Raw genomic sequence first — 72,089 nt, 5'->3', positions numbered from 1 at the left:
ACACATACACACAAGACCGACCGACCGACCGACCTTTCAAAATGGCCGCGGACAGCTGAAGCCCTTCTAAGCTCCTCCAGCTCAGGTGCTTTCAGCTCGTTGCCTCGCACTCCCTGCCCCCCTTTTCCTGTCCCCCCCGCAAAAAAACCCTTGCCTCTCCCCACCCTGTCCCTGGGGACCCCCTCCCTGCCCCTTCCCCCCACTTTCTGAGCCTTTTTCCCCTGGGCTCTGGCAGCCTCGTTTGGCTCTGCCCCTCCCCCACCTCTGCCTGAGTTCTCCCTTTGATTTCTGCTGCCTCCCTCCCCCAGGGCCCCTTCCCTTGGTCCCTGCCATCTGCCCGTGCCTTGCGGCTTGCCCTGAGCCCCTGCAGGGTTGCTCTGCCCCCTCTCAGGCCGATTTTGGGGCGTTTTCAGCCCCCTTCCAGTCCCAGTCCCAGTCCCCCATGTCAACCTGAGGCTTTTTTTTTTTTTTTTTTTGCTGCGCTTCGCAGTTTAACCCTGTCCTGGCGAGGAATGGTGGCTCCTACGCCTGGCAGCTGGCATGAGGATGTCTCTCGGGACCTCCCACTGTCTCATGGCCTGAGGGTTCATGCCGCTCTCCATGTGGGGCTCGAGGCTTGCGTGGAGGCTCTGGCCGCCCTCCTGGGATGGCGTACCATCCGCTACGTGGGGCGCATGAACACGGTCCCGATGATCTATTTGAGCAAGCCCGCCTTGGTTGACAGGGTGTGTGTGGAGGGCCTTGACATTGCGGGCATCCACTACCCTGTCACGTCCCTAGAGACTCAGGCAGTGAGGGTGGTGATTTCCAACGTCCCACCGCACGTTTCCGATCAGGAGCTGGCCAGGGGACTCGAGGCCTATGGGGTTCCTGCGAGTCCTTTTCACCGCCGGAAACAAGAACCCTCAGGGGAAGCATGTCCTGTCTTTTCGGAGGCAGGTCTTCATGCTCCTCAAGGAGGGCCCCCAGTCGCTGCCTCGCTCCCTGAGCCTCACGCTCGAGAGGCGGAGGTTCATTATCTATCTGTCTGTGGGAGAGACCACGTGCTTCAAGTGCGGGGGCTCCTCCCACCTGGCTGCGCAGTGCGCTCAGGGCAAGGCGGCTGAACCATCACCGCCTGCGGCAGCGCCGAGAGACGGCGCGTCGACCTCTGGGGCATGCGGCAGGCCCAGGGAGGCTGGGAGCTCTTCCTCCCGACCTCCTTCCACCCCCATTCCATCTCAGGGGACTGGGGTCTCCAGTGGGAAGCCATCGTCCAGCCAAGGGGCTGGTGCTACTACCATGGCCCCACCGCCCCCTCCCCCATCTGTGGCGCCCCCTGCCCTTGGTGCGGCAGCCCCACCGGGTGGAGGGGCGGACGCTTCCCCTTTCCCCCTGCCTGCCCCGGCCGAAGTGGCTGGGGTGGCCGGGGACTGCGGTGCTGGAGCCTCATCGGATGATGGGGCTCGGGCATCCTCCCAACCACCCGACAAAGAGAGGGAGATGAGGGGGGCCTCTCAGAACACCCCATCCTTGACAGACCCCTCCTCGGCCAGTGCCAAGGGCCCCCCCACTACAGAGCCGGACCCCACCCCGGCTGCCACACCACCCGCCCTGTCGGATGTAGCCACCGACGGGGCAGACTTAGCGGGTGGGGGGGAGGGACCTTCAGGGGTCCCCCTCCCCTCGCCTGTCCCCCAGCCTCCGGAGTCGGGCGGTAGCAGGGATAGTGGCGAATGTCTCTCTTCCGGTGGCCTGGCCCCGGGGGTGGTGGGAGAGCCTGCTGCCCCTTTGGTCACGCCCCAGCCTACCGGAGCAGATGGGGAAGTTAGCGAGATGGAGATCCAGCTCTCGGAGTCTCGCAAGAGACGTCGTGAGCGGGATGGCCCCTCCCCCCCCAAGAAGACAGGGAATGTCCTCACGGAGCCGGTCCTCGACTCGGACGACGAGAGGCGGCTGATGTGCCTGGACATCGAGGGGGTCGACGCTGCAGTTGCGGGCGAGCTCCCGCCGGGGGTGCGGCCTCGCCGCTCTTCCGTGGGCAACATCCACCCCAAGCTGGCGGAGCCCCCCTGGGTCTCTCCTGACTATGGGGGACTCCTGTCCTTGCTGAAGCTAACCAAGGGGCAGAAAAATGTAGCGGGGCACATCACCCAGTGGTGTGCGGACCCCAAAGTGTTTGTCAAGGCTGCCAGGGCGGCAGTCAAGCTCATGAAGCAAGATCGGGGCACACGTCAGATGGCCTACCGTCTGGACAAGCTTGCCCAGAGGGTGAGAGTGGAGTGGGGCCTGGGCGGGTCCCTCGACTAGAGTAGGGCACGGTAGGCCTTCCCTGACCTGTCTGTATTGCCTTGCTCTGCTCTTGGGTGCTTGCTCTTCCACCCGCACTCTGCTTTGCTCCTCCTCTCCCACACCCACACCCATGGCAGCCACAACCATTGGCACCTTCAACGTCAACGGCTGTCGAGACGCGGTGAAGCGCGAGGCCGTCCTGGAGCTCCTGCGACAGAATAGGCTGGCTGTCGCCTTCCTACAAGAGACCCACTCTGACAGGTTCAACCAGGCGGCCTGGCGGGCTGCCTGGCGAGGACAGGTGTTCCTGAGCCACGGCACCAACCTCCGCGCGGGGGTCGCGACACTCTTATCGCCGCAGCTGCAGCTTGACGCGGCGGTGCCACGGGAGGTCATCCCCGGCCGCCTGCTGACCGTCCGCGTCACCCTCGCACAACACCGTCTGCTGCTCATCAACATCTACGCGCCCTCCGATGGCCAGAAGAGGGTCGCTTTCTTTGAGACCTTGGCTGCCCTCCTGCACGACGCTAGCGAGGATGATGACCTGCTCCTCCTCGGGGGAGATTTCAATTGCACCACTGCCCCGCGCCTTGACCGCACAGGGCCTGAGTCCCACCTGCCCTCTGCTCACAAGCTGCAAGCTGCCCTGGAGGGGGCAGACCTCGTGGACGTCTGGCGAGCCCTGCATCCCGATGCGCGCCAGTACACCTGGGCCAAGGTGAGTGCCGGCGGTCTCACCATGGCTCGCCTCGACTGCCTTTATATCACCAGGCACCACCTGCCACTCCTGCGCAGCAGCCGCATCGCTCCCTTGGGTCTATCAGATCATGGCCTGGCCTTCAGCGAACTGAGCCTGCCGGGGAGAGCCTGTGCACAGGCACTGTATTGGTGTTTGAACGTTAGTCTGCTTCAGGACTCTTATTTCCGGGACTGCTTTGCCCACTTTTGGCGGAGGTGGGAGGCTGCGAGACCGAGCCACTCCTCCTGGAAGCTGTGGTGGGCCGTGGGCAAGGTGCAGACCCGAGCCTTCTGCCAGCAGTACACCCAGCTGGCCGCAAACGAGACGCCCCGCCGTATCCGGGAGTTGGAGGAGGACGTGGCGGAGCTCGAGGCTGCTCTGCTGGCCGTTGGCAGCAACGCGGTACTGAGTGAGAGCCTCCGGCTCCGCAGGAAATGTCTGCGCGACTTGGCGGAGAGCGCAGCCTGCGGCACGAGGATCCACGCCCGCTGCCAGGAGCTGGTGGAAACCGACGCCCCGACCCGCTTCTTTTTCGACCTGGAGCGGCGGCGGGCAGCGAGCAAAGTCTTGGACCATCTCAAGACTCCTGAGGGCCGGGTCATTACAGAGCCGGGCGAAGTCCGCGAACGTGCCGTCGCCTTCTATCGCGACCTGTTCGCGGCCGAGCCGTCGTGCCCCGAGGCCACGCGGGAACTCCACGAGGGCCTACCGCGTCTCGATGCCCTGGAGGCCGGCGAGCTGGAGCGGGACTTGTCCCTGGAAGAGCTGGCGGCCGCCACGGCCGGCCTCGCCTCCGGCAAAGCCCTGGGCCTCGACGGGCTGCCTGCCGAGTTCTACAAGACCTTCTGGCCTCTCCTCGGCCCCAGCCTCCTGCGTGTTTTCCAGGAGAGCCTCGCCGACAAGGTCTTGCCGATCAGCTGCCGCCGAGCGGTGCTGACCCTGCTGCCCAAGAAGGGAGACCTGGGCTACATGAAGAACTGGCGGCCGGTCTCCCTGCTGTGCGCGGACTACAAGATTCTGGCCAAAGCACTGGCCACCCGCCTCCGCGCGGTCATGGCCTCTCTCACCGGGCCCGAGCAGAGCTACTGCGTGCCGGGCAGGACCATACAAGACAACCTGTTCCTGCTGCGGGACCTGCTCACGGCTAGCGAGCTCTTTGGCCTCGACGTCGGCCTCCTCTCTCTCGACCAGGAGAAGGCCTTTGACCGCGTGGGCCACGCCTACCTCTTCCGCACGCTGGAGGCCTTTGGCTTTGGGCCCCTCTTCACCGGGGCCCTCCGGGTCTTGTACCGGGACATTTCCAGCCTGCTCAAGGTGAACGGGGTGCTTTGCGCTCCATTCCCCGCACGCAGGGGCATTCGCCAGGGCTGTCCGCTGTCGGGCATGCTCTACGCCCTGGCCATCGAGCCGCTGTTACACGCGCTGTGCCGCCGCCTGAGTGAGGTGGCCCTGCCATCGGCCACGGGCCCGTCCGCTGGCCCTCGTCTCCGGCTGTCGGCCTATGCGGACGACGTCACCGTCTTCCTCGCCACCCAGGAAGACGTGCGGGCTCTGGCAGATTGCCAGCGGGCCTACGAGCGCGCCTCCTCCGCCCGCATCAACTGGGGCAAGAGTGACACTCTGCTGCTTGGCGCATGGACTGGCAGGCCTCCGCCGGACTTGCCGGGGGGCCTCGCCTGGCGCCGCGAGGGCCTCAAGGTCTTGGGCGTGTTCCTGGGGCCGACGACCTTCATGGCGCGCAACTGGGACGGCCTCGAGGAGGGAGTGGAGGCCCACCTGCAGCGGTGGCGCTGGCGCCTGCCCAGCCTTTCCTACCGGGGGCGCGTCCTCGTCATCAATAACCTGGCGGCGGTGACCCTGTGGCACCGGTGCGCGGTGCTGGACCCTCCGCCGGAGCTACTGGAGAGACTGCAGCGGCTCCTGGTCGATTTCCTGTGGGACGGACGCCACTGGCTCCCACGAGCTGCCCTCTACCTGCCCACCGGGGAGGGGGGCCAGGGCCTGATCGATCTGGCCAGCAGGGTGGCCGCCTATCGGCTGCAGGCCCTCCAGCGGCTCCTGTACACCGAAGGCCACCTCCCGTGGCGACAGCTGGCGTGCCGATTCCTGCGGCGAGTGGGGGGCCTCGGCTTTGACCGGGAGCTGTTTCAACTGGACCTCACCTTCCTGAACGGGGCGGTCCTTCCCCCGTTCTACCGCAGCGTGGTGCGGGCCTGGCAGGCGGCTTTCCATCTCTGTCCCCAGGCCAGACACCTGCGGTTCCCGCAGCTCCTTCGAGAGCCCTTGGTCCACAACCCGGCCCTGCACCGTGTCGTGCCGAGCCTGGCCTCCGCCAGCCTCACGGCAGCTCTCGTCGAGGCGCGCTCCACCCGCCTGGAGCACCTCCTGGACCCCGCTCGGTCGGACTGGCTGTCACCCGAGGCCCTGGCTGCCCGGCTGGCGATGCGCTCCGTCCGCACCGCGGGGCGGCTTCTGCGGGCCGTTAGGGCCGCCCTCCCGACGGAGGCAGCGACCGCCCTGGAAGCCCATCTCCAGACTCGCCGGCCCCTCCCCACCGCAGACGCCGCAGAAGACGCCTTCCCACTGCTACCCGTCATCCCAGCGGTACCCGGCGAGCTGGCCGAGCGGCCCAACACGCTGCTCAGGCTCCCGGTGCCCCCCAGCAGCAATACGGGCTGCCCTTTTGGCACCCTGCCCCGCAAGGGCCTCTACATGTGGGTGGTGCGCACCCGGCACGCCCAGGTGCTCGCCGGCCGCCCTGACACCGCGTGGCGGTGGCGCCTGGCGCGGCCCGGGACCCCGGCGTGGCGCACGCTGTATAAGGCGCCCATCACCAAGAAGACCGGCGACCTGCAGTGGCGGCTTGTGCACGGCATCCTGGCCACCAGCACCTTTGTGCGTCACTTGGACCCAGCGGCCTCGGCGGCCTGCCCCTTCTGCCCGGGGGTGCTGGACGAGGACATTTTCCACGCCTTCCTCGACTGCCCCCGGCTGCAGCCTCTCTTTGCCGCCCTGGGCGCACTGCTTCGGGTACTGGGCCGAGACTTCTCCGAAGACGCCTACGTCCACTCCTTTCCATACCGGGCGGCCGAGCGGGCCACGGTCAGCCTGGCCAACTTCCTGCTGGGTCAGGCCAAGATGGCCACCCTGAAGAGCCGGCGAAACCAGCTCAGCGGCACCGGGATGGTCGACGCCCTGCAGCTCTTCCGCCTGCTGGTGCGGGCCCGCCTCTCGCTCGAGTTTGAGCATGCTGTCCTCCGGCGGACGGTGCCCGCCTTTGAGGAGCGCTGGGCCCTCGAGGGGGTGCTGTGCCGGGTCGAGGTGGGACGCCTGATCCTCGTTCTGTGATGCCACCGGCTGCTCAAGCCGCAGAGACGCGTCAAGCGGGCCGAGGCCCTGGACTTTTGCTCGTGCGGGTCGACCCCGGAGGCCTCCATGGGTGTCCCTGCTGGCAGAACTGTAAATACTGTAAATAGTCCTTATGTTCGTTGTGTTGGTTTTTTTTTTTGTCTAGCGTGTACAGGCAGGCCTTGCAGGCCATGAGCCCAGGCCTTGTCCATGAGGCCCAGAGCTTCGGGCATCCTTGTACATGCTTTTGACTGGCTCCGAGTCATCACCCTCCGGGGAATAAAGGTCTCTTAAAAGTCAAAGTCTTTCTTTCTTTCTCAAGATGGCAGCCGACAGGTGAAGCCCTTCTGAGCTCCTGCAGCTCAGGTGCCTTTTTGCGCGTTCCCTGCACTCCGTGCTCCCCTTTTCCTGTCCCCCCCCCAAAAAAAACCTTGCCTCCACCCACCCTCTCCCTGGGGCCCCCCTTCCCCCGCTTTCTGAGCGTTTTTCCCCTGGGCTCTGGCAGCCTCGTTTGCCTCTGCCCCTCCCCCTCCCCCGCCTGAGTTCTCCCTGTGATTCCTGCTGCCTCCCTCCCCCAGGGCCCCTTACCTTGGTCCTTGCCATCTCCCCTGCCTTGGGGCTTGCCCTGAGCCTCTGCAGGGTTGCTCTGCCCCCCCTCAGGCGGATTTTGGGGCGTTTTGAGCCCGTCCCAGTCACAGGTCCCTGGCGTCAGCCTGAGGCTTTTTTTTTTTTTCCCTCCCTCCCGGGAGAGAGTTAACCCTCTCCTGCCGGGATGCCTGCCAGCAGCCAAGGCACTTGGCATGGGGATGTTTCTGCAGACCTTCCCCTCAGCCATGGCATGCGGGTGCACGCCCCTCTCCACGTCACGGTGGAGGACTGCGCTGGAGCTCTGGTGGACCTTCTGGGACGCCGGAGCGTCCGGTATGCCTCCTGGGTCAATTCGGTGCCCATCATCTATCTGAGCTCTCCCAACCTGGTGAGGGAGGTGTGTGCGGCGGGGCTGGAAGTCTTGGGGGTCCACCACTTGGTCACACCCCTGGAGACCCTGGCAGTGCGGGTGGTGGCCTCCAACGTGCCCCCGCACCTGTCAGACCGGGACCTCACCAACGTGGTCGAGCGCTACGGTGTCCTCACCAGCCCCTGGCGCAGGCTGACCATAGGGAGTAGGAACCCCAAGCTGAGGCAGATCCTGTCCTTCCGGAGGCAGGCATTCATGCTCCTCACGGGGGACACTCAGAAGCTGCCTCCCTCCTTGACTTTTGCCTCACACGGGAGATCCAATGTGGTGTATTTCTCCCTGGGGGGGAACTCCTGCCGCCGCTGCGGCGGCAGCTCCCACCTAACTGCCCAGTGCCCATTTGGGCAGTCAGCCGAGGCACCGGCTGCTGCGCCTGCCTGGGAGGATGGTGCACCCACCTCAGGTGCAGGACCCTCATCAAAGGGTGGGGTTGGGAGACCTGCCAAGCCCCCCTCTGACCCTGCTCCATCCGGGCAGCTCGACCCCTCTGGCAGTGGCATGCCACCCAGGGGGGGGCCTGGGACATCCTCCCAGGGTTCTCCCGCCCCTGTCATGGCGGATGCCCCTTCCGGTGGAGGGGCTGGGGAGTCCTCCCAGTCCCTTCCTGTCCCAGTCCTCCCTGGGGTGGCCGGAGTCTCGGGCGCTGGGGCCCCGTTGGGTGGAGCACCCGAGACCACCCCTCCACCTCCCTCCACCCCTGCCCCAACTGGGGTGATGGACCTGGAGGTGGCGACACCCCAGCAGCCTGGCCCACCCCCTACAGGGGGGGTGCCAGCTACTCCCCAAAAAGCAAAGAATAAGAAAAAGAATAAAGGAGTGTCTAAAGGAACTCCTGCCCCTTTGGGGCCTGTCTCGGACAGCACCGGGGAAAAGGCAGCCAGGGAACCTGAGCCCGCTCTGCCTGCCCCCCTGGAAACCCTGCCACCTCTGGCCACAACTGAGGGTGTCCCGGAGACGCCTGGTAACCCCTCGCCCCCATCCCAGCCAGTGAGGCCTGTGAGCGGCAAGGCAGGGGGAGAGTGCCGGCCTCCCGAGCGGCGGCGGGCAAGAGAGATGGCGGAGGGTCTTGCCACCCCACCGTCCGCTCCCCTGCCTGCCGGGGCCGATGGGGAGGAGGAGATGGAGTGCCTGCCCTCTGAGCGCTGCAAGCAGCCCCGGGAGTGGGACGACATCTGCCCCCCAAAGTGGATGGGGATCAATCTCCCCGAAACCGTCCTCAACCCAGATAGAGAGGGGGGCCTGCTAGGGAGCCTGGCCATTGAGGGCACGTTCACCGGTCTCACTGGGAAGTCCCCTCCCAGGGTACAGCCCCGCCGGTTCCCGGTCGACAGTATCCATCTCCTGCTGGAGAAACCCCCTTGGGTGGCCCCCAGCTATGGGGGTCTCCTCAACCTCTTGGACCAGACCAAGGGTCAGAGGAACGTGGCCGAGTGTATCCGGCAATGGTGCCCGGACCCCGCGCAGTTTGTCTGCGCCGCTAGCGACGCGGCGAAGCTTATGCGCCAGGACCCGGGCACGCATCAGCATGCCTTCCGGCTTGAGAAGCTGGTGACCCGGGTGAGGGAGGTGTGGGGCCGAGGCGGGCCCACAGAATAGGGCAGGGCAACGCTAGGCCTTTCCCCTGTCTCCACGGTTTTTCTGCCCGGTGTCCGTCACCTTCTCTCCCACCGTTCCATCGGGCCTCTCGGACCACGCCTTGGTCTGCTGCGAGCTCAGCCTGCCTGGCAGAGCATGCACACGGGCCCCTTACTGGTGCCTCAACGTCAGCCTGCTGCAGGACACCCACTTCAGGGACTGCTTCGCCCACCTCTGCAGGAGCTGGGAGGCGGCGCGAGCAGACTACCCCTCCTGGCGCCTGTGGTGGGACATGGGGAAGGTCCAGATCCGGGCGTTCTGCCAGCAGTACAGCCAGCTGGCGGCAAGCGAGCTCTGCCGCCACACCCAGGAGCTGGAGGAGGACGTGGCAGAGCTCGAGGCAGCCCTGCTCCGCGCGGGCAACGACACAGAGCTCCTCGAGAGCCTCCGCTCCCGCAAGAAATGCCTGCAAGAGCTGGCGGAGGGCGCGGCCCGCGGGTCCGGGCCCACTGCCAGGAGCTGGCAGAGGCCGACACCCCGACTGGCTTCTTCTTCGGCCTGGAGAGGCGGTGGGCCGTGGCGAAGACGCTGGACCACCTCAAGACCCCGGAGGGCCGGCTGCTCACGGACCCGGGCGAAGTGCGGGAGCATGTCGTCGCCTTCTACCGGGACTTGTTTGCGGCTGAGCCCGTCTGCCCGTGGGCCGCCCAGGAGCTGCATCGGGACCTGCCGCGCCTGGGCGCTTCGCAGGCCAAGGCCCTGGAGTGCGAACTCTCCCTGCCGGAGCTGGAGGCCGTGGTGGGGGGGCTCGCCTCGGGCAGGGCCCCGGGCCTGGACGGCCTGCCCATGGAATTTTACAGAGCCTTCTGGCCCCTCCTCGGACCCAGCCTCCTCCGCGTCTTCCATGAGAGCCTCGCCGCCGGGACCCTGCCGACCAGCTGCCGCCGGGCCGTGCTCACCCTGCTGCCCAAGAAAGGGGACCTCGGCTGCCTGAAGAACTGGCGGCCCGTCTCCCTCCTGTGCGCCGACTACAAGATCCTGGCCAAGGCGCTGGCGAACCGTCTCCGCACCGTCATGGCCTCCGTCATCAGGCCCGAGCAGAGTTACTGCGTGCCAGGCAGGACCATCCAGGACAACTTGTTCCTGCTGCATGACCTGCTCATGGCCATGGAGCTTTTTGGCCTGGACGTCGGCGTGCTCTCCCTGGACCAAGAGAAGGCCTTTGACCGCGTCGACCACCGGTAACTGCTCGGCACCCTCGAGGCCTTTGGCTTCGGGCTGCTCTTCACTGCGGCGCTCTGGGTCCTGTACCACGATGCCTCCGGCCTGCTCAAGGTGAACGGCGCGCTGTGCTCCCCGTTCCCTGTGCATCGTGGCATACGCCAGGGCTGCCCCCTGTCAGGCATGCTGTACGCCCTGGCCGTTGAACCGCTGCTGCACGCTCTGCGACGTCGCCTGACCGGCCTCGCCCTGCCACCGGCGCCGGGCCCCGCCACCGGCCCCCTGCTCTGGCTGACGGCATACGCGGACGATGTGACCGTCATCCTGGGCAGCCAGGAGGACGTGCGGGCCCTGGTGGACTGCCAGCGTGCCTACGAGCTTGCTGCCTTGGCCCGCATCAACTGGGGCAAGAGAAACGCCTTCCTGCTGGGGATGTGGGCCGGCACGCTGCCTCCGGACCTGCCGGGAGGCCTCGCCTGGCGCCAGGAAGGCCTCAAAGCCCTGGGCATGTTCCTGGGGCTGCCGGCCTTTGCGGCCCGCACCTGGGAGGACCTAGCAGAGGGAGTGGAGGCCCTCCTGCAGCGCTGGCGCTGGCGCCTGCCCGTCCTCTCTTACCGCGGCCGGGTCCTCGTCGCCAACAACCTGGTGGCGGCCACCCTGTGGCACCGCTGCGCAGTGCTGGACCCTCCGCTGGAGCTCCTGGAGAGAGTGCAGCGGCTCCTGGTCGATTTCCTGTGGGATGGACGCCACTGGCTGCCCCGAGCTGCCCTCTACCTGCCCACCAGGGAAGGGGGCCAAGGCCTGATCGACCTGGCCAGCCGGGTGGCCGCCTACCGGCTGCAGGCCCTCCAGTGGCTCCTGTACGCCGACGGCCACCTCCTGTGGCGGCAGCTGGCATGCCGGTTCCTGCAGCGAGTGGGGGGCCTCGGCTTTGACCGGGAGCTGTTTCTGCTGGACCTCACTTACCTGAATGGGGCGGTTCTTCCCCCGTTCTACCGCAGCACGGTGTGGGCCTGGCGGGCGGCCTTCCATCTCTGCCCCCAGGCCAGGTGCCTGCGGTTCCCACACCTGCTTTGGGAGCCCCTGGTCTACAACCCGGCCCTGCAGCGTGTCACGCCGAGCCTGGCCTCCGCCAGCCTCGCGGCAGCCCTCATTGAGGCGCGCACCACCCACCTGGAGCACCTCCTGGACCCTGCTCGGTTGGTGTGGCTGTCCCCCGAAGCCCTAGCTGCCGGCTGGTGCTGCGCTCTGTCCGCACCGCGGGCCGGCTTCTGCGGACCTTCAGGGGCGCCCTCCCGGTGGAAGCAGCGACCGCCCTGGAAGTCCATCTCCAGGCTCGCCGGACCCTCCCTGCCGCGGCCGCCGTGCATGACGCCTTCCCAGCGCTGCCCGTCATCCCAGCGGTACCCGGCGAGTTGACCGAGCGGCCCGACATGCTGCTTAGGCTCCTGGTGCCCCCCAGCAGCAATACGGGCTGCCTTTTTGGCACCCTGCCCCACAAGGGCCTCTACATGTGGGTGGTGCGCACCCGGCACGCCCAGGTGCTGGCCGGCCGCCCTGACACCGTGTGGTGGCGGCGCCTGGCGCGGCCTGGGACCCCAGTGTGGTGCACGCTGTATAAGGCGCCCACCGCCAAGAAGACCGGCGACCTGCAGTGGCGGCTCGTGCACGGCATCCTGGCCACCGGCACCTTTGTTCGCCACCTGGACCTGGCGGCCTCGGCGGCCTGCCACTTCTGCCAGGGGGTGCCGGACGAGGACATTTTCCACGCGTTCCTTGACTGCCCCCGGCTGCAGCCACTCTTTGCCACCCTGGGCATGCTGCTTCAGGCGCTGGGCCAGAACTTCTCCGAGGACGTCTACGTCCACTCCTTCCCCTACCGGGCAGCGGAGAGGGCCGTGGTCAGCCTGGCCAACTTCCTGCTGGGTCAGGCCAAGATGGCCACCCTGAAGAGCCGGCGAAACCGGCTCACCGGGACCGGGATGGTCGATGCCCTGCAGCTCTTCCTCCTGCTGTTGCGGGCCCGCCTCTCGCTCGAGTTTGAGCACGCGGTCCTGCGGCGGACGGTGCCCACCTTTGAGGAATGCTAGGTCCTCGAGGGGGCGCTCTGCCGAGTCGAGGTGGGGCGCCTGCTCCTCACCCTGTAACACCCCTGGCTGCTCAAGCTGCGGACACGCGTCCAGAGGGCCGAGGCCTTGGACTTTGCCTCACGCGGGTCGAGCCCTGAGGCTCCCCATGGGTGTCCCCGCTTGCGGAAATGTAAATATGTAAATAGACCTTTGGCTCGCTATGGTTTTTAGTCTAGAGTGTACGGGCAGGCCTTGCAGGCCGTGAGCCCAGGACCATGTCCGTGAGGCCCAGGTGTTCGGGCCAGCCTGTACATACTCTTTACTGGCCCCGATTTGTCACCCTCCCTGGAATAAGCGCCCCTTAAAAGTCAAAGTCTTTCTTTCTTTCTAGAACTATCTATATATTTTTCTCAAATTTCTAATGAAACCAAACCAAACCAAACCAAAAAGCTGAGACAGGCCCAAATAAAATCTATTGAATACACAAAATATGATTCTGATTTAGGTAAATGAGATCTGACCACCCAGATCTGAGCAGTTTTGCTCCAGAAGTTAGCCTGAGCATTCCCAAAACCTTGTCTCTGTTTCTATTTTCATGTCCTTTTAATCAGCAGTTAGCCCAGACAGCAGCAGTCGTGTCAATGGTGGCAGCAGCAGATGGGCAGGTAGGTTCCTCTTCCATGCCTGCTCTGCTGGGAAGTAAACTGGGAGCTGGAGTGGGGGAGGGAAGATGAGAGAGTAAGCAGGGGTCTAGGTTGTTGGGGGGCTATGGGACAGTGGACCAATCTGGGCTGGGGAGGAGGGGGACAGCAGAGCCACTGAGGGACAAGGGTGGGCAGGCAGTGGGCCAGCAGATGGGAAGCGTGGGATGGCAGCCCAATCTAGAAGAGCGACGGGGAGGCAGTAGACCCAATCCAGGTTGGCAGGGGAGGGGGAGGGGTGGGATGTTACACTAATGTGTAGCCTAGAGTGGCCCCATATTAGTGTAACATGAACTGGGTAACAGATCACAGAAAAAAAACCTGCTCTGGAGTAGCGTAACTTTAAGCTGCCTAAAGGTGCTAAAAACCATTTTCACATGTTAATCTATAGGCAATCCATGGTTTAAGAGTTCCAATCTCCACCTAAAATTAACATGCAACAAAACCCTCAGATAGTTTCCTTCTTCCTTGGACCATACTGAAGGTTTTGAAGAAACTAAAGCAACATTCCATGTTAATAAACCTGATAGTGCTGGGGAATTCTAATATCCAGATTGCATGACATAATTCTGATAATACTGAACTGGATGTAGTCTCCCAGAACAGCAGAACATCTTGTATCAATATTGGCTCCCTCACAGCTCACATCCTTGAGAGAAAGTTTGTCCTAGAGATGTCTGAAAATTGTTTAACTGAACAGAAGAGTCCTTATAAGCATTGCTTATGCAGTGAGGTGGAGATAGGACAGAGCCTTGGGGGACACCGCTGCCCACATCTCTCCAGGTAGAAACTGACCCATCCACCACCACTCTCTGGGTTTGTCCCATAAGTCAGTTTACCACCCACCTGACTGTGAAAAAAATGCACACCACAGCTACTTAGTTTACTTGTAAGAATTGGCTGTGACACTGTCAAAAACCTTTTTAATATCCAAGTAAATAACATTTACCTCTACTCCTGCATCTAAGCACTTTGTGACTTAGTCATAAAAAGAGACCAGATTAGTTAGTCAGGATCTGCTTGCTATAAACCCATGCTGGTTGTCCTTTAACATTGTTTTACCTGCTGCCCCCCCCCATGTGATCCTTTATGATTTTTTCTAAGGTCCTGCCAAGAATAGAGGTGAGGCTAACCATCCTATAATTACCTGGGTCCCTCTTCTTCCTCTTCTTGAAAATAGGAACCACACTGGCCCTTTTCCAGTCCCCTGGGACCTGTCCTGAGCACCATGAACACTTCAACAGTTGCACCAGTAGTTTTGCTATGACACCAGCGAATTCCTTTAGTACCATTGGGTGAAGATCATTGGGCCTGCTGACTTAAATATGTCCAACCCTTCTAAGTGTCTCTTCTTTAGGTCAGCGCTGACTGTTGGTGGATTGGTATCTCTCTCATGCCAGACTAAAATTTCATTGGGAAGTGTGTTTGTATCCATGTCCAGGAACACAGATACAAAGAAATCATTTAAGAGCTCAGTTTTGTCCATCCTGTTACAAGTTGCCCTAGTCCATCCTGCAGTTACCCTGCACATTCTTCTTGCTCCCTATGTACTTAAAGGACTTTTTGTTACCCTTAATCTTTGTTGCCAGCCTGAGTTACATTTCTGCTTTGGCCTTTCTCACTGTTTCCCTGTAAGCATGAGCCAAGCAGGTGGCTCCTTCTCGGTGGCTGTGCCCTGCTTCCACAGCCTGTAAGCTTCTTTTCCCCTGCAGGCTCTCCTGGATATCCCTGCTTAGCCAAGAGGGTTTCTTGGTTCTTTTGCCTCCCTTTATGTATACTGGGATGGTACCCCTCTCTGCCTACAGGATCAAGCCCTTGAGGACTCCCAACTCACTGATGTTATTACCCCTCAGTCCCACTCTAACTACTCTCCTGAGCTCATTGAAGTTGGCCTTCTGGAAGTCTGGCACTTCTGCCCTGCTAGTTATCTTTCCTACCTTTCGTTGGATAGTGAATTCTATCAATAGGTGGTCACTATCTCCTAGTTTACCTTGTACCTGCATATCCCCCACCAAGTCCTCCCCTGTGGCTAGCACTAAGTCAAGTAAGGCATTTCCCCTAGTGGGACTGCATACTTCCTATATTAGGTGCAGGTCCTGTATTTAGGTTAGGAACCTACTTGAACAGGCAGACCTGGCTGACTGCTCCTCCCAGCAGATGTTCAGGTAATTTAGGTCACCCATGAAAACCAGGTCCTTTGAGTGTACTGCCTTTGAGAGTTGTATTAAGAATTCCAGGTCTAACTTCTCCTCCTGATGTGGGGGTCTGTAGTAGACCCCCACTACAAAGTCCCTTTCACTCCTATCCCCTTGTAAACTAACTCATAGAACTTCAATCTGCCCTTCTGTCCCCATCTTTATTACAGAAGATGTGTAATGATCTTTAATGTATAGAGCAATGCCCGATCTTTTTTGGGAGTGCCACAGCAGGGTGCCACCACCAGGACAAGGTGGGCTCTGTGGGAGTGCCACAGCAAGGTTGCCACCACCTGCTGCTGAAGCTACCTAGACATATCAGCTGTGCCAGTGGGGCACCAGAGACTGGATCCTCTTGCTCTGGTGGTTGGTGGTGGTAGTTGAGACTAGGTGGTGCAGGAGCAGATGTGGCAGCAGGCATGGAAGACACAGGAGCTGTCCTGGTGGGATGAAGACATCACCCAGACCACCTAGGATGAGGCATGGGACTGGGTGTAGTGGGTGCGGTGGGTCCAGCTGGAGGCCCTGAAGCAGTGTTGTGTGGAGCTGCTCCAGCAGCAACTGCGCAGCCACAGCCATCCACTGGAGCCCATGTGCAGCCCTCCCCACATGCTAGGCCCAGGGCCACAGCAGGGCCTTGTCTGGACCTTTGCAGAAGACCTCCACTACCTTCTGCCTGCAGGATCCCCTGTCATTTGCCTCTGCCCCCAGACCTGTTGGGGAACTGTCTGTGGCCAGGGTGCTAGCCGCCTGCCACCGAGCTCAGCACCTTGGGCGCTCCCACTGCACAGTACCCCACTCCAGGACTTGGAGAAAGACTGAGACTGATGTGTATAGTTTTCATTTTGGGAGGAGGGCTTTTTATTGTTGGTGGGTGGGGAGGATGGTGGAGGGGCTCTGTGTGTTGGGGAGGCGGGGAAGAGGGATCTGTTGGTTGAGGGGGGAGGTGGGAGGATGGGAGTGGGGGTTTTAAGGGGAATAAAGGTTTTAATTAAAAACATGCATGTCCTGGAGAAGTGTTGGGGGGTGGGCAGTGGGCAAGGGGTATGTGACTGGTGGACCAGGCAGGTGTTTGGGATGGCCAGCTGCTTCTCCATGTCCCGACATTCCAGATGGGGCTGGAGCTGGTGCAGCATGTCTTCCAAGGTGGCCTGGGTCTCTCGGAACATTTCAACCCACTGGTCATCGTCCCATTCCTGCAGCACAATGCACTGCCACCAGTGCTGGGTGGTGTGGCAGGCCCAGAGGTGATGGAGCTGGTGGGACAGGAGGGTGATTCATAGATTCATAGATGTTAAGGTCAGAAGGGGCCTCAATAGATCATCGAGTCCGAACCCCTGCATAGGCAGGAAAGAGTGCTGGGTCTAGATGACCCCAGCTAGATGGTTATCTAACCTCCTCTTGAAGACCCCCAGGGTAGGGGAGAGCACCACCTCCCTTGGGAGCCCATTCCAGACCTTGGCCACTCTAACTGTGAAGAAGTTCTTCCTAATGTCCAGTCTAAATCTACTCTCTGCTAGCTTGTGGCCATTATTTCTTGAAACCCCCAGGGGTGCCTTGGTGAATAAAACCTCACCAATTCCCTTCTGTGCCCCCGTGATAAACTTATAGGCAGCCACAAGGTCGCCTCTCAACCTTCTCTTGCGGAGGCTGAAAAGGTCCAGGTTCTCTAGTCTCTCCTCATAGGGCTTGGTCTGCAAGCCCTTAACCACATGAGTGTCCCTTCTCTGGACCCTCTCCAGGTTATCCACATCCCTCTTGAAGTGCGGTGCCCAGAATTGCACACAGTACTCCAACTGCGGTCTGACCAGCGTCCGATAGAGGGGAAGTATCACCTCTTTGGATCTATTCACCATGCATCTGCTGATGCATGATAAAGTGCCATTAGCTTTTCTGATGGCTTCGTCACACTGCCGACTCATGTTCATCTTGGAGTCCACTAGGACTCCAAGTTCCCTTTCCACTTCCATGCCACCCACCAGGTCATTTCCTAGGCAGTAGGTGTGCCGGACATTTTTTCTCCCTAAAGGAGGTGATGGTGGTCCTAGTGGTGGCATTCTGGAGTCCATGGTCACTGAGGATGGCAAGAGCAGCTGTATGGCAGCAGGAGCCCTGGGAAATCACGTACCAGTCATCCAGCAGGTGGCCGGAGTGGGCAGAGGAGTTACATGATGCTAGGTGGCCAAGCATCAGGCATGTGGAATGCTGGCAGGTGAGCAGGACAGCTGCAGCAGCCTGTCGCTGGGTGCCAGGGCCAAGAGCTGGGGCAGCCAGGGCTGGGAAGCAGAGCTGTGGCAGGAGCAGAGCAGGCATGTACTGCCTGCGTATCAGCTGTGCTGTTGCTCTGACACAGGGAGCATTAGCCCAGAGGACACAGTGTGGAGGGGGTGCTTTTAAGATGTCTGCCAAGTGCTGGCAGCTGGTTCTCACTTCAGCATGGCTGCCCAGTGCTGGCAGTCATGTGGCCAGAACCTGGAGCTCCCTGCAGTGGCCACAGGGGAATATGGCAGGATTGGAGGGACCTGGAACTAAGATTAGTCCCAAGTCCCACCACATGTAGTGGTGGGCACAGTAGTTGGGAGGCACCAAAAAACACTTTATTAGTGTTAATGCACATTACATTTAAGCTTGCTTAAATTCATGTGTAGGCAAGCTCACTGAGTAATGATAATTAGGGCTAGGCAAAACAGCAGTTTCATTTCAACTTCCATTTCACCACTTCAAAGGGACAGTGTTTCATTTTGACCTTTCATTTCTTTTCAAAACACTGTCCATGTCATTTCATCGAAACTGTTTCACTGTTTCGAACCATTTTGACATTTCACCCATAGGCTACAATGGGGAATCACAAAACTGCCTATAACATTATCATTTCTGGCCTGATTCAAATGAAAACATCACAGATGATAGCCCCTGCTGGGGCCACAAAGCCTGCCTAGTTTCAAAGAGATAGGTATGAAGGATTCTGGGAAACTGCACCTTAGAATCTTGAAAGCCAAACTCACGTCACTTGTATGTGTGAAGGCACAGGGGGGTGAAAACAGTAGGCATAGCCCCTCCTAAGGCCACAAAGCCTGCCAAGTTTCAAGGATATAGGTTCAGGAGTTTCTGGGAAACTGCACCTCAAGCTGCTGACAAGCAAAGCTCATGTCACATGTGTGTTAAGGCTCAGCAGGGTGAAAACAGAAATAGGGTCCAGAGCCCCTGTCCTTCTCCAAGGCATCCCTGAAAATGGGGTGCAATTTTTGTGCTACACAGTGGATGCCAACTTTTTTGGCATCATGGACTGCCTTGACCATATTGGTCCCATTTTTGGTGACCCTGAACCCACGGGTGAGCTCGGCCTGCCAAGTGAGCCACCTCTTCACCAAGTGGTTCATGGCCCCTGTGATCTCTGTTGCTGTGTGGGACTCATCCATCACTTTAGCTTGAAGGAGAGCTCACTGATGGCCTGGCTGGTTGCACCAGTGACCTGTGAGGGAGAGGTAGGCATGATTGCTACCCCAGCTGCTCCAGATGTCTGAGGTGAAGTGTAAGGCCACCTCGGACCTGCCTCGTGCAGCTCCTCCCTAAAGTATTCCTTGTATGCCTCATACAGGAAGGTTACCACCATCCTGCTGAAGGTGGTGTTTGTGGGCACTTGGTAGGATGGGGTCACGAGTGCTATGAGCCTCCTGAACCCTGACTGATTAACTAAGGAGAAGGGCTGGCCATCCAGAGCAAGCATCTCCCAAATGTTCTGGGTGATCTTGTTTGCCTTTGCAATGCGCCACCCTCTCTGTTTGCCTTTCCTCCACTGTTTCAGGGTAGCCTGCCTCTGCTTTGGAGTGAAAGGGGGACTTTATGCTGCACAGCCAGGCATGCATGCATGGCCACATACACCACACAGGTTAGGTGGAACAGTTTTCCTGAATAAAGTTTATATATAATATGCTGTGCTTCCCAGCACAGTGAATAGAATGCACACTGTGAGAAAAAGCACAGATTTCTTTTCTAGGGGAAAAGAATCAAAATAGACTAACAAAAAAAAAAAAAAGAGGATTTTGGGGGAGGAATAAATTTAAAGGAATGAAGGAATATAATAATAAAATAAAAGGGTATAAAAAGCAAAAGGTATTGATGACTCCCACTTGCTAGGAACACTCTAGCAAGTAGGAAATGATAGCCTTTGTCTGACGCTGCTGAGCTGCTGGAAGACACAGCTCAGTAACTGACCCCAAGGCAGAAGGCAGTTCAGTTCAAACAATGCTGCTTTTTATGCTGTTTTTCCATCCCTCCCCCAGAGCACTGGGATTGGAAGGGACCTCAGGGAAGGATCAGTCACTGGCCAGCTACAAGTCAGTATCAGAGCAGTCCTTCCCCACATTCCCCACTCCCTCTCCTTACTTTCTGGTTACCTGCAAGCAAGCCCGGCTTTGAAAACTTTCAAAACGTTTTGACTGCCCTTGTTTAATTTTGATTTCACTGTTTCAAGGTCAAAAGAAATCGAAACAGCATCAACATGAAACACCCAGAAAAATTTCTCACAGCCCTAATTAGAATGTCCTAGGTTCATGCTCTTACTGTGCTTATGTATAGCTTGAGAAACAGGGAGAAAACTCTGCCTGAAGAACTACGTGGTATTGCTTCCACTTGGAGGGAATTAGTCCTAGCTAAGTATAGAGAAGAATAAATATTTCTTAGGGTTCTTCTGCTGGGTTTCTGAACTTGGTAATGAAAATATAGGTAGGGAATAACAGTTTGAAGATTCAAATAATGCAGGGCTCCTTGATTCACCGTTGTTATGGACCATTTATAATCTTTCACAAAAATACAACTAGTGCAAAATGCTACCAAATCTGAATGGAAGCCCTTCACACACATTTGTGTAACTTCACACCATTACAAATGATGGCAGACAGTGCATGGGGACCATGTTATTTTTCATTTATATAAGCAAAGCCAGCTGCTCAGTTGGTACCAATTGGTACAGATTTAATGAAGTTAGTGGAGTTCAGCTAAGAATCTGGTCCAGAATTTAAAACAGTGAGATTTTTTTCAAAAAAACAAAATGAAAGCAAACCACCCTCAAATTTTTGTTTTGGCACTTACCTGAGTTTAACAGTAAGAAAGTGGCCTGGGGTGAGGATGGTATGGGCACTAAGGCATATGGTTAATAGTTCAAAGATCATTAGTTTAAGACCATAGCAGAAGTGCTCATGGCATGGCCTGTCAGATTCCAAAGAATGTATGAATTCTACCAAATACCTTGTCATAAAAACAGTAGAGAAGTGAATTGCAAAAACATGTGTGTTTCTATATAGAGATATAGTCATGCAGTTTGGCTCTGCACTTTTGCACATTATCAGGATGATCTAGAATCCATTTAAAAAAATTGTGTACCAGAGATATCCAGATTCAAGAAAAACAGAAAACCCAGAATAATCCACAGGAAACATGATATTCCATAAGGTTTCCTGGCCCAGAAGAAATAAAATGAAGTAGTTTCCCCAGTATAACTCCTTACCATGCATGGGGAGAGAAGCTCCTCTTCATAGGAACCTGCTAGAAATTGCATTGATGTCAACAGGAGTCTCCATGTGCAACTTGAATGGGAGCTGGATCAGATTTCTCTTCTGCAAAAAGTCAGGGTGGAATGTGATGCCTGCAGCCTCACTGGGTGTGTCCATACATGCAAGCACATACGCGCACAGCAGCTCAAATAGAAGCGGTGCAAATTTGAGCTGGGGGGTTTTCCCTCAGCGCATGTGCTTGGACGTGCACTTTATCGTGGAACAAATTGTGCCACTTGGGGCAAAATAAGCCTGCCTGGCTCTTCCTGGATCTGCAGCCAGGGGGAGCTAGAGCATGGGGACAGCACCTGTGCTGTCCCCAGCAGTATAAAAAGCTGCCCTGGCAAGTAGCTCAGGGCTACTCGCTCTCCAGAGCTTCTGGGGCTTGGCCACTTGGTACCTGGGGCCACTACCCCTTGTGCTAGCTGGACTGCTGCAGCAGCATCCCAAATCCATTAAAAAAAATATCCCCAAATCCATGTTTTTCCACAATTAACACAAAAGACCACTCTACACCCCCCCTCCCCCCAGAGAGAGAGAGAGAGAGCGAGCGAGCAATCAGTTGGGCAATGCTTTATTGGTATATTTACAATGTTAAAGCAATGTGGAAGCCTACCAGTGTCTCTATAATCATGATAAAATAAATTCTAAATACCTATATGTGTTGATGTGTACTTTTGATTTTCTTCACACATGATGAATGTGTGATTGGGGGTGTTTGCAGGGAGGGGGTGGGAGGGGGTGTGGGTGAAGGTGGGTTGGTGTGTGTGGAGGGATGTGGGTTGGTGTGTGGGTAGGTGTGAGGTGAATGCTGGGGGGGGGGCTGTGGGTGTGGGGGACCTTGTGGGGGGTCTCAGGAGTGGTGGGTCCCCTGGCTCTCACAGGGTGCAGCCCACCGCCACAGCACACGGAATGCCCCCCCCCGGGCCCCAGCTCCCCTGCCCAGGGTCCCAGGCACCCTGGAGGGCCACAGCCCCCCCTGCCCAGGGTCCCAGCTCCCCCAGGAGGGCCCAAGCCTCCCCACCAGGGTCTCAGGCACCCTGGAGGACCACAGTCCCCTGCTGCCTAGCGTCCCAGGCACCCTGGAAGGCCCCAGCCTCCCCACCCAGGGCTCATAACTTACCTTTAGCAGCGGCAATGGGAGTGGGGCGCTCTAAGCCATGGCGGCAAGACCCAGCATGTCACACAGGGACCATGTATTGGGCCCAACTGGGTCCTGCCGGCCCTGGGGACTGTCTGCCATCCAGCCGGGCTGGACCCTTCCTGGAAAGGACCCAGCGTGGCACATGGGGACCACATGCTGGGCCAAGCTGGGTCCTGGGGCCTCTCTGCTGCTGGGCTGGGCCAGGCCCTTGGTGGCCGGGCCAGGCCAGGCCCTTGCTGCCCTCGGGACCCCTGTGCCTCCTGGGTAAGGTAACTAGTAGGGTGAAAGTGCTAGACTTTAGGAAAGCTGATTTAAATGAACTCAGGCGATTAGTCAAGGACGCACTGCAGAGTAAGAGTTTTGAAGTGATGGGAGCCCAAGAACGGTGGCTGTGCCTTAAGGAAATGATCCTTCGGGCACAAAGGGAGATGATCCTGATGCAAGGAAAAAGAGGGAAAGGGGCCAGGAGGCTTCCTTGGCTGACCAAAGAAATCCAGGGCAGCCTACAGGCCAAAAGGGGGGCACATAAAAAGTGGAAACAGGGAGAGATCATCAAAGAGGAGTATACCTCCTTTGCTTGTGCTTGTAGGGAGGCAGTTAGACGGGCCAAAGCTACCATGGAGCTGAGAATGGCATCCCAAGTAAAGGATAGAAGAAACTGTTTTTTAGATATATAGGGAGCAAAAGGAAGGCCCAGGGCGTAATAGGACCCCTACTAAATGGGCAGAAGCAATTGGTGACGGACAGGGGGGACAAGGCTGAACTCCTCAACGAGTTCTTTGCCTCAGTGTTCCTAAGAGAGGGGCAAGACAAGTCTCTCACTGGGTTTGTAGAGAGGCAGCAGCAAGACTCCAGACTACCATGCGTAGACCCTGAGATGGTGCAGCGTCACTTGGAGGAACTGGATGCCTTTAAGTCGGCAGGCCCGGTTGAGCTCCATCCGAGGGTACTGAAGGCACTGGCTGATGTCATTGCACAGCCACTGGCTGGAATATTTGAACGCTCGTGGAGCACGGGCCAAGTCCTGGAGGACTGGAAAAGGGCCAATGTGGTTCCCATTTTCAAGAAGAGGAGGAAGGAGGACCCGGTCAACTATAGGCCAGTCAGTCTCACCTCCATCCTTGGCAAAGTCTTTGAAAGAATTATCAAGGCTCACATATGCGAGAGCCTGGCAGGACAAATTATGCTGAGGGGAAACCAGCACGGGTTCGTAGCAGGCAGATCGTGCCTGACTAATCTAGTCTCTTTTTATGACCAGGTTACGAAACGCCTGGACACAGGAGTAGGGGTGGATGTCGTATACTTAGACTTCAGGAAGGCCTTCGATACGGTATCCCACCCCATACTGGTGAACAAGTTAAGAGGCTGTGACTTGGATGACTACACGGTCCAGTGGGTGGCGAATTGGCTAGAGGGTCGCACCCAGAGAGTCGTGGTGGCTGGATCGATTTCAACCTGGAAGGGTGTGGGCAGTGGGGTCCCGCAGGGCTCGGTCCTTGGACCAATACTCTTTAATGTCTTCATCAGCGACTTGGATGAGGGAGTGAAGTGTACTCTGTCCAAGTTTGCAGATGACACAAAGCTATGGGGAGAAGTGGACACGCCGGAGGGCAGGGAACAGCTGCAAGCAGACCTGGACAGGTTTGACAAGTGGGCAGAAAACAACAGAATGCAATTCAACAAGGAGGAATGCAAAGTGCTGCACCTAGGGAGGAAAAATGTCCAGCACACCTACTGCCTAGGAAATGACCTGCTGAGTGGCACGAAAGTGGAAAGGGATCTTGGAGTCCTAGTGGACTCCAAGATGAACATGAGTTGTCAGTGTGACGAAGCCATCAGAAAAGCTAATGGCACTTTATCATGCATCAGCAGATGCATGACGAATAGATCCAAGGAGGTGATACTTCCCCTCTATCGGGCGCTGGTCAGACTGCAGTTGGAGTACTGCGTGCAATTCTGGGCACCGCACTTCAAGAGGGATGTGGATAACCTGGAGAGAGTCCAGAGAAGGGCCACTCATATGGTTAAGGGCTTGCAGGCCAAGCCCTATGAGGAGAGACTAGAGAACCTGGACCTTTTCAGCCTCCACAAGAGAAGGTTGAGAGGTGACCTCGTGGCTACCTATAAGTTTATCACGGGGGCACAGAAGGGAATTGGTGAGGTTTTATTCACCAAGGCGCCCCTGGGGGTTACAAGAAATAATGGCCACAAGCTAGCAGAGAGTAGATTTAGACTGGACATTAGGAAGAACTTCTTCACAGTTCGAGTGGCCAAAGTCTGGAATGGGCTGCCAAGGGAGGTGGTGCTCTCCCCTACACTGGGGGTCTTCAAGAGGAGGCTGGATAGGCATCTAGATAGGATCATCTAAACCCAGCACTCTTTACTGCCTATGCAGGGGGTCGGACTCGATGATCTATTGAGGTCCCTTCCATCCCTAACATCTATGAATCTATGAATCTACGAATCCTGAGTGGGCTGGGCCCTTGGTGGCAGGACCCAGCATAGCATGTGTTCCCCGCGTGCCAGGCCCAGCTGGGTCCTGCTGCCCTTGGGGCCCCTCTCCCACCTGGCTGGGGTGGGCCCAGGGTGGCAGGACCTGGCATGGCGCATGGTCCCCGCAACTCTCGGGGCCCCTGTGCTGCCCAGCTGGGCTGGGCCCAGGGCAGCAGGATCCAGTGCAGCACAAGTACCCTGCATGCCGGGCCCAGCCGGGCCCTCCTGCCCTCAGGGTGCCTGTGCTACCCAGCAGGGCTGGGCCCAGGATGGCAGGACCCCGCATGCTATGCCAGGTCCTGCTGCCCAGGGCCCAGCCTGACTGGGTGGCACAGGGGCCAGAGATCAGGGGATTTGGGGGGCTGCTGTGGGGAACCAGTCAGAGTAGGGATCAGGAGGCTGGGGGAGGGGGCAGAGCCAGTGGGGGTCCCCCCCATGGTCCCCTCCCCCCTCCTCCAGCCCCTCTGACCCCTTACTCACCATCACCGGAGCCCTGGTGCTGAACACAGGGCCTGTGTGGCTGCAGGTTTCAGCACCAGGGCGAGGGGCCAACCATGGAGATGCTCTGGCAGCCAGAACATCTCCCTGTAGGACTCAGCTTCCGGTTGCCTCAGGGCACAGTCCTGCCCCACTTTTTTTTGTTTCAGTTTTTTTAGACCCCTGGATATCCAGGGGTCTAATATTCTTCCTGCGCTGCAAACTTGCATGCATGCTCCTTAACATGCATGCTCATCGGGATGTACCGGCTTTTCAAAAGGGGGATATTTATGGGAATGCAATAAAAAAAAATGAATACAGTCTTTATTGAACATAAGATAATCATTCTTTAAAAAGGTTGCCAGAAGAATGTAAAAAATTTCTTATGGTTACCTGGAGAATCCTTCTTGTCCTATATGAACACTGATATAATATTAGCCCTCTTCTCATTCATTCATTCATTCATTCATTCATTCATTCATTCCTGTTATCCTCATAGTATATGAGCTTACCAGCCTGCTTCTTTCCAAATATAGGACAGAAATATTTATCAAACATTTCTACCTTCTCTTCATTAATAATTTTACCATCTTCATATAGTAATGAGTCTATATTACTGTTATCATACCTTTTTTCCCTCCTGATATGCTTAAGAACACTTTCTTATTGTCCTTAGCCTTGCCAGCCATGGATTTTACCCTTTAGTTTTATAACTTCAAATCTAAATGTGTTACTATCTACCCATTTACTTATTGGTTATATGTTGTGTTTATTTGTAATTGCTGTCTTAATTTCTTTATTGAATAGGATGGTCTTGAACCCAAAATTTCTATCCACATAATAAGCAACTCTCGCATTATCATCTGTACTTGTCTAACTGAATTTTTTTCTTCCAACCACACTTTCATATCTTTTTCCTCAGTTTTGAGTACTTAGCTCTTTTGTAGGTCTACATGCATATATTACTGGCTCAGACTATTCCCTTTTTTACCTGCAGTAATCGAGTCATTGTCACTGTTTTTTATCTAATTGCTGTCACAATTAGGTCCAAAATAAAGTTACCTCATGTTGGATGCAATATATTTTATGTTAGAAAATAATCTGTAGTCTAATGACATTTTACTTCTTCTACATGAGACCACCTTAGCATATATACTAAACTGCAATCTTCCACATTTTTCTTTCTATATGTTCTTTCCACACACTGTAGATAGGTGCTTAAAGAATAACTCTGTTTTGCTACGTCTCTAAGTTATCTACTTTTGAAGCCCTTGCTGTAATGCCCAGATATCATATTCCACTAATCTTGTTACTCTGATGATCCCTTAGAAGACAGTCTAAGTACAAAGAATTAAGGATCATATGTCTTGAGACAGAGAGATTTCAAAATTTTGTTTCAACTCAAATTGGGATGAAAATTCAGTATTTCAATTATTTATAAAACAAAGTATTCAAATTTCATTTTTGGTCAGTAAAAATGTTTCAAATTTTTCAAAGTGAAACAATTTTGATGTTTTTGCAAAACAAAAATTTTGAAATATTTCATTTTGAAAAGTGAGCTTTATATTTGCATGGGAAAGCATACATTTTTTGCTTCCATTTGTATGCCAAATTTTTCATCGAATTGGATATTTTCCCATAGAACGTTTTGATAAACTTCATGATCTGATAAAAATGTCCTGCTGGAAATTTGTTCCACCAGCTTCAAGACCAGTGTGACAATGAATTTGGGCAAATGTTTTTGCTTGTGTACTTTCCCTGGTCCATTGCACTTTTCTCTACTCCCATTTCTCTGTCTACTCTACTCCTGATAACTGTCTCGAACATAGATGCATGTGTGCATGGGTTTTAAAGATCCGAGCACAGTGGTATCTTTTTGAGATCACTGGGTGCTCCTAGAGAAGGAATATATTAGAACACAATATTTTAAAATGGCATGTGACCCTTCCTGGAATATAGCCATTTGAAAAAAATTAAAATCATTTAATGATTTAAGATCATTCTCTTCCTAAGGAATGATATTTTTAATTCTTCTTCTTCACAGATGAAATCATGATCAAAAATAAAACCCAGAAAACATGGTGATTATGAGAGATTTTCCAGAGATTTTCAGGGTAAAATGTGTACCTCTGCAACACTATTTTGTATTCACTTTATGAAGCCAACTTCAAGGAAAAGAAGCAGCCTCATGGGGTTGCTAGTGGTTTTTGTGTAAAGCTGAATCCTTATTGGAAATGTTTAAGAAAAGAACTATGAAAAATGAATGCTATGGTAATAAATGTTTTGTTTGTTCACACTTGTGGTTAATGGAGGAGATGCATGCTGTAGTATTAATGTTGGAAAGTTCTATCTAACATTTTAGCAACAAACCTAATAACTTTAGTTGACCAGGATCTTAAAAGGGCCTGAATTTCACTAGGTACTGAAAACCCAATTTCTGATCCTTTAAGGGATCTCAAATTGGGTACTGAAAAGCTGAAAATCACCTTTGGGAAACTGTCCAAGACAGAATACATATCTGATTCCAGGGGTCTTGAGCTTGCTCCCAGGAGCAAACAGAATAGTAAAAATAGTAATGATGATAAATTAAAGTATGTTTCTACACATAATATAGTTCAGATGTTAAAAAAAAAAAAACTCCTATAAAGATTAGGAACAAAAGCAGGCATCAAAAGGAAAAAAATATCTCATTACATAAAGCATCCAAAAGCTGTTTAAAACTTTTGTAAACTACAGAAACATAGAATATAAGTATGACTCTAGTATTTTAAAATAGCTCTGAATGCTGAATGTTCAAACTCCAAAATTGCTTTTAATGAAATCTCTGTTCCCACTCTACTACAAAAGATGCTATATGACGACAATTGCCTACCTTTTCCATTTAAGATGCAAAGTTGTTCTAGGTTATTCATTCTTTGTTCAGCTTCCTGTATACAAAAGTGAAGTGTATTTTGAATGAAAGAAAAAAAAATACATTTCATTTTTATATATGCTCCACGACAGTCAAAAACACATAGATCCTGTTTTTTCTGCTTTGACAAGAATCTGTTTACCATCGTACAGGATTAGAGGCCAGCAGGAAGCTGTACTGATTTCTAGGTGGATCTACACCCATCAGAAAGCTGGCCTGGCTGAGTAACCTGGGGGCTATTCTTATTTTTACTAGCATGCACAGGTCTTGAACAAACTGGGCATTGAGCATACTGCACCCCAGCCACACTGCCTTTCCATACAAACAAGCTCACCATGACAGATCCAACTGTGGTTGTGACATTGTACCAGCTGAAATTCGCTCTAGCTGTATCCACTGGGACATTGTACAGTTTAATTGAACAAACCTGTCTAAATGAATATACAACAAATCAAGGGGACGTGATGATTGGAAATATTAGCAAATTTGAATGCGCACCATGCTTACTGGCATAGTTCCAAATTGGTTGGAGAAGTTGATTTAAGGAAACAAATGTGAAATTTTCAAGCATCTGTTTCGACTGATGACAGATGATGCCAATGAAATGAGCAAAAAACTGAAAGAATTGTGTAAAAAGCTAAGGAAGATAGATTTAAATACCTGGCATATGGGTATAATGATAAGTTTAAATATCATATATATCATGTTCTTGTATAGAAATACAGTGCTTGATTATCTGACCTGGCTGTGTTCAGTACAAGTGGACTAGGATGGAAAGCAGACCTTACAGCAAAAGTGAAGTTTCCATGAAGTAAGCTAGTCTCTACCATAAGCTAGGGTAACTTTGGAGCTGTTCTAATTTACTCCCACCAACTTTCACTTCTTATGTTGGATGCTGCATAGGAAGAGTGGGTAGAAATGCTTCAATGTGTCTATATTGCACAAAGCATCTTTGTATGTAAGGGAATGCTCATAAGGTCATCTCAAACTCATGTTGGCAAAACCATTGAAAGGCCATGGAGGCATACCAAAGTGAAGCTTGTCTTTGTTTCTGTAATCACTCGTATTCAGCTGTCACCACTCCGGGGATAATTTTTCTCAGCCCTTTTTTTGGGACACAAGTGAAACCACCCCTTTAAGATAGTAAAAGCAAAAACATATGAAATATAAATACTAACAAGTGAACTAACCAATATATTAAGTACTGGCTGTAAAGGACAATTAACAATAAGAAATTAAATGATCTTAGTCTGAGGTCCAGATGAGTGAGATGAGAAGGAAGGCAGGCACTGATATAGGGATCACAACTTTTCTTATCACCAGTAACAGTGAAGACATCAATAGTGTGTGTAGGCCTGATACTGCTAGAAAAGCCAAACTGCCCCCCTATTGCCAGTTTAGCTAACACCCTTAGATTTCTAGTAATACTTTTCAAAAGATCAAGACAACATAAACACGTACTTGCCTACTATCCATAGATAGTAGACTATCCAAGAATTGCCTACTATCCATAAATTTATAGATAGTCCACAAAAAAACAGCCTAAAACACTTGCTTGTGATGTCTCTAACACAATTTGTCGTCTCTAAAACCAAAGAAGTCCTGAACTTAATTTCAAGATCTATCATCAGAATGAAGCTAGATACAATTGTTGATGGGCAGAGAGTTGAAGCCCTGCAGTGAATTACCTGGCCCATGAAGATTTCTGTAGCTCTTTTTCCCCTCCTGCTCTAGCCAAGTGCTGCTGCTGCATATCCTGGCCATCAAGTGCCTGTAAGACTGGTCAATAGTCACCCCAAAGGTACGCAAGGCTGTGCAGTCCTGGGCCAGTCAGTATATCCAGAACAGAGCTGAAGGGTCAGGAGTGTGATGAAGTACTGGGTTAGGGTCCATGCTGGGACAATGGTGTTGTGGCTGGTGGGGTAAGGTTGAAGGTGGGCTGCAGGCAGTATGGTATGGGATACATCCATGGGCATCATATTGTGGGATAAGTAGATACATTGAGGTACAGCTGGGCCAGCATTAGCAATTACATTACAGCAAAATCAAGTAAAAAAAACCCCAGGACATGACCATGCTCTCCAGGGTTCATGCTGGGTCCCTAAAAAGGGGGCGATGCAAAGGCTATGCAGTAATACATGCAAGAGTTTAGTAGGACAATATGCAGTATGGTAAAAAAGAAAGTAAAAGAAATGTCACCTAGTGGCTGTACGAACTATGCTGGAATGAATGGGTGCCTGTAGACATCCAGGGACACATCTCCAAAGCACTGTAATTACAGCATGTCAGAGCAGACTTGATTAATCAAGTGTGCTGGAGTCGAGTGTACTAAGTAGTGCTCTTCAGCAGCCTCCATGTCTTGTTTATTCAGTGTCCCTGAGCTCTAAAATGACAGTGGGGGTGCTTTAACTAATGCTTGTCGAACAACCTTTAGTTAAAGTGCCCTGCTGTTATTTTGAAGGGTGGGACACTGAATACATAAGATGCTGTGGGCGCTTTAATTAGAGCAGCCTTCAGAGTCACTCTAATTAAAAGTGCCTTCCCCTCCTGCTCACCCACAGAGCACATGTATAGACACCAAGTCATTACAAAGCTATGTTGAACTATGCTTTCGCAGCAGAATTTAAGCATATGTCCAATGCTGCACTAATATTTACCTTGGAGTAGAGGGCTGAAGCAGGCATGTAATATTTCATTGCAGGCACCCTTGTAATGGTCTTCTGACAGTATAGCCAAATCCCCTGAGATCTAAGATTGTGAGAAAAAGTTTTATTTTCACTTAATCTGTGCAACACAAAGACAGTAACTGTGGCAGCACTCTGTGGCAGTCCTTAGCAGAACTAGCTGTCTCCACGTGCCTGGTTGGATTTGGATGCCATGAGCACATTATTTGGACCATCAATAGAAAAGTTTTAAATACAAACCTGCCAGCATCTGAAAATTTTGTAAGTTTCTTGTGAATAATGTGCTTCAGAGAGATTGTTGTACAGGTTCACACTGGCAGCTTGAATGCAGAACAATTGGGGAAATGCTCCCTGCCGCTCTCAACCACTTGACTTAAAAGTTTGGGTGTGTTCAATATTACATTTAATTTCCTCAGAATGCCATGTTGCATCAGAGAAGTTATAATTTAGATAGTAATGCCTTTTACAAAAACCCCAGGATTATATGTCCTATGATGCATCCATAGCCACATGACTTCTAGTGCTACAGGCAGCTCAGCTGTTTCATGTTGCAAAACAAAATTATTTGGGTCAGTTCAACCAAAACATTCCAATTGGGGTCAAATTTGTTCATCTGTGTTTCAACACATGACACCCCTGAAACTTAAATTTTATTCTTAGTTTTTAAATGTATTTATTTTTTGTCTGACAAAAAACCCCCTGAAAACTTAATTTTTTTCCACAGAAACTTATGTCTTTGTGAAATGTACTTCCTATCAAATAGCCTTCTCATGGAAAATCCCTGATCAGCTTTACACTATAAAAAGCAGAAGGAATGTAATCATTTAGGATTCCTGTACACAGGTGGGGAGGCTGCTCTGATGCATTATAATTACAGTGCATTGGAGCAGACTCAGTTAATCAATTGAGTCTGCTGAAGCATGTTAATTAGCATGCTACAGCCAGCCTCCACATGTAGTATATCAGTGATCCTCTGCTTCAAAATGGTGGCAGGGTGCTTTAACTAAAGCTCATTTGACGAGCTTTAGTTGAAGCACCCCCACCACCATTCTGAAGTGCAGGGATGCTGATACACGAGACACTTCAGGCACTTTAATAAGAGCCATTTGGAGCTGCTCTAATTAAAGCACCCCCTCACTCCCTCCCACCACCCCTGGAGCATGTATACTAATGCCCTTACTCTTCATAAAAAAAGGGACAGAAAAAGGAAAGAACCAGATGCTGGTCACATCACTTTATAGATAAGAACCTTTCACAAGTGTCTTCAGCAATGCCTCACAGTGAAGGTTGACTGTCTTTCATGATTGCCTTTTCTGTGGGTCCCAAGATGGCTGATGAGGCCAATCCAGGAGCAACAGACTCTGCTGCAACTCAGACATGTGTTTCTGTGTAGGGTAGGTGGTTCTGGATTCTTCATTTAATCTGAGACATGCTGCTTCTGCTGCTCCTATTTTTCCATCTCTTGCTGTCATCATAACATTTCAAAGTGCTGAGACCTTTGCAGCAAACTCTTCCTCCATTTGCAGGGGTCCTGGGTGATAGTCTCCATTAGTTGATGTTGATATTACTTTTTTTTCAAGTTGGCCTTGAGGACATCCTTGAAACACTTTCTCTACCCTCCTCTTAAGCGTATGTTGCGACTGAGCTGGGAGAATAAAACTTGCTTTGGAAGTTTGGAGTCAGATATCTGGATGATGTGGTTAGCCCAGTGAAGTTGATGTCAGATGACATCATCTGACATCTATTTCAAAAGCATATTATCTTTCTGGACAACTACAAACAAATAGAAAGAATAAACATAACATTTTAAAGTACAGCTCCTAGACAGATCCTTAAAATGCTGCACCTCATTTTATATATACGTATATCCAAGGACATAGTTTCCAATTTTCATGTAATCTTTGGGGGCATTTTTTCTCAGTCATAACTACAGTCTACATAAAATCTGTTGCAAATGCATATAAAAAACAAGAGAGTTTTCACTATTCTTACATTTCTGTTTGGACTAAGGTCAGGATAATTGACTTATTAGATGTTTGTTCCCCCATATTCTATACTATTCATTATACTATACCCTTCTAGCTCCTTAAAGAAAACAGTATGAAGATAAAACTAGTACAGTAGACAACCTCATTTTCTGTTTTTTATTTATTACATTTTTATAGTAAATACATCCCCACATTTTCTGCAAAGATTAAATCAAATCCCAGTAGGCCCTGTTGGCAGTAGGATTTTAAAAGTGCAAACAAACCAGGGTATTAGTGCAAGGCAACAGCTCCTATTTTAAATATCATGTCTCACAAGAAGACCCTATGCATCTCTCATCACCCTTCATGTGTTGCCTTAACTTTTTGCCATAAATTGACTTATTTACTGTCCAGAAGAAATTAACATTATAGAGGAGAAAAATGAATAGAAGAGTGGTGGTTAATGTTTTTAATAGGCATTCTACAAGTTCAGCCTCAATCCTCTCAGGGTGCTGCTCTGATCCCCACCTCCCAGAGGTATACCTGACAGTTTGCATCATGAGGCACTGGAAAGGAGATACAGGGGCTCGAGCCGTCTGCCACACAGACGAGAGAAGACATGGCTGCAGGAGAGATGTAATTGACAAGAGCCAAGTTAACCCTTCCTTAGATTCACAGCCACAACACTTTTATTTGAAAAGCAAAGATCCAAAGCCCTGAATTTGGCAGCAGCTGCAGGGAGAGGGGAGGATTTTCCTGCCTCTTCGTGGTGACTCTGGACACCTCCTTTCACAGCAACATCTGCTCTCACTCCACTCCCTGTGACGAGGCTGAAGCATCCCTGCCTTCATCCTGGCATCTCTCTTCAATGCACGTCCAGGGCTTGCATGTCATGCACAGCAGCTGTCCATGTCACTTGTGACTAATGTGCACCAGGCTGACCACCTCAATATAGAAATAAAAGGGGGACATGTAAACAGGCTGACAAGTTTCCAAGAAAACCTTTTCAGCATTTCATTAAAATAAATTAATAAATATCATTTTCATTATGAAGAATAAAATTCTGTTACCACGACTTTGCTAATTTAGAATCTAGCCATCAAGCAGTTTGTTGTTAGATTTTTTGGATATGCTCATATCAGAAACACAAAGCAAAAACACACATGCACCTAATATGCAAAGTGATGTTTGAAAAGTGATTATCATGCTTGTAGAAACTATTGAAACCAAAATATAAATAATAAAAAAATAAGAATAAGCTAAGGCCAGGCTGTCCAACTTCTGAGTAGCCAGGGGCTGTAGGTTGCCTGGCCACTCATTTCATGGGCCACATATGCCTAGGGCTGCATGCTATGAGGGTCACATGCCATGGCATGGTGCCATGCAGGCATCCAACACCACTGTACCACATGACAGGCACCTCTCCATTAGAGTGTGCTCGTGGCCCCACACATTGTCATGTAGCAATTCCTCACTACACTATGCTATGCTCTCACACTGCATAAAGTCCCCCTGCTTCACACTCCCTCAGCTACTCTGTGCTTGGCTGTCCCATCCCCAGGAGTGAAGACAAGAAGTGGAAGCTAGAAGAAGGAGGGGAGCTTGGAAGATTTCAAGGTGGCAGCAGCTGGAGTGCTGTGGGAAGCAGTGTCTGAACTGGGAACCCATGGCCAACATCTGAACCCTCTATAGGTTGCTAGCTGGAAAGCTTTGAGCTAAGGCTATCAGTTGAACAGGCTAGACTTGGAGTGAGGAAGCCTGTAGTATCTATACACAACATAATACAATGCCATACAGGAGAAGTACAGCTTGTATTTGCAATGAGTTGAACATGGGCTAATAATTCATATTTCCTGGCTGAGTTAACCAGCCCAAGTGAAGCATGGCTATCTTGATTTGGTTACCTTCCTTCTGGTTCTGGAGCTAGCATGTGCATAGCAAGCATGGATTTCTCTGCACTGAGCTGTTTTGACCATATAGACATCAATCTAGGTCTGACTCATAGCTCTGCTATGGTTATTTTGAAAGGCTCAGTCACTTTTCTGAGCCTGTTTCCCCTTTTTTGTCATTTCTGTCAATGTAAATTGTAAGATCATAAATAGCAGTAAATGTCTCTTACTAAATGTTTGTACAATGACTATCCTGGTAAGCATCTTATAATTAAAGACTGAAGAATTATTTTAATTATGATTGTTTGTTTTATTATTGCCAGATTTTTTTTAATTATATATGTGTAGGTTCATAGAAAAATAGGACTGGAAGGGACCCCATGAGTTCATCTATTCCAGTCTCCTGCCCAAGGCAGGATCATCTGTGACTAAATCATCCCAGCCAAGTGTCTGTCTAACCTGCTCCTAAATATTTCCAGGGATGGAAATTTTACAAACTCTCCAGGTAGTTTGTTCCAAAGCTTGAGATAATTCCTCATAGTAAAAAAAAATCCTTCTAATCTCCAACTTAGATTTCCTCTGCTGCAGTTTGATGCTATTGTTCCTAGCCATGTCCCCTCCAGCCATAGAGAAAAGGCTATTTCCATCCTCTTTATAATTGCCCTCCAGATATTTGAAGACTGTCATTAAATCCCCTCTCAGGCTTCTTTTCTTGAGATGAAATAAGCTTAGTTCTTTCAGTCTTTCTTTTTAAGACATTTTTCTCAGGCCCATAATCATTTCTGTCATTCTTCACTGCACTGTTTCCAATCTGTCCACATCTTTCTTGATGTGTGGGGCCAGAACTGGACACACTGCTCCAGGTGAGGCCTCGTCAGTGCCAAACTGGAAGAATCACTTCCCTTGATTTGCAAGCAACACTTCTGCTAATACATTCCAGAATGCTGTTGGCTTTTTTTGCATCACAGGAGCACACTTTTGTCTCATGTTCAGCTTATGGTTCACTGTAACCCCAAAGTCCTTCTCTGCAGTACAGTAGCCTAGCCCAGTATTCCACAGTCTGTATTTGTATATGCAATTATTATTATTTCATCCCAAGTATAGAATTTGGCACTTGGCTTTGTTGAATTTTATCTAATACACGCATATACATACACCTATTTATACACCTCTTGTTTTTATACACACACACATATATATACATACACACATGCACACTATGATATTTAAAGATTTGTCCCATTGTATATTTTCCCCACCCTGTAAATTGCTTCTTTCCTAGGTTTTGCCAATGCCTGTGGCATATTGAGAATGTCTGGACTTCTTGTATTTGAGTGAGGAGAACCAGACTGACTAATCTGCATTTCCACTGGAAAATAACTTTTTGTTTCATTTTTTGTTTATTCTGTTTTGCTTCCCCCTCCCCCAACCCCCTTTTTTTTACAGCCTGGCTATGGATCCTAACAGGGTCCATATCACTTCAAAAATATCTATTCAAATATGCAACCCAAATATTAAGTTGGATAGAACTGCATACATACACAGCAGAACCATGTATGCCAAGTGCCACTTGGAGATGAGACCTAAGGCACACCAACTTGAGCACTCAAAAGCACAAGGAGATAAGCTGCTCACAAGGTGCTCTGTACCTTTGATTCTCATCACAGCCAATGGGAGCTGAAGGCATGGAACCCATCTCAGAAAGTGCGCAGAATCTTTCAGAATCAGGACCTAAATAGGAGGCATCCAAATAAGAATTTTAAAATAGAATATAAAAATATTCAATATCTTGGATGTATTTTAAAGCACCATATGGCTCTCAGCCTCCAAACATGTAAGCAGCTATGTTCAAAAGCATCAAGGAAATCTTGTTATTTAAGAACTAAATTTGACAGCAGCAATAGCAGTGAGAAAACAGAAGCAGCACAAGGTTTAAAGTGCCAGTTCTGCGATATTGAACCTGATGGATGAGCTGACAGAATCAAGAAACACCTAGCAAAGCAGAGGACATGAATCTCTGAACCATTTGGCTGAGATGAGCAGTAAAGTCTCACTGTGTGCTTCATTTACAAAGGCCCATCTTATCGATGGCAGCTAGAACAGTGTTATGTGTGTGTTCATATGGTGTTTGCACTGCATTTTCAAGGGCAACTGCATTTCCTTGCCACGAAGCCTGGAGGGCAGAGATATAAAAATATTCTTATCTTACGGCCAAAATAAATGCAGAATGTTTAACAAGAAATATTTCAATAGAAAAGAAGAGCCTTGCTAAACAGTGGTTTGGAGGCTCCTTTAAGATGACAGAATCTCTTCCTTAAGGTTTGCTATATCACTTGATACTCTAAATCAGTGTTTCCCAGCATTTTCATATCAGCATCCCCCTTCACTGAAAGTAACCCCCCCCCAAAAAACATATAAACAACTGCTCCCCCCCCCCCCCCGCCCCCCAGTCCCAAGAGAAAGAAAAACAAAAAACCCAAAGAAAACCTCTTGGTCTTCTTAAATGTAAAAATAAATAACTATTTGTTGATGACAGTAGGCTTCCTTTGTATATGAATGTGTGTTTCAAATTGCTGATCAAGAATAAGTAAGGGAGTGAAAGTAGTAAGGGAGCCAGAATGTCTCCCTTTGAATGGCAATGAAAGGCTCAGGAACTGAACTAAGGTCTTCAGGTTCCAGCCAGTATGTTATCCCTAAGTATACCTCATGAACTTCATTATCCTGATTTATAAAGACTGCTCTTCATATGTGATCTAGGAGTTTGAAAAAAGGGGGTGGTGCATTATCCCATAACACAACACATTTTTCTCCAATTAAAAAGAAACTTAGAAGTTGTATTAATATACTTGGGGCTATGCTGTTCAGTTTATGATCCAAGCAGAAACAAATTTAACTAAGTCTGTAGGGGACTGACTGCCAGTTCCAGTTGACTGCTGGGGGAAGGGAACAATTAGTGCCCCTTGGTGTGGGCACAGAAAGAACTTCTCCCTGCACCCTGAAATGAGTCTCCTCTGCAGACACTTCGCCATGGTCCCAATGTGCCCCTCACTGCCTTATAAGCATTGCCTCTGCCACCTCAAACACCTGTCAGATCTATTCTGTCCCTTGTTATCCCGTACAGGTTTCCTTCACTTTATGCTGTACATGTGCTCCTGGAAAATGACGCATAACTCAAATTCACATAAAGGGAACCCACTTTACAATGTAACAAATAGAGATACATTCCAAGACCTTGACTATACTGACCCCCAGACCCATTTCTACCACTTTTACAAGATAATTTTGGTGCTCACCATCAACAGACAGTACAGACAAGCACAAGGTAGTGGTGAATGCTTAGTTGGCGTGAAGAGAGGTTGGTGAAGGCTTCATTGATGAAACAGGGAGAGGGGTAGAAAATAAGCTTAGTGGGACACTTAGAAGCCAAAATGCGGAAGGCAACTACAGAAACACGTCGCAGACAATGAATGAGGAGCACTGATCCGCACAGGAGACTATATTTTGGTGCGTGTCACTCCCACAATGCACCACACAAAGCAGCTGTCTGCAGGCTTCTACCACACTGATCACATAAGAGTCAATTTACCTCACATATAATGAATTTTTGGTATAAAAAGGGTTATCACATAAGAGCAAATTCGCATATACAGAACATGCATAAAGCAAGGAAAACTTGTATATCCCCATGGACAGCTCCACCCTATTGTACCCAAACTCATCAGATCCCATCATCCCCTGCACTGCATTGCCACCATCCAGCTCACATTGCATGTATACTACCCTGCCCCTTCGCTGCCACCATGAATTCACTACACCCTTCATAGAGACTCATCCCCACCGTGCCCCAGTCCCTTTGACTTCTTCCCATCTCTCCTTTGCACCCTGTTAAGTCCTCCTCTGCCCTATGAGCATTCAAATCTCACTGCAGCCCCTAATCCCCCCCACTCCTGTCTCCCCAAAGGCTTCCATCCCCCCAGAAGCCCCTTTCTGCCCATGACCCTCTTTTTAGCCCCATATGGCACTTGGGAGCTCCTTCTCCTCAAAAGCCCTCCCAAACAGTCCCCACCCCCCACTCCCCAACCATAAGCTGGGTGGGGATAGGACTGTAACTGCCCCCAAACTATTCCTCCCTTTCTCACTGCATGCCCACAGGTGGCTTCCACTGCCCTTCACCCTCAACATACAAAGTGGAGGAAGAGGAAAGGACTTGCTTTTGCTGCTGACTGCACATATAAGCCAAAACAAGTCACATACAACATATCATTGTTTGGGAATGAAATTCGTAGATGACTTTGGAAGATCTGTTTATATCCTTATGCATATATCTACATGCATATCCCTTTTATACTCCCCAAACTTGTGTCATTACTTCTTACTGATATAGCTGATGCAATGATTTAATTTAATGTATTCAAGACCTTTTTCAGATCTACACTTTTAAATGAATTGATTATGTGCATAAACAGTTTTTAAAACTGGTTAAGACTCATAGCGTGTATATCAAAGATTGATTTGCAAATTAAACTGTCCAGCCTTGACAGAAGCAGTTACGTTTGCAATTGTAAAAAGCTGTAACAAAATGTTAGGAGGAGGTCCTCTTACTCCAAATATAAAATAAAAATGTATATTGTTGTAGTAACAAGCAATCAAATTATAGTTTATTCTACTACTAAATCTGGTTTGGCTTAGCTAGAACGTTACGATGAAAGGTGCTAATGACTGGTAGCAGGTAGGTCTTATATCCACAAATAATCATAGACATTGTTAAGGACTATAGGCATGAAACCATTGTCCACCAAGCTCAAAAAGGAGCATTCAAGTTTCTATGTAATATGAAAGAATCTAGAAAACTTGGGGATGCTAGTGGCATGGCAAGTCTGAGCTAAGCCATGCAGACTGAGTGCTTGCTTAACTCAAGAGCTAGGGTATGAGTAGCACATTAAAGGCAGAAAAGCAGGAAAAGAAATTGTGAGTACTACCTGGAAAGAAAACAGAGCGTGTTTCTTGGGAACAGTGCTTGCTAGAGTGGCATGCATAGGGATTTTTTGCAAAAGGAAACTGCCACCTCTTACTCATGCCTATAGGGTTCAGAGCACAGAACAGTGTGCATAATATTTTGGAGAAGATTACATCACAAATAACTAACATGTATTCACTGATTCCTCATTCAACTGGAAACAATCCTGCAAAGCCCTAAATATGGGCTCCCCACTTGGATTAAACTGGTGGTAATATTAAACAATAGCATGCCTTCCCGATAAATTATAAAGTTGGCAGTAGCATATAGTTTGCAAGGTTATTCTCCTGCTTAAAATAAAGACAGATTAGTAGTATGAAAATAGTAAAAGAATAAATATATTGATATGAGTTTCATATAAAATGGTTTTCCTAAAATATAATTGGCTATTTTTTCCCTCCTTCCTCAACCCTGAGCTCTGCTTGGAGACTGTAGAACCAGCATTAGTCAAACAGACACCATCCAATATTGAAGCACTTTGCCTGCAATCTCCCACATTCAACTGTAATATGCCTCACATGCAATACCTGACATTTACAAAATGTACATGAAAAAATTATGCTAGTAGCTGGATTTAAGAAAAGAGAGATTCTATGGTTTTATCTGCTGTAGCATGGTAAGTAACCAAAATGGAGCATTACCCTGAGGCAAAGTAAAGGCAAACATTTTAAAATGTTGCCACACATCAAAATCTTACATCAGTCAGAGTCCTATGTGTTGGTGTAGCATAGCTTCCCCAATCCCGACTGATTATCACCATATTAAAATAAATCTTCCATATATTTAGAAAAACAATGTTAGCACCTCTTCAGTAAATGCTACTGCACAAATAGGTCAAAGCAGGCTTTCACCCACAATGATCTCCAGCCTCCTTTCTCCCACTTCTCTGAGACCACATCCTATCTGGAATAGAGTTGGTCAAGAATTGTTTCAGCAAAACAATGATTTCTTGAAACTCAAACTTTCTAAAGGAATATCTGTAAGAGTTAAAACAAGGATAACATTTATGGTCAAACTGAAAGAGAATGAAAGTGTTCTAGTCATCTTCACTCATCACAAAGTAGGTAACAGCCTACCAATTTCATCCAGTGAAAATACCTTGGATGTGGGAGATTGAAGTTCAAATCCCTAGTTTAAATTAGGCAGAAGTCAGTGTTCCAATTACTAGAGTATTAAGTATTCTTGTGTGGATATGGTTCTCTCTCGTGGAAACACCTTGGGTTTCTCCTAACTTGGAAAACAAAATGAAATCTCAAAAACTTTCACAGGGTAGGAAAACAATTTTCCATTCAGGTCTAGTCTGGAACTCTGTATCCACAGAGAGAGACATTGGGAGTGTCCACACATGCATTTATGCTGGTTTAAATTTACTGTGCAGTAAGTTACTAAGCAGTAAGTGGAAATAGGCCGGTGTCTACACATGGAGGCATTAAAGCACATTGCCACTGTGTGTGGACTGACTTGGGACTAAAGTTAGCCCCAAGTTCTTGTACAGTGTTAATGTGCAGTAAGGTGTCTACATGTGTGTTACTGTGAAGTAACTAATGGGGTGCAAATTTGATACTTGCATTATGCAGGTATCAAATTTACGCTCAAGTCGGCATAAGTCGCCATATTTACTGAGCAATATGGGCATGCACATGTAAGCATGTGCCCATACTGCGTAGTAATTTTGGTACTGTGCATTAAATGTGCACATGTAGATGTGCCCATTTAGTAGCTAAATAACATCCTGCAAATAAATTTACTGCTGCAAATTTCTGCTCCAATTACCTGGCATAGGATAATATTTCTGTTTCTCTAAGTCCAGTGGAGACCCTTAGCTCACAGCCTAGGGTGTTAGATTGTACACACATGGAGTTTAGCCTTATTCAAAAAAGTAAGAAATGATAAAATCCCAAAGTGAATATATGGTAGGAAAACATGCCCAACTGGAACCTCGTTAAATATCCTGAACCTTTTCATAGGTACAGAGATTCACATAGCTAAATTCACTTGCAGATTTCTAGCCCTAAGGCCAGAAACTAAACAGTTAATTTCCCAGAAATTATGGGAAACAGAGATCTAAAATATTTTAAAATTTATTGAAAGTGACGTATAAGATTAAAATAACTTAAAACTAAAATTTCATTGAATTTCAAATTGCAGCAAGATGACAACTTTAATATATTGTCATGTTGAAATTTGATTTAAAATACTATATATGAATCAGACTGATTGATATCAGTCCTCAGTTTTAACTTCTGTCCTTGAATTTTATTGCAGCAAAAGTCACAATGTTCATGGGACTAAAAATGATAAGATAATTATTGATATTCTAGAGAACAAGGTAAATGATCACAGACACTCAATGATTGCACAGGCTTTCAAGGACTCTAAAAGGATACTGTGAAGTAAATATAGGAGAATAATCTTGCTACTGATTGGGTTCCTGAGGCTATTTCTGAAAGTTGCATGTCTGTCTAAATTTAGCTGCAAGGATGAAATCAGTATGGAGATGATAATTAAATACAGAAATGCGAAAGATGGAGAGGTCATACAGTCTATTCCTAATGGGTTTGATTTAGTCTTCTTTGCATTAACATGGGGGTTAGTATTCTCTTTTTTTTCAATAAATTGCATTAGGTTCTCTTTCTCTATTTCTTTGACCTTACTGTTATTTTTTGTTTGATTGTTTTATCCCTGAGCTTTCATGAAATGGCTTTTCAAACATCAGTTTTTCATAATTACATATCTAACCTAACATTCTAGGATCAATTGTTGCAGCCTTAGATCTGCATGGATGTCACGTAAAAGATGCACTGCTATAGTGAGAAACCAAGTATGTACATTGCCTCCTGGAGCTCCAGACAGCACAAGTTGAGAGTGGCCATAGGACCACATTTGGAAAGAGGACAGTTTTCAGTCTCTTCCTTGCCTTACCATCTCCACTTGTTCAGGCTTTTCATAAAAGGTATAGTGGAAACCACCACTAGCTTTGCTGAGTCCTAGAACTTGAGAACAAAGATACATTTTAGTAATAAGAACAGTTTGAAACAGGAAGTTGCAAAGGTGGGCAGTACTGATCCTGGGGCTTGCATATTATCTTGGGCTAGTTGGCATCATGTTGAGCTAGCATAGTGTTCTCTTGCATGTTGAAATATCATCCAGTAAGGAGAATAGGGGAAAGAGACTAAATGTACTTGACCCTCAGGGATGCCAGAAAGATGAAATTCAATGAACCCCAGTGTGCAGCAGGCAACAGAACAGAGCTCAAAGAAACAACGCTTGAGCTCCCATCTAGCCTGTTTTGTTCACTTCAGTTATTCTACAACTTACAAATAGAGTCTCTGTTCAGGGAATGAAAGAGCTTTGGATTGCTTTGCAATGGAATACATATTACTTTAATTGTCTTCTTGTACTGCTAAGTTTCTTTCCCCTGGACCTTATTTTGACTGCTCTCTTTGGGACAGATTCTGATATCCTTGTTCACAGTATAGAATACAATATCCCAAAGAAATGGCACCCTGAATCAATATAAGTAATGGTGTCAGATTCTTGGCCTTTGTCTGTTATACTTAGAGATAGATTATGATACCCATGGGCCACTGCCACACGTTGCATATATTATGCAATTAACTTCAACGTCGACAAATTCAGGGTGCTGCACCTGGGGAGAAGAAATCCACAGCATACATACAAGCTGGGGAGCGCCTCCCTTGAGAGCACAGAGGCGGAAAGGGATCTTGAAGTCATTATTGACTCCAAGATGAACATGAGCCGCCAATGCCAGACTGCAGCCAGCAAAGCCAACTGCACCTTGTCATGCATCCAAAGATGCATCACAAGCCGGTCCAGAGAGGTGATACTCCCCCTCTATGCAACATTGGTCAGGCCACAATTGGAATACTGCATCCAGTTCTGGGCACCGCACTTTAAGAAGGATGTGGCCTGCCTTGAGAGGGTCCAGAGGACGGCCACCTGCTTGGTTGGAGGGCAACAGGGCAGGCTCTATGAGGAGAGGCTGAGGGATCTGAACCTGTTCAGCCTCAGCAAACGGAGGCTGAGGGGGGACTTGGTGGCTGCCTACAAATTTGTTAGGGGAGATCAGCAGCAAATAGGAAGGGTCCTATTCCCCGCAGCAGCACCTGGGGTGATGAGGAACAATGGACAGAAGCTGCTGGAGAATAGGTTCAGGTTAGAGATTAGGAGGCACTATTTCACTGTTAGGGTGCCTAGGATCTGGAACCAACTTCCTAGGGAAGTGGTCCTTGCTCCTACCTTGGGTAAATTCAAAAAGAGGTTGGATGAACACCAGTCCGGGGTTGTGTGATCCCAGCATGTGCTCCGGCCAGTGGCGGAGGGTTAGACTAGATGATCTATTTAGGTCCCTTCTGACCCCAAACTACTATGAAACTGGTTATTCGTTAAATCAATTTAGACCAGCCACACATGTAAAGTAATTATCACACCAAAAAAATGCCCATCCAGCTATAAAAAGAGCCAGCCAGGTACAAAGAGCCAGCAGTCTTTGCTACCCACATGCAGGGAGGCTGGACCCGATGATCTATATGGTCACTTCCAGTCCCTAACAACTATGAAACTATCAAACTATCAACCTATGAATGTTAGTGCTTGAAAATTTGTAAAACCTGGTTTCTATCCAACCTTAATTTGAACGTGTGGCAGGGCCCTTATTTATACAAAGTTATGGCCTAATCCAGGAACAGGTTTCCCTGAAGCAAATGATAGAGGATGTTCAACCTGCCATGAGGAAGGGATGTTTATACTGCAGTGAGAAGGGAGTGCTGTAGAGAGCTCAGTACTGTTTAGCAGCCTGAGCAATCACTCAAGGTTTTGGGTGGGTTTTGCAGCCCCAAATGAACCACTCTGTCATTATGCCCACTGTATTTTTCCTCAAAATAGCTAGATTAAAGCAAAGCAATTTTGGGCATGTTGACAAGTTATGTCTTTATAGCACAGGCACGAAGTAAGGGTAATCTTAATTTGGATCACAGAATATAAAGTGTTCAGAGAAAGGAAGGCATATTGCTTATATCTGTAGAGTACTATGTTACATTATAGGACTACAAACAAACTTTTCATTCAATTAAGATTTAAAGGCCATGCCAATGTAACATGTATGCTTTAGGGGCTACATTTTCACACATGAGAAATCATTTTAGATAACCATCTCCCTCATCACCTACCCTGCACTTCATTTTATTAAACTGATTCAGTTTTACTACTGTAATCTTTTTGTGAATAAAAAGGCAATGACCCACTACTATTATGAAGCATAAGGAAAGGACAAGGTAGAAGAGGAAAGAAAGAAAGACAGCTTGATATTAAGAGAGTGATGCTGTCTCTGAGCACAAACAGAATCCGGCCATCTGTTTTCTTTTTCTTTTTTTTTTTTTAAGGATTTAGGATACCTGCATTGTGGATCAGTTTGATCTAGTTCCAAAGCAGTAGTTTAGATCTGACAGTTCAATGAAGCCTGTTCAATGCTTGGCAGAGCTACCACACTCCATACAGACATACCAACTTTCTCAGAATAATTATTCACAACATGAAAGCAGTAAGAGAGAAAAATGCAGATATTTTGCAAACAAAACTAAAACCACAATCCTCAAGAATTAAAAAGAAATTATAGAACTTCTCAAAGGTTATCCCTTTATCAGTAAGTAGAGCTGTAGAAGTAGGAAAATAAAGGAGCACAGAAGAGTCGGAGATGTTTCCTCTGACACCTCTAAGCCAATGATAGTAACTGCCAGGGGAGGTAATGAATAAGGGATAGTCTAGATAAACCTGATTCACTGGTCTCCCTCTAAAGCATCCCCTCTTGCCACTGTTGGAAACAGGATAGTGGGCTAGATAGACCATTATTCTAAGCAAGTATGGTACTTCTGGTCTTCTTAGATGCACATTTTAGTACAAAATGGTGTTGCTCAGAGTCTGAAGTAAATATGGGGGTTAGACTACATGATCTAGGAGCTGGATTAAATGATGTCCTACAGTCCCTTCCAGCTACTTTTCTATGATTTTATCTTTCCCACTGGGTTAAATATGGCTTACAAAGTAGACTATGCATGTTTACTATGGCATATGTGCAAACATGATTACAAAGAAAGAAGGCTGGTCTGAAACCTGAAGATTGCTAATACAACCAAGCCATCAAAAAAAAGAAAAAAAAAAAGAATCAGGTAAAATGTTTTGAGAGAAGCTCCAAAAGGATATATAGCATGGGGTAGATGTGCACCTTAAGAAGTAGGCAACTGCATGTTATGATGGCATAATAGATTTCATCTTGGTTTATGACGGCAGGAATTTTTTTGAACTAGGTATGCTCATCACAATATCTGGGTATGCACTACAGATTTTGCATCTGTTACTAGGGCTTGGACTTAATCTATCAGTTTGACACTACTCAACATCCAAGTAGCAGAAGGCCTTCTCTCATAGGGATCTGCTTTTATTTAGTGAGTGTCATGTCAGAGTTCTTTCTTTTGCTCTGGAGAGATGGTAAAGACATTGCAGGGGAAAACCACAGGCATATAAAAGTTGCTGGGTCCTCAGAATGACACTGCTGGCATATCTGAGAAGCTGTCTTATTTCAGGGAATATTATTATAGTCACTGCAAAATCATTGTATAAAGTGCAACTTTTTCAAGTCATTGGTTGGCAGCAACAAGGGCCGGGTTCAATTTTTGGGTATGAAGTATATTTTACCTTGGCTTGAGCCCTAACCCAGACCAACTGGGAAACACTACATGAATTACTAGGGTGTCCAGCATAAACAAAACCACCTCTTTGTAAGCAACATAAACACAAACACCCACATTTATTACAGAGACTAAAAAAAAAGATGATAAAAGACTATTAACTACAAAGCAAAGTCTATAGGTAGCACCCTCTTGGGAAGGCTTCACCCATATCCAGGCAGACTCAGACTTAGGGCTCCTCTATGGGTAGTTCTGGGAGCCTGCACCCCTATACCTGTCCTTCAGCAATAGGCTGGAGAGTTAAGCCCACACCAGAGTCCTGAGTTGCTCCTTGGGTTCACTGTGCTGTGGGGAGCTGCTCAAGTGTGTGGGTCTGTCTGTGTTCCAAGGGGCTTGGTTGCTCCTGGAGACTTGGTACAGAGCTGACCTCCACTTCCACATAGTGGTTTTGAGGGGTTAACTGCAACTTTTGTCAGCATACCGCATACCAAAATTCCTAGTCCTTAGAGGAAAGGTTAGGCCTATCATGGCTCAGTCCTGAACTACATCTAGCACTCAACCCCACTGCTTGGTTGGAACATAAAGACAACAAGGGACAAAAGGAGGCCCAGGCTCATTTTACTGGGCCTGAACTGAGCAGCAAAAAGCCAGCAAGGCCTATACTGCATTGAGGCCTGGATAGACAACAAGTAGTGCCAGGTCTTATCCTGGCCCAAATCTGTCAGCCAAATATGGCTGAGATTGAGCTGCAGAGCTAGGCTGAAATCCAATAGCTGTGAAACAGCAAAAAGGGCCCAGGCGTATGGCTGCAACCTTGACATCCAGTCTCAGCTATACCACTGTGGTGAGACAATACAATTACAAAACAGAGGGGTCAGTAACTGCCAGGGCTCAGTGCTGGACAGTTTGCTCCACAGAAGAGTAGGGGAGCAGGGGGAGTTTTTTGGATCCCAATGCACCTGTGCAGCTCTCAGCAGCACCGGGAGAAAAAGCTCAAAACCTTAGCCGAGTTGTTTTTATATACTTGATGTGACATCACCCATGGCTTGTCCAATTAGCGAGTGCCACAGTCCAGCCTCTCTCTTACTCATCTGCCTGGAGGATCTTCTGCTGTCTCTGACTAATGAGGCCTGATGGTTTTGCATACAGGTCCCAGCTTGCCATACGCTGAGTACATGGCCAGAACAACAGGGGCCATCTTGCCTACATAAAACACGCACAAAAAACACAATACACAATATATATAGGTGTGGGTGTTAGATTTATGTGTGTATGTATATGTAACACACACACCTCTATATAGTATAGTGTGTGTGTGTGTGTGTGTGTGTGTAGACATACATACATACCCTGCTCCCAGCGCTGATGTAGGTGCGGCAGTGCTTGGAATGGGGGCTCTGCCCTGCTGCCACTTGCCCATCTGGTGCAGCAGGGGGAACAGGGGGCTGATGTAGGTGTGGCTTGCTCCAGGTGGAAGGGAACAAGCAGCAGCAGTGCATAGTCCCCACTCCCAGCACTGCTGTGCCCACATCAGCACTGGGAGCAGGGACTCTGCCCTGCCACCACTTAGCAGCTGACACAGGAGGGGGGAAATGCAGGCACGGCAGCACTGGGAGCAGAAGCTCTGCCCTGATGCAACTTGTCTCCTCCTACGCAGAGCAAGCTGTGCCCGCATCCTGCCCCACCTGGGCAAGTGGTAGCAGGGCATAGCCCCCGTTGTGAGCACTGCCGTACCCGCATCCCACGCTGCCCAGCCCCCTGTCCTGAGTAATGAGCCCCTCTGCACTGGCTGGGCAGTTTATCCCAGCCCCAGTCCTAATCCGCGCTTCCCCCAAACCCAACAGACTTAACAGCTGGAAGCAGCCGTCAGCTGCCTGTTTAGTCTATGGCCAAATCTCTGAATCAGCCAAACCTTTTCTGAATTGATTTGGAGGCTTCAAATTGATTCAGAGCTTTTAGTTGGTCTCCCAATTTGAGTTGGATTTGGAGATTCAGTCCCTGAATCAGGCTGAATCTCCTCCAAATCGAATCAGCTACTGAAACTTCACACAGCGAGAGTGTGTGTGTGTATGTGTGTGTGTGTGTGAGAGAGAGAGAGAGAGAGAGAGAGAACCTTGCAACCTCCTTTTTTTTTCCTTGAAGAGCTAAGGTTTTGTGCCCTGAGCCATTTGTTTCAATTATTAATTAGGGATGCTGTGTCTTGGTTTAGAAATTTGAGAAGTTGTCAAGTCTGTTACTTTTGAACATTCAGCAATATATTAAACAAAAGAAAGAGAGAAAAATAGAGAAGGGGGGGAGAGGGAGGGAGAGGGAGAGGGAGAGAGAGTGTCAGTATCAGGAGTCAGGGAATTAAGCTTTAAAATGCTTGGATGATTGCACAAGCGTGGGGAAATCATACAGTTTGTTTTAAAGGTGCAGTGCCTTTCTCATGTAGCTGATTGTTAGACTATGGCTGAATGGGTATTTACTATTCGCTATATAGGTCTAATCCCTCTGTAAATTTATTTTCAATATGAAGAATTTTGAAAAGCAAACCTTTTTCTCTTTTCTTCCAAACCTGAATTTGTTTTGTTCTTTCCTTCTGCAAAGTCATCAAGTCAATTCTCAGTAATTCTCTTTAATACTAAACAGAATTGGTAGAGCAGCAAAGAATTGTCTTTTTGAGTAGAAGCATTAGTAAGGAACATTTGGAAACTTGACTTGAAAACTTTGACCATACTAGATGATCCTGTTATTATAGTTCTAACATACAAATGTAATGTCAATGAAATGTAACAACACAAACTCATTTCTAGAATGCTTTAGGGCATCATATAATTCATTTGGAGTTTTTTTTTCCATCAGGGCTGTTAAACAGGAAGTGTTCATCAAATTACTGTTTATACTCCCTTACAAAAATGACCCCTGAGAGGAAGATTATTGTCACCCATTTGTCCATTTGTCATACACATACATCATGTGTATGTATCTATGTTCGCATGCATATGCAATATTTGTCCAAACAACTGTTCATTTAGGGACTAACATGACTGGAAGTACATATCAGGTTTTTGGATACAAGTCAGCCATGTCTGAATATACCCAGGGATGCCCCATGCACTGTTGTCATCTGTTGCCAGGCAGATCAAGGTAGCTTGTCGAGCTTACTGAGATGTGTGCACAGGGCTCCACCTTGGCTTCACAGAATTCTCACAGGTTATTTGAGTTTGTGTATGCAGCCCTAATGGGAGATGGCAAGGAGTTGAAAAGCACAGTCAGTGAGATAAAAGATATATAGCTTAGAATCTACCAGAACCCTAGATGCACCAAAAACAAAAAACAAAAAAAAGAAAAAGAAAAAGAAAAAGCTGGGCTGAGAAAGTGCTAGTATAGATTCATTCCTTTTTCCTGATCCTGGGAATAGCACTGCTATGCATTGCACTTGATTCAGTTTCCAGTAGAAGATTACAGGCCATAAGTTTATACCATCTTGGGTGCAAGAATCTGTACAAGGCATTCTATTCCTACTAAATCCTACTTATGCCCTTACATTACAGAAATGCCCTTAAACATTGGGGTAAAACATGTAGAGAGCACTATGCTGATCAGTTGTAGTAATGTGAATATCAGGCTTTATTACGTGCATTTGTTTTATTATTTATCAATTAAAATATGGAACAACATTGCAAACTATGCAACCCTTAACAATGGAATGCATCCCCAGGGAATATTTTTTATAAAGAGAAGGTTGTTTCTTTATGGTATGGGGAGAACTGAAAAGTCAGCTACATTTTACTTTTTAATGGGCAGAACAAACCATTTACTTTTAGTTACTGTGCACTGTACTCTTAGTGTATTTTTTTTGGTATCCATGGAATACTTTGCTGGCTTGGGATATCAGTTTGCTCTGCTGCCCTATGGCAGTCAGGATTAGCAGATAACAGCCCTAAATCACATTCTGCCTTCAAAGTTTGTCTTTGGTCTGAAGGGAAAGTGCCCTGGTACCAGTTCTGTGCAATGCAGGGTACTTCTCCAACTATTCCATCAGGCACACTGAAGAGGCATAACCAACCCACTTGCTATCCCATGATATCCACCAGTGTAGGAGAATAAGAGAGCTATAGAATTTACTAAATTCACCAATATATTGGGATGACCATAAACTTATGTTTTCCAGATGTCTACCAAATTCTTAGTTTTGCCCAAAAAAGCCTTTCCAGTGCCAGATCCACAAAAAGTAGATATTAGTGATACCCCTGGGGAAGTGCTCAAGTGCTAGGGCACTATATGCAAGAAATATGCAAGAAATTCAGACTCAATACTTTGTATGCCTGTATTTAAAGGCTATAATATGATGAAACCAGGTGTTTGGGGCTTGGTTCTTAATCACTCATGTTGAAGCTGTTCCATTTTGTTTAATCAACCAAATATTCACTGGAGGAGACTGGAAGTAACCTGTTACCTAGCTCCCAAAAGAACAAGCTGACTGACAAAAAATGTGATGTACTACTGACCAAGTTACATTACTTAGACCTGACATAGAAAACAGATTTGAAATGAGGAAGATAGCAGTAGGGCTGTGTGAAACAGCACTGTTCTGCTTCGACTTCCATTTCAACATTTTGACAGAACAGAGTTTTGTTTCATTTCAAAAGCACTGTTCCGTTTTGTTTCGTCGAAACTGCTTTGCTGTTTCGATGCTCTTTCGATGTTTTGCCCATAGGCTATAATGGGGAAGCACAACACTGCTTATAACTTCATAATTTCTTGCCTGATTTGGATGAAACTTAAATGGATTGTATCCCCTTCTGAGGGTATAAGGCTTGCCAAGTTTCAAGGAGATAGGTGAAGAGGTTTCTGGTAAACTGCACCTCAACTGTTGACAAGCAGGAGCCAGGGAGCAGGAGCAGCCTCCTGTGATCCAGCAGGCAGATCAGGGGCCTGTGCCCCAGGAGGAGTCCAGCAGAACCCCACAGCCCTCCTGGGGCTGCAGGTGGGCTCCTGATCTGCCTGCCAGATGACAGGAGGCTGGTTTTGCTGCCTGGGGCCAGCAGAAGCACCAATCTGCCAGTCCCAGATGGCAGGAGCAGCCTCCTGTCATCCAACAGGCAGATCAGGGGCCCACACCCCTGGGAGGAGTCTGGAAGAAACCCAAAGCCCTCCCAGGGGTGCAGGCAGGCCCCCAAAGCTGTTTTGAAAGATTTTGTTTCATTCAGGTTTCACTGTTTTGAGCTTGAAATGCATTAAAACAGCTTCAAAATGAAAGACCGGGCAAATTTTTGCACAGTTCTAGAAAGCAGGTATGGTCTTTATTGAACATACAGTCACTTAAGATACTGTATGACAGCAAGGCCTCAAATATAAATTTCACTCTATGATACCTGCATGCAAACTATGTGCTTTCATCAGGAATATGATCTCCAGCAGATGATTTAAACTTACTACTAGCCAAGGAGAAAAAAGTAGAGTCCTAACTGAAGAATGGAGTCCCTCAAGAGTCACTGCTAGCACCAAGACTTTTCAGTGTATATGTCTCAGGCTTGCTGCATACAGCATCTGAGCAATACATGTATGCTGATGATGCTGCCATAGTAGCCTAAGGAACTGACATGACAGAACTGGAAAAAATACTGAGTATGGACATGGAACTCATAGTTTCATAGTTGTTAGGGATAGAAGGGACCTGCACTTTCCTGCACTTGGGCAGGAAAGACAGCTGGGGTCAGATGACCCCAGCAAGATTGGTGTCAAGATGCTTTTTGAAGATCACCAGTGTGAATGACTATATCACCTGTGTAGGGAGCCTGTTCCAAAACCTTGGTACTTGACTTGTATAGAAGTTTTTCATTATATCTTGCCTCAAGCAATCTTCAATCAGCTTGTTTCCATTATTTTTTGTCCTCCCCTGGGGGAACTTTGTGAACAAATGCTCCCCTGGGCTCTGATGTACGCCCTTGATATGTTTATAGGCTGCCACCAAGTCCCCTCTGAGTCTCCTCTTCTCCAGTCCCAAGTTTTTCAGCCTCTCCTTGTATGACCTGGTCTCTAGGCCTCTAATCATGTGTGTGGGCAAGCTTTGGATTCTCTCGAGCTTTTCTGAAGTGAGGTGCCTAGAACTGGATGCAATACTGCAACTACGCTCTCACCAAGGCAGAGTAGAGAGGGAGGATGACCTCCTTAGCCTTCTTTGAGATGACTTGGTAGATGCATGCCAGTGTTTGATTAGCTCTGTCAGATATAGCGTTACACTGGTGGCTCATGTTCATTTTGTTGTCTATCATGACATCCAGGTCTCGTTCAGATGTGGTGCTAGCAAGCGTAGCACTGCTAAGCCTGTTAGTGTACTGTGAATTATTTCTCCTCAGATGGAGTACTTTACATTTCTCTGTATTAAACAACATCAGGTTGAGGTCTGCCCACCTTGTGAGCCTGTCCAGGTTGGCCTGTATTGTCAGCCTGTCTTTCAGGATGACCACACTCCCGCATAGTTTGGTGTCATCTGCGACCTTTGCTAGTTAGCTTTTAATACCCAAATGCAAATTGATAAACATGTTGAAAAGCTCTGGTCTGAGTACTGAACCCCAAGGGATACCACTGGTTACCCTCCACCATGATGACTCAGTTCCATCAATCAATTCTCTCTGGGTCAGAGCCAGTTACCCAACCACCAGCCAATAAAGTAGTCGAGGACACATTTCTGCAATTTTTTTCATGAGGACTTTGTGGGAGACCTGGTCAAAGACCTTTTTGAAATCTAGGTATATGACATCAACCTCATTTTCCTTATCCAGGTGGTGAGTTACCTGATTGTAGAAGGAAATGAGGTTGATCTGGCATGACCTGCCCATAATGAAACCATGTTGGCTATCCTTCAGAATACCTTTCTGCTAGCCTGTCTGTAGTAGATTCTTTTATAATTTTCTCCAGGATTTTACCAGGGATTGAGGTCAAACTGATTGGCTTGTAATTTCCTGGGTCCTCTTTCTCCCTTTCTTAAAGATAGGCACCACGTTGTCTTCTTCCAGTCTTCTGGGACCTCTCCTTAGCACCATGAGACTTCAAATAACTTTGCCATAGGTCACGTGATGATGTTGGCCATTTTTTTTAGCACCCTTGAGTGCAGTTCATCTGGTCCTGCTGACTTGAAGATATTTAGCCTTCATAGGTGTTCCCCTACAAAGATCTATGCCAACTATGGAAGGGTGGTCACCCCTACCATGATCATCCTGTATTCTGTCAAGCAGGCTAACACCCTTGGACTGGTGGAATATTGACGTGAAGTATTCATTTAGGAGTTCAGTTTTGTCCTGAGCGTCGATTATCAGCTGTCCCATTTCATTCATCAGGGACCCTATGATTTCCTTATTTTTTCTCCATCTCCCTACATATCTAAAGAAGGACTTTTTGTTGTCCTTGATTCCAGTTGCCAATCTGTATTTGTTTTGTGCTTTTGCTGTCCTGAACTGCTCCCTACAGTTGTGGGCTGTTGCTGAGTACTCCTTTTTGGTAGTTATTCCTTTCTTCCAACCTTTGTAGGCTTATTGTTTTAATTTCAGGAGGTCTGTGACTTCCCTGTTGGGCCAAGGGTCTCCCATCCCTTTTGCTGCCTCTCTTATGAAAGGGAATGGATTTCCTTTGAGCTTTTAGGATTGCTTCCGTGAGGAATGACCACTCACATTGTACTCCCTTCTTCATTGGACCATGGTCCCACAGGACCTTGCCAACCAATCCCCTAAGCTTGTGGAAGTTAGCTTTCCTAAAATGAAGGATTTCTACCCTACTGGATGATTTCCCTGACTTATGGTGGGTGGAGAAAGTGATCATCTCATGGTCACTGTTCCCAGTTTCCCTTCAATCCTCACAGTGCTCACTAGATTGTCCTCTCTGGCCAGAACCAAGTGTAGGACTGCCTTGCCCATTGTTGGCCCATAAACTTCTTGTGTTAGATAGAGCTCCTCAACACAAGTGAGAAAGCTTTGTGAGCAATCAGATCTAGCCGAGTGCTCATCCCACAAAATGTCTGGGTAGTTGAAGTCACCCATGATGACTATTCTCTAAGAGCATGCAGCCTCTACCAATTCTCTAGAGAATTCTTGGTCTAGCTGTTACTCTTGGTTTGGAGGGCTGTAATAAACTCTTATGGTCAAATCCCCTTCTCCATGCTCTCTCCATATCTTGACCCAGAGGGTCTCAAGTCACCATTCTTTGTTTCCAATCTTTGCTTCTAGGGAGGTGTAATGTTCCTTCACATAGAGAGCAACTCCACTGCTCTGCCTATGGTCCAGTCTTAGGTGGAGTCCCATCAGGTCCCTGTGACTCCTATAAGATTATATTAGTTGCTGGTTAGTAGGAGGGCCAGTTCCTCTTGCTTGTTTCCCATGCTTCTGGCATAATGTATAGGCAACTAAGCCTGCTGCTGGATGCCCTAGGCTTTTGGGTGAGCTGTGGAATAACCTGTCCATTGGCCAGTGTCAGAGAAAGTTTCCTATTTTATCCAGGGATGCTGGTTTCAAGATTACCATTTTTTGGGCTTGTGCTAGTGGTTGATGGCCCATCCCCCAGCAATCTCACTTTAAAGCCGTAAGTGGCCTAGGAGTTGGCCTGCAAACTGCCTGCAAACTCCTTACCCTGTTTGCAGTCCCTTTTCACAGGCTCCCTGGTCACTGGCTCCCTGGTCACCTGGGGAGTCTCCTTTTATATCCTTCTGGGCTTGGAATGACTCATCCCCTTTGTTAGGGCTTCTCTTAGGCCCAGGCAGCAATCACTCAACAATCAACAATCAGCAATCACTCCCAGCTTCTCAGAGCACACAGCCCAAACACGCACAGCCTGCCAAACAAACAATCACTGAGCAAAAACAAAGGCACAGGCAGCTGGATCTCTTACCTTGCTTGGGAAGGATCTGGTGCCGGGCCCCTCTCCTCCTTCCTCCTCTTGTCCCCAGCAAATGCCTGCAAACTACTTACCCTGTTTGCAGTCCCTGTTTGCAGGCTCCCTGGTCACTGGCTCGACTCCCATTGCTAACTCTCTCTACAAGTGGCTTTTGAATTTAGGCATAAATAAATCAGTATCATCACTTTTTCACCTAAACAATAATTGAATCAAGAGCACACTGACTATCAGAGTAGGCAACCACATCCTTCCCCATGGGCATGCCCCAACCTACCTATGAGTCACATTAGACTGTTACCTCACCTATAAACATCACATTCAGAAGCTCAACAGTAAAGTCTATGCATGTTTAGCCAGCAAGACATAGGGTGCCAACTTCAGAACCACCACAGTTGCAATTTTATATGCCCCAGCAAAATATTGTGCTTCTGTATGGTCCAGAAATTGTTACATGAAAAAGCTTGACACTACTTAACAGTGTGCTGAGAATCATAGCTGGCAGCACAACTTACACACACACATATATACTCCCTGTACTCTCAGATATTAGACCAAGAGATATAAGAGAGACCCCATCATCATTATTGGCAATAGAGGCAAGAGATTATGAAAATCACATGCTCCATCAATTGCTAAATGAAGGCCTGAATGGATGGAGGCTTAAGAGGCTTAAAAGTCATAAACCATTTATATATGAAGCTCCCAAGCTCCTGGAAGAGATTGGGGATGCTGAACCAAACCTACAGGTAGGAACAGAATGGGCTGACTGATGGGAAAGATTAGATGTATTCCTGCAGCAGTTTATACCAACACCAAACAAGCCCTCATGGGGCATGACCTTGACACAGAAGCATGGGCCAAGTTGAACAGACTGAGATCTAGATATGGACACTTCAAAAGCAACACTTCACAAGATGAACATATTAGATAGACCCCTGTGTGAATATAGTGTCCAACAAGCAGCACAGCACTTAATCTTTACAAATCTTTACAATCTTTACAAATGCCCAGATGGGGCAGATGGAATTTGAACATTGAGTGACATTCAAACAGCAGGTAGTGGCTCATAGATTTGGAAGTTGACATCTGACGTCATATGAAATACAGAGCTGTCCCATTTGCTATATGACTATGATAGCTAGTAGGTGAGACAGTGATTCTTGCTCATTGATTTAGTGAATAATTAAACATTGTATACAATGTGGAACAGCCTGAAGGAGAGAGATGGCAGTCCCAGGCAGATGCTATACTTAAAACATGATTAACCAGGAAATTGTATCTTAAATAAAAATCTGGCCACACATTCTTGATGGTAATGGTATTTTAAAATGGGAAATAAGGCAAAAAACATTATTCCACAAAATATGTATAGTAATTTTGTGGTTGGTTTCCATCGTCTCTTAAACTGAATGTGATGCCAGCTTAATGGCGGGTCTCTAGGACTGGCCCCATTGTAGACTCTAGATTGTGACTGACTATCAGCTGACTCTTGGCCACATCTCTAGGACTTCCCTGCAATCTTAAACTGGTTCTGGTGTGGTTCTAGGGCTCAGACTGACAATTAGCTGATCCCAACCTTGGGATCCCATGAAAGTCTCCAACTGAAGCTCCAGTGTGATTTTGGAGCTAACATTATGAATGAGATGGTTGTCAGTCTCAGGCCCGGGACTGCACCAGAGTCTTGAATCAGTGCCAGTGCAGTATTTGGGTTGAGACTACAATCAACTGACTGTCAATATGAGTCCTGGGTCTGCACCGGAGTCTCAAACTCACTCTGAGCTCAGGATCACAAGAGTTCACTGGGCACCTGGCTTTGCAACTGCTGTTACAGGGAAAGCCTGGGATCATGATCCAGGTTCCACCTGCACTGGCAAACAGCAATGGTGTGATTGGGATCTCATCCCTGGTCTCAACATCACACATCCTGCCATACATGTGGCATGACATGGTGTGATTATTGGGATCAGGGAACAGATCCCATAGTGCCACCAAGTGTATGCATGGCTAGGGGCTGAGAGTATCTTGTGACCAAATATCTAATATTTACTGCTTGTAACATTTACTTCAGAGATGGGAAATGTAAATTCAGATCCTTTCTCTCTACCTAATAAAGTAGCAGGAACTTAAGGCTGGGCCTCCCACCTGCTGGAAGTGGGTTCTAATACCAGGCCAGAGAGTCTCTTTTTGTCCCAATGAATATTCAGTTGTTTATACAGAGTTGAACAGCCTCAACAGATACTGGCCTAAAATCCTGTAGTCAGGGAGGCAGGGGATGCAGGGCACCTGTACACACAACCTCATTAAATTAAATAGTTTATAAAATTTAAACTTGTTTATTTTGGAGCATCGCATCTGCGTTTACACGCACTAGATTTTCAAACGAATTAAGCTGGGTCCATGACCAGTACCGCAGAAGAGTGGGACAGTTCAGCTCTGCCCCTCTGGCCCAGGATTTCCAACCCACCCCATGCCCATGCCCATGCCCATGCCCTGCCACACAACTGTGGAAGCAGGGATCTGGCAAACCACATGAGAAAAAAATAAAAAGCGAAAGCAATTTGAAAGAGAAAGCAATTTGAAGAGGTGAACTACAAAAACATTGCAGCACCATCTGGTGGACAGAGAGGGTCATTACATGTCTTTGAGTGCCTTTGTGTTTGCAAGCAACAAATCCATGGATGCAACACGACACTTTAATTCCCGGCAAGCCAAACTAAACTTCAGCCAAGGAGTTTTACTTTAATGCACAGGAAAGACTTTTAAAGTGTCTAGAAATCCCACTTGTGCAAACAGACACACAGTTACAGTGCATGAAAGGGCAGAAATTGTGGCGTGTGCATATGTCTATAGGTTTTTGCCCCTTATGCTGCACATGGAATCGAGTCTGGGTCTCTCTAAAGCTGGGTGAGTATTCCAAATCCTGAGCTGCTGGGTAAAAGGAACTGAAACTTCCTCTTCTACCTTCTTACCCCTCTTTCTTTCATAGAATACAGCCACTTCAATTGATGTAGAAAGGAAGATTTTGGGTCATCAGAATTATTGACAACAGTTCTGGTAATCGGAACTGCTTACTCCTGACTTTTTTGGTTTGGCAGCTGAACAAAAAAAGCAATTATTTGTGGATGCACACATGGGAGCTCCATGGAGGGTGCTCCATGGAGGTTTTCCTTTTAGTTACCATAGACCAGTTGAAAACAATCCCAACATTCTCGTGTATGTCAACAACAACAAGAAAAGAGAGGGGTGTGTGTGTGTGTGTAGATTTAATGGGTATATCATATATAAGCGAGAATTATTTTTTCACAATGTACCAGTTAGAGTTACTAAAGAATAGGCTGTAGAAACAGTGAAGTCAGAGAGACAAGATAGGTTGCTCAGCTATCAAAATTTCTGGTGAGAACTAAGGATAGATAGTTGAGTTTTGTATGAATTACAACGTGTGTACATCAGGAAATGCATTTAAATATGTGCTTCATTGGGAAATGAATTTAAAAATGCACTTAAACCCAATCCTACTCAAGGATGTTCTTAAGTACTGTTCTGGAGAAGAATAAATTCTTTAATTGGGTCCAAAATGGGGGATTAGCAGTGGTCTCCTGTAATTAAGCTTCTTGCTAGAAATAGAATTCTTCTGCTATCCTAGGTTATTTTTGTATACCTGTTGGATAGGAAGCACAGGTCATTGGAGCATGGCACAGAAGGCATGGCACATTCTATGAAATGACCATTTGTTTATTTCCTTTTTTTTTAACCTGGTGGCGTGGTTTCGGAATTTGAATTTGAGGTGTAATAGGGCACCTCTGCATCCCAGGCAGCAGTGGTACATGGGGCAGCATTGCCTGCTATATTTCTGCTGCTTGTGGCAGAAGCACAGCTAGATGGCTAAGTTTGCACCCTGTCCCTGCAAAGACCCAGTTGCTGCCTACTCAGTTATGCTACTCTTAGGGTGTTGCAAAACTTACATACACATATAAAACTTTGCTTAGATAATAAAACCCACTGACTATTCAATACTACTAAATAAAATTATGCATGCTTCCTTCCAGCATCTTCTTGGGATTGAAGCCTACATTTGTGTAGGAGCATTATGATACTTGTAATTCCCTCTTTTTCATCAAACTCTCACTTCTACCTTATAAAATAGTATAAACAACCTTTTAAAAAGCTATTGGGATTTATAATAAATTAACAGAACAAAAAATCCCCTTATATCATTTCATTTGGGAATATGATATTTAACAGGAAAATGTTTAACTGCATAGTCACGAAAGTCAAATACATTTTGCATCTTCCTCTGAAGGCAGGTGGCATAGCACTGGATGTATTGCTTTCCTGAAGAAGTAGAGGATAGGTAAATTAAATAATTCTACTAGCTGAATTGTATTAATTTATGAATTTTCTATGTTAGCAATTTTCTGTCATATAAAATAGTTAATCAAATTTCTGAAATTATACTTTTTCACTAACAGAGGCTGAAGATATAATCACATGAGGACCTTTCCTATTAGGGAAAAATAAAGACTAAGTGTAATATGATATTAATTCAAGCTGATGGAAAATTGGTAATAAAATATGATATCCCAGTTGTGTTAGTACTGGAGTATGTCATAATTCATGATAATTTTGAAAAGGACTGGGATTTTATAGATTATGGCATTTTTACTTGTGATGAAAGCACATTTTTCATCTTGTAAAGAAAGGTAGAAACAAATCTTTTATTGCCCAAATACTATAAGTACTTTTAGGAAGATACTGATGATGTTCCTGTTGTTTGTTATTTCACACAGTTCATGAATGTGCATATACACATGCAAAATACATAGAGATAGAATATTACACTTACTGCACAGGGGAGATAGCACAGAGGTGGTGGAAGGGGCATGAGGAGAAGCAGCAGATGTGGCTATGGTCACAACACTGTGTGGAGGCTGGAGCTTAAGTCACAGCAGCTTCCTGCCTCTCCACACCCTTGTAGTCAATTCTAAGATGAGGGACATCCTCCACATGTTAAATGGGGAATAAACCTTCATCTTAGAATCAAGCAAATATGGTACAAATCTCTTAATGGAAACCATAACCAAGTCCATTGAAAGATGACAGGAAAGAAGGCAATATTGTTATCTAATTAGTTATAATGAAATCAAGGTCATTATTTATTAAGCTTGGGAAAATATTACTACAAGCTAAATTTGTTTAACAACTGTAGGTGTTGGCAGTTACTACTACTACTACTACTACTATCATTTACATTACTAATTTGTAAAACAGTCAAGTCATTTTTCATACACAACTTTCCTCCCTCTCTCCTTTCTATCACAAGAAAACATGCATTTTCCAACACAGATTATAATCAAGGAAGACAACAAGCAGTAATTATAATTTACTCAAGTGAAAGAAGGACAAAAAGCAAGAGAGACTCACCATAATATTGTGCATCAACGTTGAAATAATATGGTAGCCTCTCCTTAAATAGAAAAGGAAAAATGTGTTTTCTGCAAACTACAGTGCCAATTGTGGCAATGGCATCTCTCTTCTGTTCAACATCTACTAAATGTTGTACTTTTAAAACTTATTTTACTCTCACTTTTAAAAAAACCCAGAAAAATAAAAATGCCTTTTGTAACTATTGAAAGAATTTAGCACCTACTTTTAAAATTCTTGTGCATAATTAATGACAGATTACTGAAGGTGCATTATATTGCAACTAGACAATACAGCTTTTTATAAATGTTTGTATGGAAGTATCACCAAGAGAATCCAGTGAGAAGCAAGGCTACGCTGTGATAAGAGGTGTACAAACAAAAACACCCTGGTTTCTCCCCAGAACAGCTTTCAGACTTTAACCCATATTTGCCAATCAACAGTGAATGCACTTGTACAGAACCAGCTGAAGTCAGCCTGGCTTTCTGTAGGAATTGCACTGTACTGAATCCACTTCTTGTCAGTTGTGGGACTGCGGCTAAGGGTTAAATCCTGCATTATTGAAGTCTGTTACAGACTTGCCACAAATCACAGTCACAGTTACTTACATTAGAAGTTCATGGGCAGGGACATTTTCTATTCTGTTTGTATGCCTTCTGCCACAATGGGCTCGCGTTCCAGGACTGAGTCTCACAGGTGCTACTGTAATACAAATAAAATATAAAATTGTTACTTACTACACTTAGAGATCTGAAATTTTAAATTATGACTAGATAAAGAAGATAGGTCATCTGTACATCAATCTGTGCAGTTAGGGCACTTTTACACATGCTTCAGATGTGGGCAGGATTGTTTTAATTAGAGTGTCTCCAAAAGCTTCTCTAATTAAAGTGACATGGTGTCTTATGTATCAGAGTTCCTGCACTTTAAAATAGCAGTGGGGGCACTTGAATTAAAACTCATTCAACAAGCTTTAGTTAAATTGCTCCTGCAGCCATTTTGAAGCACACACGAGATGTGGAGGCTGGCTGGAGAGTGACCATTACCATGCTTCAGCAGACTTGATTAATTGAGTCTGCTCTGATGCGTTGTAATAGCAGTGTCAGACAAGCCTCACAGCATGTCTACAGGCACCCATACAGACTTGGAAATAAGCCTTTTGTGCTGAGGCTGATTGTACCTGACATAAAAGTTAGGACTAATACGTATGTTTTACCTTGTGTACATGCAGTAAACACAAAAAATAAGCCTCATGCCAACCAGACAACATTTTATTTAGATATAGAGTAGAGTCATTATGTTACTGGGAATTAGAGACTCATAATGAAACCCTTCAGGGAGATCTTAAATAGAAATTAGGCAAATGATGAAATGTAACTTTCTTGGCATTATCTCTTGCTTTAAGCAATTTGGCACCTTTTAAAAGATAAAAATCCATCACAATAAAAAACAAGATCATTTTACAAAGATCTGATGTCTTTCTTGGAGTACAATCTATGTTTTCCCTTTGTTTTAAGATAACTTACCATTATCTTTTCCTTAAAATTTACTTATATTACATAAATATGGCAATAGAAATAATAGGAGCAAAAAGATCAAAAACAAAAAAGTAGAGAAGCACAGATCAGCCCAAGAGATGAGTGTTTGCTCTATTATTACAGGTTCAATACATTAGTTATGAGTTACTAAATATAGCTGCAACACACCTATGATTGATTGAAAAATTAATTTTTAGAAACTAAAATCCAAAAGTTGGACTTGGATTTTGCCACATGCAAACTCAATATACTCAGCTGAGTAAACTGTGTTACTGCCTCAAAATGGGTTTTAAGTTTTTACTAGCCCCAGACAAACACAAACAATACCCCATAAAACAACTGGAGATTTTTAGCATTTCAGCTAAAAGCTAAAGAATTTTTTGTGGAATATAGAAAAAGTCATAAAAAGTTGGAGACCTTTGGTCTGATCCAGTATGGCAATTCTAGTATTTTTAAATGGAGCTCCATGCTGTCTAATATGGGACAACTATGGGATTAAGGATAAACCCCAGACCTGTGTGAAGTGACTAGTATGCACTTTGGATTTCGATTCAGAAGATTCGGGGGACAGCGATTCAATTCAGTGATTTGAATGAATGTTCCGAATCGATTCAGCCAAATCTGATTCGGAGATTCAGTTGATCACTGGGTGCTGCTGGGCAGGGTGGATGACCCTCACTGCCCCCCACTGCCCCACGCTGCATGAGGGGCTCTGTACCAGCCCCTCAAAACCCCCTGCTGTCCCAGCCCCCACCCCATGGCTGCCCCACCCACCCCAGCTCCAGCCCATTAAGTAAACTCCCCCAGACTCACCAGTTCCTGCCGGTGGGGCGCAATCCCTGCTGCCCACACTGCATGGGGGGCTCTTCCATGAGCCCCCAAAGCCCCAAGGACACTACAGGAGCTGGTGAGTCCTGGGGTTTTTCTCAGGTTTTTTTCTTAAAGGGCCAGAGCTGAGGCAGGTGGGGCAGGCGTGGGGGGATTGGGAGAGTGGGAGGGGTTGGGAGGCTCATGCAGAGCCCCCCACACAGTGTGGGGCAGTGGGGAAAAGCGGGGATTGCCCCCCTGCCTGGCAGAACCTGGTGAGTGGGGGCTTTTTCTTAAAGCACCGGAAGCTGGGGTGGGTGGGGCAGCCATGGAGGTCTGGGGGAGCGGGAGGGGGTCGAGGGGACTGGGGAGCAAGCAGGGCATGGGGTCTAGCAGAGGTCCCCCCATGGTCCCTCCCCTGTCTCCAAGCCCCTCCCCCCCCGCTCTCTACTTACCAGCTCCAAGTCTAGCTCCAGCTCCCTGCTGCAGTGGCAGGGACTGTGTACCAGGGGGATTTCTCAGGTCCAGTCTGCTATTGGCCCACCCACCTGTTTCTGGGCCAACCACCTGCCTCCTCACCTGCCACAACTTGATGATACATAATTATGTTGTTAATTAGGTGGGAGGCTGCCCATTCTTGCCCCAATGCCAGGTGGTGCTATCTGTGGCTCTGTTCTTCCCCTACACTGCATCCCAATCCTTGCAGTTGTTAACATCACCGGCCCCACACTGGGCCCCAGAATCCTCCAGTCCAGACCCCAACCAGATCTCTCCAATATAGGTGGCCTACTCCTCCCTCATTCTGGGCTGCCTAGCTCCCTGAACTCTTCCCCATCTCAGATGTGCTCCCCCCCCCCCCCAGACCTTTAGCCACACAGGCCCATGCCTCACCTCCAAGGCCAGTCAGAAGCCCAGGCCCTTAGTTCTAGGTGTCCCTAGTGGTGGGCCCCTGGCCCTTTTGACCATTCCTGTCCTGGCCCCAGTATTAACCAGTTGAGGGTGTTTCAAGTCAGGCTTCTGAGCCTCTAGCCTACTCTCTAACAGGGGTCTGCCTTCTTGGCCCTACTATGGGGTAACCCATCCCGCTGTGGGAGCTGGGGTTATTAAGGCGCCCTGACCCACCTTTCACTGGGGTGGTCAGTGGCCTGGTATTTCCTGGGCACTCCTGCACCACTGGGGTCCTCACCAGGCCACCCAGTCCTGGCAGGGTGCAGTTTTAGGTCATGCCCAGGACCAGGAGCCTCCAAACCATCCCCTTAAGTTCCTGCCCTTTCTTCCAGGGTTGTTCCTACTGCAACTCATCTAGGCAATGTTTCTGCCTGGTTGGCAGCAACAGACTGCAGCTTTTTTGTACTAGGTTCTCAAAATGGCTGCCACCATCAGGCACCTGCTGGATGCCTGACCCAGCCCTTAAAGTGGTAGGCACCAACAGTGCCCAGCCACAGACTGTCTGAATAATCAAATCATCTTTTTTGAAGATTCAGAGAGCTTTGAATTGATTCAGACCTTTTTATTGGTCCCCTGATTTGATTTGGATTTGGAGATTCAGTCACTGAATCAGGCCGAATCTCCTCCGAATCAAATTAACACCTGCAGCTTTGCACAGTCCTAATAAACACTACTATTCTCTTCTAATTCAATTTTACTACAAGAAATGAACTCATCTATAAAATGGCTGCAGAAAATTCTATGCAGTTCCTGCCTGATATGGGTTCATTACATGATGAGCTGCAAGTTCCTTTTCTGCTAAATTGTTTATTTTATTGCTATCTCATTCTCAATAAGCAGCCTCCTCACTGTTTCTCTGGTATGTACTCATGTTGCATCCTGCTAATAATAATTCAGTACTAGATTTTTTTTAGATTTTTGATAAATAACCACCTGCTACTCTCACTTTTACTTATGCTAGATGTTTTACAATATTTAGCAGGATTGTTCAGAAGCGGGTGTGAGTAAATATTGTCTTTGGTCATATTCAGTCTTAAGTCACAAAAACAATTTTCTATAAAAGTCAACATTTGTTATATGAATGTAAGTGAGGGCAGGTGTTTGCTATTAACAACCAAAAGCAAAATATGAGTATGGCTCAGTCATGCTCCCATTGTAATCAGGGTTTTAGGTAAAAAGTGTTCTCCTGTCACTTTCATATGTATATTTTTATTTCAGTCAATTTGAGTCATGTGCAACAAGATCATCATTAAAATGGGATTATTTAGATTTACTCTGTCTCTTAAGTAAAGCATTTCTGATCATTCTGAAATATAAGTCCAGTCTTTCAATTCTATTTTGAATATGAGAAGCAGGCACGTAATACATTTGTGTCTACTGACAGTTATAAAAAAATTGTCATTATGAACAGATGCTCCTATCAGGCTTCATGGTAGAAAGATGACAGATTTTTTTTTTCCTTCTGGTAAAGCTGTTTTCACACATAAAATGAAATCGAAAAAGAGAATATCACTCAGCCTTCTTGCTAAGAGGAAGTTGGAATTGAAGCCTGGCCTACATATGTTCATTGTCAGGATTTATTTCATTTGAATAATAATGTTGCTTTTCTCACGGGGACTATAATGTTTTTGAAAAGAAAGTAAATTTTAAAGGTCTCCATCATTATCTGTCTGGAAATCTGGATTATGCATAAGAAAGTAACAAAGAGACAGTGAAACGAATGGAATTAGCTTACTTGCAGCTAAAATCAAGAGATTCTCCCATGGCAACATGAAGTGCTAAAGTGATGTTACTGTCCACAAGAACTTCTGAGCTCCCAAACTTTTAGATCTTGGACTTTAATGTGGCTGAGCCTTCAGAAGTTTTTAGCATTGATGGGTATGAAAAACTGAAAATCTTATAAGAATAGGATCTCCTGAAATGCCTATCTTCTTTCAACCTAAGAGCAACCTGTAGCAGCTGTTTCTTGTAACTGAAAGTGCCCATGTGTACTGGAAAATCTTTAGGAAGCATAGAAACATAGGATTGAAAGGTGCCTCTTGATTATCCACAAGCGTGTAAGGCCATCAAGTGTAATGCCATGCATTCACAGGCAGATTGTTAACTGACGGAATCCCCTAGATCCTTACCCTGAACCCTCACCCGTAAGTACAAAGAACAATATCTGAAACACGAAGAACACCATATATCATTACACAGGTAAAAGCTATTGAAGGCTATAGAAAACTATTGAGAAGTAGTTAGTTATTATCAGAATATCTCAGAATTATACTTTATGATTTAGTTCTAGAAGTGTCTGTACATACAAAATTAATGAAGAATGCAGGAGAGGAATGTGGGGGGTAATTGGCTATTTTTCTAATTTGTTTATAAATTAAATAGGCTCTAAAATAAAATTAAAAAAAATGGGGAAAAAAAGAAACATTTTACACATCAACACCTATGTACAACTGGTAAAAATTAGTAGCTTTGCTTTGTTTATGATACCAAGGTACACCTATATCTCAGCAAATGATGTTTGGCCTTCCAATGGATATCTCCTTCTTTTTTTTTCAGAATTAGTGATGCAGAGGAATCTATTGATGTCAGCATTAGAGCAGGGCTTTTATAAATAAAAAAAACTATATGTAGACACACACCTGTTTCTACATTAACATAAGTTTAGCCAAATTAGAATCAGCAGCAGCATCTAAACAAAAAACTGTTCCTGTTTCTTCTAAACCAGCTAAGAGTTTAAGTAATTTCATTTCTTTTTTTTTGGAATAAAGCAATTCCTCTCAGTTTAGCAAATTTAGCACTTTCAAAGGTTTTATTAACCCTGGCAACAAGATATAACTATACATAATAAGAATCTGAAAACACCCTATCTTGAAATACATCAGAAATATGTAGAAACCTGTAATTGTAGCTCAATGATTTGATTACGTTGTGTTTATTCAATTACTTTAGCTTACTGTTATACTCCCACTCCAGCACACCGATAAGCAGCACATCATTATAGAAAGCAAACCATGGCACAGTTTGTTAATGGTCCTCCAGCATTACAATTACAATTATTATATATTTCCTTGTTGGTGTTTTTATAATGCACTTAGCAAAAATTTCTTCTACTTTGAATCTTGCCTTCCACGCTAATTTCAACCTAAGAGACACTTTCTCCTTCAAAGTTTAAAATAGTAATAGGTTAAGGAAATGAAGCCCATTCAAGTCAACTGAAAGACTCATTAACTTTTGTGGACTTTGAATCATGCCCTAGGTCTAAACTAGCTTCCAATAGGAGGTGCCATATGGTGAATCCCTCCTGCTTATGCTTCCCACCACACATTTTTGAAGAGTTGATGGTGCTGAATGCAGTTGAACCTATTAGATAAGCACAGTGAATACACAATGTAGTGTAGCTTTAAGCCTGGTTAAACAGTGGAGGAATTGCAGAGCTTTTCCTTGGGGTTTTTGAGATGTTAAGCTTGACACGTGAGGAAATGCACTCAGAGGGACAGGGGTAATCACTTTAAAAGACAAGATTAAAACTATTAAAAATTGTTTAAAATTATGGTTATTTACATGGCTTTGTAGAGTTGAAAGAGAATATAGGACCCTGCACATGGTAGCTACATGAGTACATATTTGGTATATGTTGAAGCAATTTAAAACATGCAGGTGTGTACAAAGCACTTTATTGCCATGTGTTAACAGAAATGTATGGCTTTACAGCACTTTAAAAATGGGCACAGTGCTTTAAAATAATCCATGTTAAATGAGGTATTAAATTTGAATCACTATTTTACAGCACTTAAGCAGCCTACAGCACTCTAAGTAACTTCTGTACACTGGTCAAATTTCTGACCAGTGGAGAAGACCTAGAATGCTGTGGTGCACCCCCTGCCTCCTAGCCTGGAAAGCGCAGGGTGGCTCTGGGGCCCCTTCCACCAAACACTGTACTTCTGTCATGTTCAACACCATGTATAGATGAAATAAGAGGCATGTGTGCACAACACTTTAAAATGTGCTAAATGCTTCTGCACCGCTTTAATGGTGTCACTGTTTGCACGTCTCAGCAGCATATTGCGCATGACTTCCAGCCGCTGTAGGAAATTTGGCTGCAGGACACAGCTAACTAAAACTCCTCTGCGGAGTTTTAGTTTGCTGCCCCTACAGCCACAAAGTGAAGCACCGGACTCCATGCAGTTCCACAGCTCTGCAGGAAGCCCTGCAGGCAGCCTGGCAGCAGCCCGGGAAGCAGACACCACACAAGAAAAGTGGCAAGACTGATCTTATTTTTTTCCCCCCAGAGCCTGCCTGTCTGCCTGAGTTGTATGGGGGCCTGGTGCTTCCCTCCATGGCTATGGTATGCCCTGGAACTTCCCGAGCCAGGTGCCTGCAGGTGGGTGCCACCTGGTGGGGGGGACCACTGCTGCCATAGAGGGAAGCACCATTTCCCCCCCACTGCAGCCCAGGGACCCCTCTGCCCACTGGCAGCTTGCCCTCCCCTCCCAGCCAGAGAGGCAGGTAAGTCAGTAGGGTGTGTGCACGACACGGGGGTTTAATCAGCACTAAAGCACAGTACCTTCATAGTACAAGAAAAAGTGCTCTAAATTACAGTGCTTTAAAATGTGCACAGAACACTTCTCTACACACAGACAGTTAGTCATGCATCCCACATTGGCCTAGGGTAAAGGGGGCTAAGTAGCTCCAATGTCATGCTAAGAAGAGAGAGGTAAGACCCCAAGCATATTGACTTCATTGGTACATACTTATTAGGTGGTAAGACATTCTTAGATAATGTTTTTAGCATGCGCTACGCAATTGTTGCAGTGGGGAAATTTGAAGACATTAAGAGTCTTTGTAGGTCTATGTTGTGTGTGTGTGTGTGTGTGTGTGTGTGTGTGTGTGTGTGTGTGTGCATTTGAAAGAAGGGTGTTTAGTTCTATCCCCTTGCTCTTACTTCTGGTGAGTGGTTTCAGTCCAGTATCTTTGTACTAGCAACAGTCAATGATGTGCTCAACTTGGATGTCCCTTGGCCATCGGATAATATCTGATCCCATCTCATTGTTTGGGTCCCATGGTCCCAGTGGCAAACACTTTGTACCATTACATCTGTTCTCCATCAGGGTATCAGACAGTGGTCTGTATTTAGACCATTTTTGCTCCTGGACTTCAGTGAAAGCTTGCCACCAGTTCTTAAAAGGGATGGTTATGACTATCATCTGTTTGATCCCAGGCTAAATAAAGTAGTGATATACCTGCTAGAAGAACAGCTATATCACAAACAGGTGGATTTATTCCATGAAAAAGCAATGAGCACAAAAAAAAAAAAAAAAAAAAAAGGAAAAGAGTATGATTGTGTCCCTTTAAGATCCAGGCTGTAAGAAACAAAAACTTCTATATCATCTCAACTGCTCCAAATGTCCACAACCTCATGCCTTTGGAATCTCCTCCCAATACTGGGAACTTGGAAATTAATTATTTTCTCAAATATGCCTACCCCCATCTGTTTTTAATAAGGGAAGGCAGCTGTGGTGTTTCTTAAAAGAAGCATTCCTATAACCAGCAAATGTGAAACAAGGATTATATACTCCATCATTGTGACCTGCAGAAGACCAACTATAACCTATGGGGAAGATGCTAATGATTATACCCATTTATTGTTACTTAGGATTATCAGATTGCACAAACTATTTTGTTGTATCCTACTAAATATCTTAATAAAGATGTGATTGTAAATTGGCTAATTTATTATTTAATTCATTAGCTTTCTTTTAGGCTTTAGTACTTACATATTCCTTTAGAATTCAATACTTATTTACCATATAATAAACCTTAATTAATGGGGTATTCTGATTGTATTATGGGTTGCTTGAAGAATGAATGTTGTAAGGCAGAGGCATCAAACTCACCTCAGACTGGATATGGACCACAGGGCACCTCCTGGACTGGATCTGCAGAGCCAGCTGAAGCTTTGACAGGCATAGTGGTGGCAGCAGGTCTGGCATCAGTGATGGTGGAGGTCCAGGGGTACCCTGTGGCTGATGACCAAATTCTGTAGAAAGCCACACCCTTGGCCATGCTTCCCATGTCTGGTAGCCCAGCAGGCCAAATGGGGCAGCTGCATGGGCCATTTCTTTAATACCCATCTTGTAAGGTTTATAGCAGCTATTCCTGAATATTGAGTATACTAAACACACTACACAGCTTTTGAAAAACCTAAAGAAGATTGTGGCATAATCATTGAATCCTCTTCTGTCACGGACAATGTAATTAGTTAACTGTTGGACTACCTATCAATAGTAATGGCAATGGGAGGTTATTCTGAACAGTTAAATTGGAAACAAGTCTAATCTGATCAGTCTTTAAAAAGTTATGAGAGTTTCACTGTAAAAACTACCCCAAAATACAGTAGCTGGGGTCTGTTGGAAACCATGAATGTTGCCAAAGATTTAACCTGAAGTCATAAATTATGGCCCTATTGCCATGTTTATAGCATGCCACATGCCCCCAAAATAAGTCATGCATCTTGTTTTTAGAAAAAAAAATCTGCATTCTGCCCTCCAAAGTAACAGCTAACTGTGATGTTGAGTATATCTTGATGGAAATATAGAGCTGTCCAGGAAGTATGTCATCCTAGAAGTCTGGGTGAAGCAACAGGAACTTCCTGGTGTGGCAAGACAGTAGCAAGGCTGGGCCCAAAACCCTTGCAAGGGCAGTAGGAATACATGGGTCTGTCCAGGGCCTGCAATCAGCATTTCCTCTGAGGTATGAGGCATGCGCGGCTGCGTATGCCACACACCTTAGAGGGAATGCTGCCTGAAATTACTTATTATTTTCATTCACAGCTTGAATAATGAAACAGACAGTACAATTATAAAAACTGTGGATGACAACAGCCTGAGAAGGATGGTAGTCACTTAGGAAGAAAGGTATAGAAATGAAAATGATCTTGATATACTGGGGACTTGATCAGAAATCAATAAATCAGAATTCTAGAGAGGCAAGCCTGCAAAGTACCACTGTAGGAACTGCACATGTTAATAATGAGGAATTAATGGCTAGGCAATAGAATGGTTAGAAGTTATGGAGGATCACAGGTTGGTCCACAAGTCATCAACTCAAACCTGTTAAAAAAAACAAAACAAAAAACAAAAACAACCCCCCCCACCCCAAAATAAGAAGAAAAAAAGGAAAACCTCTTTCTGAGGCCAGGATAAGAGGTTATCAGCTGCATGCACAGGTCTATTGAAAGAAAAAAAAGAATCTCTCTACATTTAGGTAAGATTTAACACCCTGAGGTCTTTGGAGTCATGTGCAATGAACATTTGCACAATAGAAGATTGTCAGTATGAGCTTATCTGCACAGGGCGGTTAGTTCAAAATTTGTTAGGATACAAATTTACAATAGAGTAGTCACTGCTGCAGTGATTCCCAAAGGATGTGCCATGGCAAACTTCTGCTGCTCTAATGGCATGCTAATGTGCTGTGAAAAATAATACTTTTCTTTCTTTTTTTGTATTTTAAACTGGGGGGCACAGCTTCTGTGCAGAGCAGGGGGCAGCACAGTATGGTGTGGCTGGGTCTCTGGGATTCAGGAAGGGCATGGTAGCAGCAATCTGCAGATGTCCCATCCCAGCACAGCTCTCCAGCAGCTGGAAGCTGCATGCATGCTGCAGCTGGGAGTAGGAAGCTGAGGGAGTTGGCAGCATTGTCTGCAAACTCCACACCCTGCCTGCACCTTGGGGACATGGCCTCGCCATGCACCTGGGCACTCAGCACCATACTCTGCTGTGCTCTGCTATGCATGTTCTCTGTGTCCTTCCCAGGTCCAGTGGATTATGGGCAGCTGGGAACCCTCTCAGTCAACCTGATACTGCGGCCCCCAAGAAGGGCTTTCCTCCCACCCATGCCACAACTGCTTCTCCCAGCCCCCACACTCTCTGACTGTGGTGCACATGCAGTCACTGAGGTTCTGTGTCAGAACCATAGATCCACAAGCTGCATTTGTAGCAGTGCTGCTGCTTTTCTCAGCTCCCTTTTTTGAGTGTAAGAGTGAAATGTGCTGCCAATTTTAATCAAGAAGAAAGAGTTCCCTAGGTGTCAAACTTTTGGGAAATACTGTGCAGAGGGTATAATTATCCCACCTCCCTTTCAGCCCTTGGGGGAGAGGTCATGAAGCCTACCTTATTTTATCATTCATGTATGCCACTTCCTGAAAATGAGATTTGTGCCCAATACTGTGTTTATTCATTTGTTTCTTAGATGCTTGGAGTGCCTTAAAATAAAAAAAAAACAAATACATGATAAGTAAAGATAAAAATATTAAAATAAAATCATATGTAACAGAACAGGCAATGCCCCAACACTTAACCCCACCTGCTGAAGGCATGCCCTGTCTTAGGCATGCTTATTAACACATACTCAAGCCACTCAAAGGCAACTACATTGCTTCATTTCCCAAGTGTGGCATGCAATTGGTAAAGACCTTAGCATGAAACTGGAAGGGTTGCTCATGGAGGAGTGGGAGCTCATGCACATAGTATG

General features: G+C 47.2%; 1 long non-coding RNA gene across 1 annotated transcript; it reads right to left on the bottom strand.

The window, feature by feature from the left end:
- Positions 1-31,750: 31,750 nt before the first annotated feature.
- On the bottom strand, positions 31,751-66,701 carry LOC132249463 (uncharacterized). The gene is made up of 5 exons (XR_009460936.1): positions 66,515-66,701; positions 60,876-60,969; positions 60,268-60,310; positions 35,904-35,985; positions 31,751-33,310 (listed from the first exon to the last, which is right to left on the bottom strand). It is a non-coding gene; the product is annotated as an uncharacterized LOC132249463 (long non-coding RNA).
- Positions 66,702-72,089: the final 5,388 nt, after the last annotated feature.

Source organism: Alligator mississippiensis, chromosome 3, assembly GCF_030867095.1.
Source record: "Alligator mississippiensis isolate rAllMis1 chromosome 3, rAllMis1, whole genome shotgun sequence".
Lineage (NCBI taxonomy): Eukaryota > Metazoa > Chordata > Crocodylia > Alligatoridae > Alligator > Alligator mississippiensis.
The sequence above is the reverse complement of the archived record's forward strand: the minus strand, read 5'-3'. Positions and strand labels throughout refer to the sequence as shown.